The sequence below is a fragment of the Amphiura filiformis genome, chromosome 7 (assembly GCF_039555335.1).
Source record: "Amphiura filiformis chromosome 7, Afil_fr2py, whole genome shotgun sequence".
Lineage (NCBI taxonomy): Eukaryota > Metazoa > Echinodermata > Ophiuroidea > Amphilepidida > Amphiuridae > Amphiura > Amphiura filiformis.
In genome coordinates, this window is record NC_092634.1 from 12,968,434 (window position 1) to 13,040,522 (window position 72,089).

At 37.6% G+C, this 72,089-nt stretch overlaps 3 protein-coding genes across 3 annotated transcripts; all 3 read right to left on the reverse strand.

Moving 5' to 3' along the window:
- Window positions 1-24,332: 24,332 nt before the first annotated feature.
- On the reverse strand, window positions 24,333-31,991 carry LOC140157647 (cytochrome P450 2J4-like). Its single transcript, XM_072180888.1, has 3 exons — window positions 31,634-31,991; window positions 26,057-27,025; window positions 24,333-24,508 (listed from the first exon to the last, which is right to left on the reverse strand). The coding sequence occupies exons 1-3, from the start codon at window positions 31,989-31,991 to the stop codon at window positions 24,333-24,335; spliced, it is 1,503 nt and encodes a 500-aa protein (XP_072036989.1).
- A 14,683-nt stretch (window positions 31,992-46,674) lies between these two features.
- On the reverse strand, window positions 46,675-53,491 carry LOC140157648 (cytochrome P450 2J4-like). The gene is made up of 2 exons (XM_072180889.1): window positions 53,098-53,491; window positions 46,675-47,276 (listed from the first exon to the last, which is right to left on the reverse strand). The coding sequence occupies exons 1-2, from the start codon at window positions 53,489-53,491 to the stop codon at window positions 46,675-46,677; spliced, it is 996 nt and encodes a 331-aa protein (XP_072036990.1).
- Window positions 53,492-60,776: 7,285 nt separating this feature from the next.
- Window positions 60,777-63,943, reverse strand: LOC140157649 (cytochrome P450 2U1-like). The gene is made up of 3 exons (XM_072180890.1): window positions 63,922-63,943; window positions 61,867-62,835; window positions 60,777-60,952 (listed from the first exon to the last, which is right to left on the reverse strand). The coding sequence occupies exons 1-3, from the start codon at window positions 63,941-63,943 to the stop codon at window positions 60,777-60,779; spliced, it is 1,167 nt and encodes a 388-aa protein (XP_072036991.1).
- Between the last annotated feature and the right edge of the window lie 8,146 nt (window positions 63,944-72,089).

Genomic DNA, 72,089 nt, shown 5'->3' on the forward strand with positions numbered 1-72,089 from the left:
TAAAATCATACTTCATCTTAAAGTTGACACTCTAATGATTATTATTGTAATACTTTTTAACGTCATAGCTCATACACAAATGTACTTTGTAAGTGTTTCAATTTGTGTTCAATTTCATGAGCATGAGGTTTTTTGGGAAAGAGGCCAGGAAAATATGGGGAGAGGGTCCGATTTCATTGCGATTTCGCATATGTGTTACAAACAAACCAATGAAATAATGTACCTATTTATTCTTTCGATAGGTCCTCCTGATTTAAAACAGTAAGCTTCCATGTTCACAGAATGTCAATGAAAATGATGGGGTAAATGTCGTCTTTTTTGCAACAACAATATTAATTTAGTGTGCCAATATATTGACACAATTATTCCCTACATTATTTCTTTGAAGTATCAGCTGACACATGCATATCAAAATTTTATGAATCAGCTACGGGAAACATTAAAAATAATTTATTTCATCTCAGCATATCAGGCCAAATGGTCCAAAATGGAGTTCTGAGATATCCACACATTTAGTTTCAAGTACTCACATTTTCTGCTATTTCACAGTATCAATTCACAATCCCATAATATTCCAGGTGCAGTGCTCCTGTATTACTACTGATAATCCTTACTGCATGGGAAGTATCAATTGATTTTCACAAAACTTGCAGAAATTGACAAATTTCTGCCAAAACTTCCACACTATCTATTATCATGTTCAAACCATGTGCTAACTTGTTTACAATGCTAGTTAGTGTTGCCAGGGCCAAGGTGATAGTACTTATTTTATTGATTTTGTCTAGTATAGTGCTGGTTGAATACTCATGCTCCACTGTGCATATGCTTCAGTGAATTTAGCAATCAAATGAAAATGATAGGGTTGCCAGTTCATGCACTGGAATAATAATCACTATAAGGGGGCACATCACTAAATAAATGTCCCATTGAAATACATGTGAAAATACAATAAAGTAACTAGGTGCATAATAATTATGAGTCCTGGGGGAAGGTAGAATGGGGGAGGGGGGAGCAGTTTTTGGCAAACATTTACAGTGCATCTTTATAAGGCTTAGGAAACACTACAGAAACATTCAAATCTGCATCATAATATCTAGGCCATTTAAAGTTTCCACATTGGCAAAGTTAGGCTGGCCGAGAGCAGGGCCAGGGAGGATGACAGGAAATGTTGGCATACCTTTTAAAATCTAACCCACGGGCCCCCATGTATATTTGGGATTCCCCTTCCAAAGAAAATGATAGCCCTCACACCTTCTCTTTCTTCCATGAGTTACACCAAATGTGGAAGGATTTAGTGTAGTGTCCCCTTAAAACAAGAACAGACATTAAAAAAAGAATTAGTGCTGTGGGATATCTAGAGCAAATATTGATACACAAAAATAATTTAAAAAATAATTTGTTGATACAATTTTTTCAAGCTACATCTCTGAGATGTTTAATATATACATATACTTCATAAATAAAAATTAAAAAACAAAAGACAAGTTGAGTGGAATTTTCACCTCCGTAACCTTAAAGGAGTATTTCGTGATCCTAGCATCCTCTATTTATGTCATTTTTCATTAGATATCCACGAAAAAAACCTATTCCCAAAATTTCAGTTGATTCCGATTTTGCGTTCGCGAGTTATGCATGATTCAATTCAATTCAAATTTTATTTGTCTGATTGTGGTAACACTCATGCTATATCTCATAATGAGTCTTTTGCTGTTGATAATGATATGATTTCTGATGTTTCTAACAATGTTGATAATAATATACAAATTGAAAATGATATTGATGCAAATGTTTCAAAGAAGAATGCATTTTCTTATAGAAATGTGTCAAAACATGATTATTCTGATATTTCAGATGTTGAAGTTTGCTCTTCAAATGATAATACAAATACATGTACAGTGTTTCCTTGTAGCACATCTTCTAATGATGCATTTATGTCACCTAGTAATACATATGTTTTAAATGATAACACTTCTGATTGTAAACATAATGTAAAATCTATTCCTAATGTAAAAGGTACTAAAATAATACATCTAAACATTGCCAGTCTCCCCAAATATATTGATGATATTCGTTATGTTGCTCATATTAATAATATTGATATCATTGGTCTTTGTGAAACTCTTCTTGATGACACTTTTTCTGATAGTGGAGTTTCTGTAGATAATTTTGCAATTCATCGTTCTGATCGAAATAGGGATGGCGGCGGAGTAGCTGTATACATTAAGGATAACATAAATTATAATATCCGCCATGATCTTATGCCAAATGATCTTGAAATTATATGTATTGAATTGATGCCTCAACATTGTAAACCTTATATTATGATTTATTGGTATAGAGTACCTAATTCATCTATTGATCTCTTTAATCACATTGACACTGTTCTCTCCAAAGTTGATTCAGAAAATAAGGACTATTTCCTGATAGGTGATCTCAATTGTGACCTACTCTCTGATCATCCTCATTGTTATACTAAGAAGTTAATGGATTTAAGTTCATTTTATAATCTTAATCAGCTTATTAAGGAACCTACTCGTATCACTCAATACTCTAAAACTCTTATTGATCATATTCATACATCAAATTCTAGTAAAGTAACTCATTCAGGTGTTATTCATAATGGTATTAGTGACCACTCACTTATATATTTTATCAAAGGAAAGAACAGCATCTCAATAATGGTCACAAATATGTTAAATCCAGGTCTTATAAACAATTTGATCATTATTCTTTTGTAGACGAACTTAAGAATGTGTCATGGGCTTCTGTGTATCAAGCAGCAAATGTTGATTTGGCTTTGGATAAATTTGAATCAATATTTTTAAATGTTGCAAATAATCATGCACCTCTAAAAAAGAGAAGAGTTAAACCAAATACAAGCCCATGGTTAACTCCTGCTGTAACTAATTTGATGCGTGATCGCGATAATGCAAAACGTAATGCTATTAAATCAAATTCATCTGAGGACTGGGCTCATTATCGTGCTATTAAAAATAAGGTTACCAGTGCAATAAGGAAAAGTAAGCGCACATATCTTACCGATTCACTTGCTTCTTGTAAAGGTAACACTAAGAAAACATGGCAGCAATTGCGCCACATCGTGCCATCTAAGAAATCATATTCAAAAATCAATTGCATTAAAACCAAAGATGGTGAGGTTAGCAATAACAAAGAAATCTCTAATGAACTCAATAAATTTTTCACATCTATTGGTTCTAATCTTGCTGCTGAACTTGGTAGAAATGATACTTGTAAATATAATAATGGTTGTGATGATGATGTAAATAATGTTATGTCTTTTGATATTATCCCAGTTACAGTTGACTATGTACTCAAACAATTATGTAATATTCCTACCAATAAGGCAACCGGTCTTGATGAGATTTCTGCCAAATTATTGAAAGCAGGAGCACATGTTATTGCACCAATATTAACTCACATTATTGATTATTCTATTATGTCATGTACTTTTCCTACAAATTGGAAAAAAGCCAAAGTCACACCTATTTTTAAAAGTGGTCAGCATTGTGATCCAAATAATTATAGGCCCATTTCCATTTTGTCTGTTGTATCAAAATTATTGAAAGAGCCATTTTTGATCAGTTTTACACTTATTTAAATTCTCATAGTCTTATTTCTCCCAATCAGTCTGGTTTCCGACCTCTACATTCTACCTCAACTTCACTTGCTTCCATAACTGAAGACTGGTATGGTGCTATTAATGATGGTAATATAATTGGCATTGCTTTAATTGACTTAAGAAAGGCATTTGACACTGTAAATCACAATATTCTGATTCAAAAACTGAAAAATTTTGGAGTTAGCAAATACAGTATTGGATGGTTCAAAAGTTATCTCTCTAATCGTACTCAAGCTACTTTTGTAAATGGTACACTTTCTAACTTTGATTCTATAAATTATGGTGTTCCTCAGGGTTCAATCCTAGGACCACTCCTTTTCATTCTATTTATTAATGACTTGCCTAATTGTCTTCACTTTTCTCAAATCAGTATGTATGCTGATGACACTATAATTTACTGCTCTGCCAAAAATGACATTGATATTGTAAATAGCTTAAATAATGATCTGTCGAGTATCAAATTATGGCTAGACAATAATAAACTGAGTCTGAATGAGAATAAAACTAAATTTATGATGATGGGTTCACCGCAGCGACTAAGTAAAATTAATCACAATAGTTTAAATGTACATATAAATGGTAATGCTATAAGTCAGGTTTACTCCAGCACTCATCTAGGCGTAATAATTGATTGTAATTTAAATTGGCATGATCATATGGAAAATGTTTGTAAAAAATCTGCAAGAAATATCTCAATGATCAGAAGGGCTAAATATTTTGTCTCTGAAAGTACCCTTAAAATTATCTATAACTCTATTGTTGCACCACACTTCAACTATTGTGATGTAATTTGGGGCAATTGTAGCAAAAATGATTCTATTAAGCTTCAAAGATTACAAGCAAGAGCTGCTAGATATATTTGTAATGTTCCTTGGGATACCCCAGGAGCTGAAGTTCTGGAACAACTTAAATGGTTATCTCTTGATAAGATTAGAAATATCCATCTTGCTGAATTTATGTATAAAGTGACAAACAATATACTTCCTGAAAATATATGTAAGTTATTTACGGAAAAGGAATATAAATACGACCTCAGGCGCAATCCAAGAAATGTTAATATTCCTTTTCCTTTAAATAACTATAAGAAGCGTAGTCTTTCTTACAGAGGTGCTACTATGTGGAATAATTTGTCATCTTCAGCACAGTCCTCTGTAAGTCTTGCTTCCTTCAAAAGACTGTTATTCAGTGATTATGATTTAAATTTTACCTAGTTATTTTGCATTACTTATTTTTCCTACTGCTTGTATGTATATGGTTTTTTTTAATTTCACATTGTATATGTTCTTATTTTTTGATATTATATCGTTGTTTATACTTGTTGTAAAACACGATTATGTGTATTACACTGCTCCATAGACAATGCGTTGTAATTTCGTTCTGGTGCACCAGAACGACATTCAAATTTCACGATATCTTTGCTAAACGAATTAATCTGCAAGAAATATTTTGTACATAAACATTATGTAGCCAGAGGTTTCCAGTGATGTAAAAATCTCAACTTTTTTTTGAGAAAAGTGGGGGGATGAGGCTGTGGATCACGAAATGCCTTTTTAAAATAAATATATTGTAAAAAGTTCCCTCCCAGGGGAGTCGTCTCTCTTACTCTCCATAGGGTGATGTTGTCAGTCTCTCTTACTCACAGTGAGGCTATGCAATATGATGACGCAACGTTGTATTCAAGTTGTATGGAAGGAGAGTAACTTTAAACAGGGACGGGGTCTTGAACGCTTAAGATTCTGTGATTCTCTGCTGAAAACATTACACGAACATTCAGAGTTGGTAGAAGATCAACCAGTCAACATTCAGGTATCATCACCAGCTGATGACTATAATACGAATACGGCTATACCCGCATGTTATCGGTGTACCCAAACTTACAGTCCTTATTTGCTGAGGCCTTAATATAAAGAAATTGTATGTGTAAAAAGTGAAAGTCCAAGTCACAAGCTTTAATTGAATGTAGGTTGCACTGTCGTAGCACTTAAAGGAGTATTTCGTGATCCTAGCATCCTCTATTTATGTCATTTTTCATTAGATATCCACGAAAAACCCTATTCCCAAAATTTCAGTTGATTCCGATTTTGCGTTCGCGAGTTATGCATGATTATGTGTATTACACTGCTCCATAGACAATGCGTTGTAATTTCGTTCTGGTGCACCAGAACGACATTCAAATTTCACGATATCTTTGCTGAACGAATTAATCTGCAAGAAATATTTTGTACATAAACATTATGTAGCCAGAGGTTTCCAGTGATGTAAAAATCTCAACTTTTTTTGAGAAAAGTGGGGGATGAGGCTGTGGATCACGAAATGCCCTTTTAAAATAAATATATTGTAAAAAGTTCCCTCCCAGGGGAGTCGTCTCTCTTACTCTCCATAGGGTGATGTTGTCAGTCTCTCTTACTCACAGTGAGGCTATGCAATATGATTCAGGAGAAACTATTCCAGAGGGAGTATATAAATTAAATGGAACGGCCATTTCAGAGGGAGTATGTAAATTAAACGGAACAGCCTTTTTGGGGCCATTTCAGAGGAGTATGTAAATTAAATGGAACAGCCAATGGGTATGTAATTTAACTGGAACAGCCTTAACGCATCACGCTGTTATTTCCAATTATGATATCATACGATCTGTCTGTTTAGTCCTCCGTGTGTGGGGTGGATGGGTGTGTGGGTGTTAGTAACAATATAATTCTCAGGTGCTATCTGTGTACAAATTCTGAGCCCGGAAGCTGTCTTATTCGATGAGAAACGGCCCGCCCTTTGTACATTTTGGGCCCTGGGGCCCATAATATTTGACTTATGAGGCCCATGTACATAATTATGTTGAAGTATAATTTCCTAGTGCTATCAGTAGACTCAAGCTGGCCACTGTAGCTACTTTATTTACTGATTAACGGCCGGCCCTATGTTTTAGCGTTTGGGGCCCTGGGGCCAATATTATGTGATATATGGGGCTCATATGTACATATAACAATGTAGTTCTCAGGTGCAAACTGTGTACCAACTCTGAGCCATAAAGCTGCTTTATATGATGAGAAACGGCCGGCCCTTTGTTTTAACATTTGGGGCCCTGGGGCCCAATATATATGACTTATGGGGCTCATGTACATATGTTGAAGTATGATTCTCAAGTGCTATCAGTAGACTCAAGCTGGGCATTGTAGCTGCTTTATTTACTGAGTAACGACCGGCCCTATGTTTTAGCGTTTGGGGCCCTGGGGCCCATATTATGTGACATATGGGGATTATATATACATATGACAATATAATACTAAAGACCTATCTGTGTACCAAATCTGAACCCTGTAGCTACTTTATTTGTTGAGAAACGGCCGGCCCTTTGTTTTAAAATTTGGGCCCCTGGGGCCCCCAGCCTTGTACATCTGGGGCCAAAATGGGCAAAAGGCACATCTTCAACTTAGGGCCCATACATATGCCACATATGAGCCCTAGTGATCTTGTACTTTTAGAGCTAGGCTTGTCAATCTGTTGCAACATATTTTAACATTTGGGCCCCTGGGGCCCATAATATATAACATATGGGGCTCTTGTATATTTGTGAATATAGAGTACCCCTAGGGCTATCAGTGTACCAACTCAGGGCCCTGGGGCTGCTGCATTTGATGAGAAATGGCGTGCTTTGTATTTTCACATTTGGGCCCCTGGGGCCCGTGACCTTTTACCTCTGGGGCCAAGATGGGCAAAAGGCACTTCTACGGGGTAAGGCCCATAAGTGTACCACATATGGGCCACAGGGCCTTTGTAGTTTTAGCGCTAGCCTTGACAGAATGATGTGTTTGATGGAGAAGGAGGAGGAGGAAAAGGAGGAGGAGGAGGAGAAGAAACCACAGGATGGGAAGATACCCTGCATGCTCTGCATGCGGGTATAACAATGTTTCGGCGAAATTAAATCCTGTTAGGGGAAATTAATTCCTGTTGGGGGAAATTAAATCGTGTTTGGGGGAAATTAAATTGTGTTTGCGGCAAATTAAATTAAATAGTGTTTGGGGACAATTGAATCATGTTGGGGAAGATTGAACCATGTTGGGGAAATTAATTCCTGTTGGGGGAAATTAATTCCTGTTGGGGGAAATAAAATCGTGTTTGGGGGAAATTAAATCGCGTTTGGGAGAAATTAAATCATGTTAGAGGGGAAATTAAATCGCGTTTGGGAGAAATTAAATCATGTTAGAGGGGAAATTAAATCATGTTGGGGGAAATCAAATTGTGTTTGAGGGAAATTAAATTAAATCGTGTTTGGGGAAAATTGAATCATGTTGGGGAAATTAAATCATGTTGGGGGAAATTAAACCATGTTTGGGGGAAATTAAATCCTGTTGGGGGAAATTCATTCCTGTTGGGGGAAATTAATTCCAGTTGGGGGAAATTAAATCGTGTTTGGGGGAAATTAAATCATGTTGGGGGAAATTAATTCCTGTTACGGGAAATTTACAACCCCCCGAGCTAGGTCCTGTTTTGCTATCCGATTCTTCTTTACCTAGCTGGGGGGGGGGGGGGTTACACCCCCAGCTAGGTATTCTAATGCTATCCGATTCTGCTTCTTTCTTCTGGCAACAATTTCAAAATGCTTCTCCTCCTACATGTTTCACCCTACAATTACATCACTTGCACATATGTATCGGCTATATCCAGTGGCCATAGGGTGTAAACAGAATTTGGGTCAAAGGTCATTAAGGGGGCATTTCCAGTATATACCCATATACCTTCAAAATGCTTCTTCTGTCACATATTACATAGCACAATGACGTCACTTGCACATATGCATCGGCTACACCCAGGGCCCATAGCTTGTACACAGAATTAGGATTCAATGTAAAGGGGCATTTCTGGTATATAACCAAATACCTTCAAAATGCTTCTTCTGCTGTGCCACACATTGAATTGCACAATGATGTCACTTGCTTATATGCATTGACTATACCCAGTGCACATAGCTTGTACACAGAATTGGGGTCAAAGGTCATTAAGAGGGTTAAATCTTACAAATGCATTATCTGAACCTCATAACCAGGGGAACATTATGAAACATCTTGCAGAGGCCGTTAGGATTACGGGGCTAAAACGCGGTGACAACAAAGCTCATAACTAGGGGAACATTTTTGGAACATTTTGCAGGGGTCAGATACCACCAACATACCCCAGCTAGGTTTGTGGTCTATGGTCATTAAAGGGGCATTTCCGGTATTTTACCAAATACCTTCAAAATGCTTTTTCTGCCACATATTATATAGTACAATGATGTCATTTGCACATATGCATCGGCTATACCACACGCCTATAACTTGTACACGGAATTGGGGTCAAAGGTCATTTAGGGGCAAAAACTTACAATTGCATTATCTGGACAACTGTAAGTGGTATGGGGCTCAATCTCGGTGACAACAAATCAAATGGCCAGGGGAACTTTTTGCAGGCGTTAGGTCAAAGGTCATGCAGAGGTGAAATTTTAGAAATGCATTTCCTGGACATCTGTAAGGGTACAGGGGTCAATCTTGGTGACAACAAACCTAATGATCAAAGGAACATTTTGGAACATTTTGCAGGGTCAGGTCAAAGGTTATCTGGGGTCAAATCTTATAATTTCATCTTCTGGATATCTGCAAGGGGTATGGTGCTCAAACTCAGTGACAACAAATCTCATGACCAGGGGGATGTTGCAGGGGTCAGGTCAGAGGTCATGCAGAGGTCAAATTTTAGAAATGCATTTTCTGGACATCTGTAAGGGGTACGGGGCTCAAAACTCATAAGCTCAGCCTCATAACCATGGAAACATTTGTGGAACATTTTGTATAGGGTCAGATACCTCCACAACGCCAACACGCCCCAGCTAGGTTTGTGGTCTATGACCACCATTTGCCACTAGTTGTTATTTTCTTTTTTTATGTATTTTTATTCTCATTGGTTTTTTTATATGTAACCGTCGTCAAGAACCCCCCTTTACTTTTGGTTTAATTTCAAATTATGTTATACTAGGCGGTTACCCGTATTTGGCGGTTCTCGGCTGTCGCGATTACCTGGCTGATGGTGACTGCACTCACCAAGTTTTAAGCCCATAGGACAGTTTTTACTAATTTGACCTCAAATGACCCCTTGTGACCTCGAAATGACCTTCCAAAATTTGGCTCTAAATGTTGGCTGTACCCACCACGTTTCATGCCCATATGACCGTTTTTAGTAATTTGACCTTGGATGACCCCAAAATGACCTTCCAAAAATTTGACTATAAAAGTTGACTGTACCCACCAAGTTTCATGCCCATACGATAGTTTTTACTAATTTGACCTCAGATGACCCCTGGATGACCTCGGGTGATCTTAGCCCACTAACTGAAACAAACTTGTTCTGTCTGAGGTCCAGATGCACCCACCCACCAAGTTTGAGGAACATACGACCCCTAGTTTTTACTAATTTGACCTCAGATGACCCCTGGGTGACCTTGACCCACTAATCAATACAAACTTGTTCTGTATTAGGTCAATATGCACCTACCCACCAAGTTTCATGCCCATATGACAATTTTTACTAATTTGACCCCTGGATGACCTCTGGTGACCTTGACCCACTAACCAATGCAAACTTGTTCTGTCCCGGGTCAAGACGAGGAACGTGCGACCCCCAGTCTCCGAGAGAAACAGTTTGTACTAATTTGACCCCTGGATGACCTTGGGTGACCTTGACCCACTAACCAATATAAACTCGTTCTTCCTCATACCAAGCTGCACCCACCCACCAAGTTTGAGGAACGTGCGACCCCAGTCTCCGAGAAAAGAGGCGGACAGACAAACAGATGGACAGTTGGACAGATTCTGGTGAATTATTGTAAGATTCATCATTTATGGAAATTTATTATTTTCATCTTAACTATGCAAAATTATGGTTTTATATGTGTTTGTCATCATAAATGCATTCTGCATGTAGGGTTTTTTTGGTTTCATATCAAATTATATAATATAATTATAATAATATTTATTTCAATTGTCATAAATTACAAACATGAAAAAACACTAAAAGCAATTTAAATCCGGGAAAGAAGAAATAGACTAAACAGTCCAAACACAATGTGTTCTTCTTTCCTGAAAATTATATTTTCATCTGTAATTGATCATGATCATTATGAAGCAAACTTCTTTTTTCCTTCATATTAATTGAAAGTCTTTTTTATAGATCATGGTTTAGTTTTAATTTGAAAAGGTCACTTACCTCATTGATCATGAAAATGTAGGCATCCTTTGATTGTCAAGTTTAAGAGTACTTCAAATGTTTATTTTTTCATTGTTTATTGTCTTCCTTTGACAGAAGTTTTGAGTTAAGTGCACTTTGGCAATTTCAATTGATTCCTTTCAAACAAGTTAAGTGCCATGGAATTTATTGCCCTTTGTCCAATTAACTTGTTTCTTAGAACACTTGAGAGTGAATAGGTGATGTACTTATGAATGATTCATGAGAAAGTTTTAATCTCTTTAACAGGTTATGTATTTTTAAGATTTGTCATAAAAAAAAGTGGGTAATGGTGAATCCAACGGACGAGGACACAAAACACATCAAGGATCAATAAATGATACAAGAGGATACCTTGAATATATGAACAACTGAAAAGAAAGAGGGCAAGGTATACCAACTTGATGTGGGGAAACAAAATACAGACTAGACGGTATGCAGAGGGGGACAAAAAACAACAAAAGTAGGCATAGAAGTAGGTAAAGTTCGATAGCCAAAAATTACCAATTCCAAGGCCCACAGAAGTGTTAAACCTGCAAAAACAACACGGATCAACAGGAATACAAAAGTGCACTGGAACAAGTGATGAAAATCACTATAATTGTCAACAGCCCGTCACCCCTTTACCCTTAAATTTCCCTCATTCATTAGTCTCTGACCTCTATCGGGGGTTAATTCATAAGCTTGTTGGGTACCGGTATTGTTTTGAGCGCTAATTATTAGCATTAGCGCTAAGTACCATTGAGGCCTATTGACCTTGACCTATTTTGCTGTGTTACCTAGGTAACGAAACATCCAAGATGGTACAATCCTATCCTTATTTGAATTGATTTATCAAAACGAACATTTTGACACCTTTTTTGGCAAAATCGGAGCACTTTGATGTTTTTGACACCCATAGAACCAAAAACGTGACCTTTGACCTTTTTACTATAACTCAAGAACGGTACGTCCTAGATATGACAGATACATTTTCTTTGTGACTATAGAAATACATTGGAATGGTTTTAAACACAATTTGAGCAACTTTGAAATTTGACCCTGTGTAAAGTTCGATGATCCTATAATTCCCCCCCAACCCACCCTAAGATGCGCGTTTACCTGAACTTTTCTGTTCATACACATGATAAGGACTCAAGAAAACATTGTGTCATTAATGCCCTTTCCAGGTGGCACCTAGCTCAATCTGAAGCCGGTCTTACGTAATTAGCATACAGTTGCAAGCATTTTTACGCACACACACACACCTCGGACACACACACAAAACACGCAAAATGCGCTAATTAATCTAATTGGCGCTAATTGTTTTCGAGAACCAAAACACTTTACGAGACAATGATAAGTACGACGTTTGTAAAGAGAGAAAAAAAGTCCGAAAATCTTGCTAATCACGCTAATTTAGGGTAATTGTAAGTCCCAGATCCACGCTCATTCCACTAAACTAATTGACGCCATATTGTTTTCAAAAAACGCACCTACGTTCCGGGCAGCGTTCGTTGTTTACTTAACCCATGAAGACAAATCAGTCAGTATAAGTAGACTAATCTGTCTTTATGTGTAAAGTAAAGATGTGATGGAAGTAAAAGAGTTTGAAAAGAGCAATCAGTTAATGGAATGAAGAGATGATTGAACCCGGGACTTCCGATTGCAGTTGGAAGTGTTTTGCATTGACCGTATGTGCAGCAAAGGCGGGAAAACTAAATTACTCCATTAAATGAAAATCATGTTATTGCATATTTGATTCCGATCTTGTCCAAATTATCTTTACGTGAAGGAATCATACGCTTCTCCTTTCATTCAGCTTTGTGTCAAAATATGTGATTTATTATATTTTTTTTTTATTATTGTACATTTGATTATCTGATTTAATGATTCCGTTCAATTAAATTTCATTTATTCTTATTTCGGCCACATGATATCATCATTGTAGTACACCAGGCACAAAAAAAAACTCGTCAGTTATATTCATACTTGCTGTTCAATAACTTGATAATTTTGGATTATTCTGAAATATACATTTTGTTAATTGGACTTTTTTTTCTCATTTGACACCCTGTTCGTGAACATTGAGCAAGAATTGACCAAGATATGCGCCTCAAACTCTCAAACCCCAAAATGAAAAGTTGCAATTTTAACGATTCAATTGTGCCTGTTACACTGTGTGCTTTATTGATTGGCCCGTGGTGCTTGTGTGCAATACAACGATGCGTTCCCATTGAAAATCGTTGAAAATGCAACTTTTGATTTTGAGGTTTGAGGCTTTGGAGGCGCATATCTTGGTCAATTCTTGTTCGTTTTTCACGAACAGGGTGTCAAATGAGAAAACAAAGTCCAATTAACAAAATGTATATTTCAGAATAATCCAAAATTATCAAGTTATTGAACAGCAAGGATGAATATAACTGACGAGTTTCTTTTTGTGCCTGGTGTATATCACTGTGTATGCTCATACGTGTTGGTAGATAATCAAGTAAAGTAGATTTAAACTGTCATTCAACACAACATATATTGAGATAGTTACCTCAATATTTCGGTGTGTACAACACACATCCTCATCAGGAGGGCTCCAATGATGAACGGATGGAGTTGAATGTCCTGCTCTCGACCTTTGATGTCCTTTCTATATAAATAAAAGGAAGTCGCTAAATCTTGTGCGCGAATAGCCTCAGAGATGATTTCACTTTCAGCTCTGATTTATTGGTACATTGATCGGGTACATATTGCCATTAAACCATCTGAGGTTCATTTTTGCAAAAATTGGTGGTAACTAAGAGAATAACATAAAAACTGTCGTGTTGCTATGCAAAATCGATCGCAGTGGCATTGTGGGTAATAAGGACAGTGTGAACCGCGTAATAATATTTCCATTAAACAACCATACGCAGAGCAACATTGCCCCGTTTTCTGCCAACTGCGAGGTGGCCAAGAAATGATTCAGGCTATCTAGATGCCCAACAGCGCATAATTTAATAATGATCTTACGAGCTTTTCGTCCCTACGCAGATCTACGCGCCCCATTTACCGCCACTGCATCAAGGTTGGCAGCCAAGAAATTAAGGCTACGACGCGTGAATCAGGTCTTTGCGTCATCACTAAGGTAACGTAGGAAACAGTGGTCTGGTAGTCTAGAGTGGTGATAGTGCCTGCGTGGAGACCCGGGGTGCAGACAGTCAGTGTACAATTTCATTATGTATTCTAGGCCTATGAATCGTCCGGAGATTGAGGAATATATACGGGAAATGCATTGCACTTTATTTGGTTGAAAACGGTCAACAAATATGGTTAAAACCGAATTTGTTTCCCGGGCCTTTTATTGTCAAAACTCAGTGGTAGCGCGTACCGTAACTAACTGGCAGCGCGTTGGTGTTAGTGCGTTGGCGTACAAGGGATGTGACTCGCACGCACGGGTCGCATATATGCATAGGCCAACTTTCCGTGCCAGAGAAATAGAAAAGAAAAGAAAGTAGGACAAAACTGAAAAGGTAGGCCTACTATGGATGGGTTATGGGTACAGGGTTGTGGATTAGAGTAAATAAATAAATAAATCTATATAAATAAAAGGAAGACGCATATGCATAGGCCAACTTTCCGTACCAGAAAAGAAAAGAAAGTAGGACAAAAAGGGGTAATGGGTTTGGTTAAGAGATTACCAAAATGATAAAAATCGTAAGGATACGGGAGGCAGGAAGGAACCTAAAAAATGAAAGAATAAATAAATAAATAATAATTCATGAAAAAAGGAAGCTAAAATAATGAAAACAGAATTAAATACAAACGGGAAATCACAAGCTATAACTTATAAGCAGGAAATATGAAAAATGGGAACAAAATAATAGAAAAAAAAACCTAATGCATATGAACGGGGTTCAATAAATAAATAACATGGGAACGGAAAATCACAAGCTAAGCAGCATATATCTATTGGAACAAAATAGATTTATGTAGAAGAAACTGAAAAGAAAGAAAGAATAAAATGAATAAAAATGAAAGGGAAGACAAAAAAGATACGGGTATTATACAGGTTACTAAATGAAACGGGAGCAAAATAAAGAAGGAAAGAAAGAAACTAATCAGGAAACGTAAGAAAAAAAAAGCTAAAATTAAAAACTAATCAGAAAATATAAGAAAAATGAAGCCAAAATAATGAAAACAGAATTAAATATATTAACATAAATAACGGGAAATCACAAGCTAAGCAGCATAAAAAAAAAGCTAAAAGGGAAACGTAAGAAAGGACAGATTTAGAAAATAATGGGAATGCGGTTAGGCCTAAATAAATAAATAACATGGAAACGGAAAATCCCAAGCTAAATAGCAATTTTTAATGGGAACAAACTAGACCCATGTAGAAGAAACTGAAAAGAAAGAAAGAAAGAAGCTAAATGGAAATGCAAGAAGGAACAGGTTTAGAAAAATAAAATTTACCTTTTCAATGATTCTACCTTTTCAGTAATTCCTCCTGTTTTAGTGATCGCTCCCATTTACTCATCTAGCGGGGACCCGCGCGAAGCGCGGGTATCCCGCTAGTTATATAATGAAGGGAGCTCAAGTCCTTGATCACGGTTGAGTGCTGGAGTGTGTTTTCTGATTTGAAGGGCCTCCTGCACCAGGCGGGGTATTCTCTGTCTTCACGATTCAAAACCTTGACACTATCCCAGTCAATTTGGTGATGAGTATCAGTACTGTGTTCAGACACGGCAGATGGTGTCCTGCTGGGGCAGTGGACTTATGTTGTCTAAGTCTCTGTCCCAGTTGTCTTCCAGACTGTCCGATGTAAGATTTTGTGCATTCGGTGCAGTTAATCTGGTATATGCAACCACAGCGTTTTTCAATTGGAACTGGGTCCTTAAGTGACACAAGGATTTTGCGAATAGTCGTGTGGGGTTTAAAGCTGGTGGCTACCCCGTAGGTTTTGAATATACGCTGAAGTTTTTGCGAGTAGGGTGATGAAAGTCTTGTTGCTTGGTTGAGGGAGGTCAGATGTTGGTGCCGGGGGGTTGGAATCATGAGTGGGGGGTTTATTTCGACTGGTAGAAAGGTCAAAAGCCCACTGGCGGTACCCACAATTTCCAAGCGCACCCTTGATATGTTCAATTTCCTTTTCCCTTTCTTCGGGATCGGTGACAGCGGTATTAGCTCTGTGAGTGAGAGTTCTTATGACACTAAGTTTATGAGAGATCGGATGATGAGAGTTGAAGATATTGGTCGGTGTGTGTAGGTTTCCGGTAAATTGTGATGTCCAGTGAACCACTTTCTTTCCTAGTGATTTTTGTATCAATGTCCGTTTGCTTCTGGCTCACACGTGAATTTGATATGTGTGTTTTGGGCGTTGATGAATTGAAAGAAAGATTCTGCCTCTGCTTTACGTAGTATCACAAATGTGTCATCCACATAACGTAACCAGATCTTAGGTTTAATAGTGGAGTTTTCAAGCGTTTCAGTTTCAAAATACTCCATGAACAGGTTTGCGATAACTGGGCTCGCAGAGCCCCCCATAGTGCATCCCTCCCATTGTTGATAAAACTCTCATTGGGCTACAAAATAGGCTCTGTTGAGGTAGAGTTGTAATAGCTCAATTACCTGATCAGCGGTAAGATCTGTTTTACTTTTCCAGGAAGAATCCCTCTTGAGTAAACGGTAAACCTGAAACTACTTGGACAGCGTTGTTAACTGGAATGCACGTAAACAAAGAGGACACATCATAGGATACAAGGATTTCGTCTGATTCAATACGAAGATCCTTGAGGCGAGTAACAAAGTCTTCAGTATTTTTGATGTGATGATCTGATTTCCCTACTACTGCAGACAAAATATTTGCTAGTAACTTGCCAGATTCGTAGTGGACCGAATTAATGCTAGAAACGATTGGCCGCAATGGAGTTCCCTCCTTGTGTATTTTTGGAAGTCCATAGAATTGGGGCACACAACAGGCGGTAGGGTAAAGCTTGTTATATTGCTTTTCACTAAGGTTGCCGGATTTCTTAAAGTCTTTCAGTAACTTAATGAGCTTGGCTTGATGAGATTTGGTAGGGTCTTTATTGAGCTTATGGTAGGTTTTAGTATCACTCAATAATGTGCTAAGTTTTTGATCATACTGTTCTCTATCCAAAACAACACACCCTCGACCTTTGTCGGGTGGAAGGAGGAGGATATTCTTGTCCTTCTTTAAGTTATAGAGAGCATTTCTTTCTTCGCGAGAGAGATTACTTTTGGGAGGTTTAGCTGACTTGAGCGAGCTGGTAACTTTGGCTCTTAACTCAGCTGCTGAGTCTGCATCAATGCTGCTACTATACTGAAGTCTTTTAATGGCGTATTCGGTCTCAGTTATTATATCCGACACAGGGATTTCAGTGGGGGTAGGGGCAAAATTTAAACCGTACTGAAGTACCTTGGTTTCTGCTGCTGTTAATACCTTGGATGACAAATTAACGACCCACTTATCCTTGTTGAAATTGGTGTCTTTTGAAGAATTACGCATCCATTCCGGTGATAACTGTATTTATTATTTATTTTATTTCAACTTTCTTTACCCAGGGTAGCTCCTTCAATGTCAAACACTGATTTCCAAGGAGGCCCTGCATTTACATGTGAACTAGAAGCATATATATATATATACAGTAATAAATCAGAAAATATTAATATTAATTATAAATGGTACATGAAATGTGAACAGATGGGAAAACATATAAAAATTCAGCTGAAAAAACAGATTACACAGGTTTTATCAAAAATATCTGCTTAAATTGAGCAATACTCATTGACTTAAAATTACATCTACTATCAGATGGAAGGCTATTCCACAATTTAGCAGCACGTGAATGAAAGGTTCTTTTACCTGCATTAATATTCCATGGTGGTTCACAAAGAGCAAAGTTAGTTTGACTCCTGGTTCCTTTTAGTGCATATCATGCATAAAAGTGAACTGAGAGGAAAGGTAACCAGGAGCCATTCCTTTCAGGCATTTGAAGGTAAGTGTTGCTAAATAGTTGAACCACCTATCATTTAATTTATTCCAATGAAGAGTACTCATCATGTCATCAATTGGTGTTCTGATATCAGTAGAAAGAATAATACGACAAGTCTATTATGAAGAATTTGGAGGGAGTTGGAGAGCTCAACAGAACAGTTAGTCCAAACAGTATTACAATAATCAAAATTAGGCATAACAATTGCATTAGCAAGCATGATGAGGGTATCTTTTGGAATATAAGGTTTGACACGTTTAATAACACCACATCGCTTTGAAATACGGGAAGACATTGCATTAATATGATCAGACCAAGTCATGCTAGGATCAAAATATGTAACACCAAGGTACTTAAACACATCAACACGCTCACTTTCTTTTAGCAAAGCAAACTTAATACGGATTTGACGTTCTTTTACAGTTCGATGTTCTCCTAACTGCGCAGCAGTGGTGAACTTGCACACACGATCAAATTCCGAATCTGACAGTTCCTCGCGTAATTTATCCTTAACTTCCTTTTGTTTTGATTCCAATGATTTTATCTTTAAATTGTTCTGTCGAATTCTCTCATTGAGTAGAGCTCTTTCACCGTGTTTGAGAATGTTATTGGCTTGACAGCCTTTTACACACGATTTCAACCGTAGGCTTTTTGGCGTAATCCGCGAGTTGAAACAACAAAGGTTGAATCGGAGATGGTTTCTATTCCTCGCGATTTTCCGCGATGTCCTTTCAAAGTCTCTGACAGAATTAAGGCAATCCTTGCCGAAGTTTTGTCGTATATCACTGTGTATGCTCATACGTGTTGGTAGATAATCAAGTAAAGTGGATTTAAACTGTCATTCAACACAACATATATTGAGATAGTTACCTCAATATTTCGATGTATACAACACACATCCTCATCAGGAGGGCTCCAATGATGAACTGATGGAGTTGAATGACTTAAAGAACATAAGTCCACTGCCCCCAGCAGGACACCATCTGCCGTGTCTGAACACATTACTGATACTCATCACCAAATTGACTGGGATAATGTCAAGGTTTTGAATCGTGAAGACAGAGAATACCCCCGGCCCCGCCTGGTGCGGGAGGCCCTTCAAATCAGAAAACACACTCCAGCACTCAACCGTGATCAAGGACTTGAGCTCCCTTCATTATATAATGCCCTAATCCGATCAATAGAAAGGACATCAAAGGTCGAGAGCAGGACATTCAACTCCATCAGTTCATCATTGGAGCCCTCCTGATGAGTGATGAGGATGTGTGTTGTACACATCGAAATATTGAGGTAACTATCTCAATATATGTTGTGTTGAATGACAGTTTAAATCTACTTTACTTGATCATTGTAGTACATATTAATATTGTAGCGTAAGTTAAATTTCCATCTTGTTTAGATTGGGTGCCACAAGCTTCACGCTCTGCGTCTTTGCGGCATCCACATCTCTTCACTTCATGTTCTTATATTGTATTTCTATAAGTAATTATCATTAAGTATTTCTTATCTTGCATTTCCATTTGTATAACTTTTTGTGAATTGAGATGAAAACAAATAAAACTTGAACTTGAACTTGAACATTGGTTGGACTCTGTGCCTATGATTACATAATATAACATTACTACTGGAACATATCCGGATGATAGCTTATTATAGAAATGTTATCACAGCTCCATTATCATGTTACAGCTTATTATAGAAATATTATCATTTATTAAATTTATGTACTATATTCATGTGTGTAAACTAATTTTGTTGACATAACTAAAAACTAGTCAGTCACGTTATGTCATTCTTGGTTGAAGAAAGTAAAGTGTTTTCTGAAATTTGGTTAATTAATAACATGACAAAGAAAATGTAAGTTTTTTGTATGTTTGTATACAACAATTGTAGCACTAGGCAGTGCATCAATGACATGATCATATTTTACTTTACGAAAAATGGTGTAGGAATGAAAATCTATCTTTGACGTACAGTATTCTAGATCTTCTCCGACAACACTGGCAGCCAGTAGTACTTTGACTACATAAAATATTTCTGGTTCGCAATTTCCTTTCTTTGAAGGAATTGACTATATCCTAGCTAGCTCAGATCAACACTATAAACTGTGAAGAATTATGTTTACATTTTCTTATATACCAAGCACCGGGAAATCCCATTATTTTAATACACATGATGTGGTGGCGTGCGCAAAGGGGGGGGGGGGCAGGAGGGACCCAGGCCCCCACTTTTGTGACTGATTTCGCTCGCACCTTACACTCCTAATCAGACTCCATTCGGGGGGAACTGAACAACCTGCCACCACCACCCCCCCCCCCCACTTTCAATGTGCTGCGCACGCCACTGACATTAACCTTTCTCATTACATCACTTCCTGAGGGGAATCCCATGACATGACTTCTTCTTTACAATCTCAGGTTTTTTCCCGAAATATCCCATATTAGATATGATTCAATTTGTTTTGCTTAATTTGAGAGGGGAATTTCCCCAAAAATGTCATCACTCATGTAATTTTGTAAACAAAGATAATCAAATTAAATTACTCAGGGCACAGCCCAATATAAATATGCAGTTTTCATCGATTTGGAATTTTGTTGCAGGTCTTGTTATAGCAGATTAGTCAATGTAGAAACAGCCGATTGTTGCCGTTTTGGCTAAATATGAAAGAAAATCACAAAACTACAAGTTTAAACGCAATATAACTTCTGTAAAAGTAAATAATAAATATCAGCGGGCTTTCAACCCCCTACCCTCAAGTTTGACGGTCGGCCTTATCCCCGTGTATCAGTTAACATTCTATTAAAATTAGTGTAAAGGTTCGAAGCATTTTATCGAACCACAAAGAAAATCTTTAAGGGTATACGATGTATTGTTGGTCGAAGCAGCAAAAAATGTAGTTTACAGCATCTTGCGAATGGTAGTGAGCTTTAGCAAAAATTGCATTGTTCAATTTATTGCGAGCGTGTAGAAGAATTCAAATATCACAGATATACTTTTGTAGGTTCTGTGGTTCTTGAGTTATGTTGTAAAGAGGGCTGAAACAACAACACTTTTGTAAAACGTACACTGAAAGCCTAACTGGAGTCAGGGTGACTCTAAAAGTAGAGTCCAGCCAATCTGCAACTCTATGACTCCATATTGCGAGTCATCTGACTCCCTTGAAGAGTCATAAATTTCTTGACTCCGAGGAAGAGTCACCGTTAATGACTCCTCCACACAGGAGTCATTTGACTCTCAAAATAGAGTCATTTTAGACATAGAGCTTCAAGAGTGACCCAGACTCTATTTATAGAGTCACCCTGACTCCATTACAGGGTCACTCCGATAGTTCCGAAATAGCACAAGATAATGATACACATAGAAGTACATCAAGATACAAATTCAAAGTATTATACCTACCGGAATAGGAGACTTTACTTTGAGTTTCACGCCATATAGGCGATCGTCAGACAGGATGGAGATATTCAGGCTGAACCACCATCCCTTAGGAATGGGAGAATATACATTCCATGGTGTCAACGGCCAAGCTATCGGCAGAGTCTGACTCTCTTGAAGAGTCATAAATTCCCAATGTAGAGTCAATTGACTCCACGGGTAGAGTCAACTGACTCTCCTGTGACAATCGGGTGACTCCTTTTGAGAGTCAGTGCTAGTCAGTTTACTCCACTTAGAGAGTCACTTGAATCTAGTCTGGCTATCAGTGTACATAACTCATTAACATCAATAAATTAAGCAAGTTTTCAAAGTATATGATTTGTAGAATGAACTTTTGCAAAACACCAAAGTGTTATTTTTCAATAATATATTGATTCAGATAACGAAAATCGATTATTTGGCTGCTTCGACCAACAATACCTCGTATACCCTTAAAGGGTTGCAATCATCTTCAGTAGATAAGAGTTAAATGAACAAACAAAAATAGTTCATTGAATTTGAAAATGATAATATTTCTATAATATCAGACAATCCTCAAACATGTCAAATTCAACATTATATCAACTGATCATAGTTTAACTAACTGAAGTTTAATAACATTTTAATAAAATTTAAGTTTAATAAAATATAGTGAACTTGCATTAAGCCTCCAGCATACAACCAATGACAAGCCTTGATTGTGTCCGTTTGTCTGCAATACGCGTGCGCCACGCCGCTCAGCGGCAAGCGGCAGGGTAGTATGAAACCAGCATAAGACACAGATTATTTTTGCTATGAGCTTGTTGCCTTCAGTTTTTGATAAGGTCAAACTACTTGGAGTTATCATTGATAAAGATTGAAAAGTGGGAGGGTCAAGTAAATACAGAGTACAGTAAGGCCAACAGAAAGCTGTTCATGCTCAGAAAACGAAAAGGAGCCGGGCTAGACAAAGTAGAAGATCTCCTTACAGTTTACAAAGATGTCCGCCAATGTCTAGAGTATGCTGCACCACTCTGGAGTGCTGGCCTTACTCAGCAGCAGGTGAGCCGCCTTGAGAAGATTCAGAAATGTGTATGCCGTTGCATCCTTTCCTCAGATTATACAACCTACTCTGATGCAATGGAAGTCCTCAACCTTCAGTCTCTTGTGGACCGCAGAATTTATGTCTGCAAGGAATTTGCCGTCAAAGCTAACAGCTCTGAGAGATTCTCAAGGTGGTTCCCCCTGCTCTGAGTTTAGGTCAAATATGCAACTCCGGAAACGAGCACAATTCAAACCATACCGGTTCAAAACTGACCATGCTGACCGATTCAAGAACAGCCCACTGCCCTATCTTACCAGTCTTTTAAATGAGCTACCCCTCCTATACTTCTTAAATTACACCATTTTTTGTGCTAGCTGCTTGCATGATTTTCATCAGTGTCCTTTTTAACTTTTAATAAAGTGCCCTTTAGCTTGTATATGCTCAATAAAATTCAATAAAACTCAATAAGCTTCCCTACCAGTGCACTCCTATTATCGTTTTGATTTCTTTTAAAATTTGATTTAAATTGTGCTTTTATAATCTTGTTTTCTTTGAACATGTTTTTGATGTAGTAATAGATATATATATATAAATATATATTTGGTATCTTGATATTTGTAAATTGTGTCGCAATTCGGGTTTTTTACTGCAATGCCATTTGAATAAAATATACCTGAAATATATATATACCTGAGATTTTTGACTTGAATTTCTTTTTAAACTACAGCATGTCGTTTTCGCTGTTTTTATTATACATTTTGCTTTCTGTCCCTGAAGAAGAGCATAATTTATCTGCACGAAACGACGGCTTTTTCGATCTGTTTGGTTTAGTTTGTCTGCATATGTGCAAAGTGATTTTCATCGCTTGTTCCAGAATACTTTTGAACTGTTGAAAGTGATTTTGTAGACCATTTTGAGAATTCACAACCCCTGGGGTACACATAAATATGCTACAGCCCCTTAATATGATTTTTGTTTGTATTTTTATATTTTGTAAGAATATTTTGGGAAATCACTATATTTTGCTTATTTAACGTAGTGGCGTGCGCACACATTAAAAAAAAAGAGGGGGGGGCAGGTTGTTCAGTTCCCCCGAATGGAGTCTGATTAGGAGTGTAAGGTGCGGGCGAAATCAGTCATTTCGGGGGAAATGACTGATTTCCCCCCGAATGACCAACAAAAAATAACGTTAAATGAACAAACAAACAAATTCTGTTGGACAGGTGTTGTACATACATCGTTTCCCATATCGTCGCCCTGCTACGATAATTGCCGAAGTCTTTGTAATTTTGAGAACAAAATACAAAATATGGTTCAAGCATGCATCAATTTTAATACGTAATCATCCCAATAATTTCTCATTATTTGTATCATTATCATTTGTTCTTGTGCATAGATTGGTGAGTAAACATGTTTTAATGCATACTTGAATCATATTTTGTACTTTGTTCCATAGACAGTAATCGTAGCAGACTGACGATAAAAATTATGCTCTTAGTACCATCCCGCTTCACGACATATTGTTTAAATTAAATTTACACTATAGGCATAACGGATTTTAGCAGTTTTACACACGCCCTGGCAAATTATGATTCATTTTCCCCTTTCGACGATAGGCCGTTTATTTGTTAACAGGACAGAGAAAACGAGCCAAGGGGAGCAACTCCGCGATTCCGGAATTCTTCGCAGGGGGCTAAGAATATCAAATATATAAAATTTCGAAAATAAAATCACAACGGTAAGGTATAGTAAATTTGCAATTCTGTACGACCCGTTACAGATAACCTGCATGATAATCACATGAATCGTGAAATCTACATCCGTAGGCGCATTGTGCTCTTTTAGCTTTAGTTTTGTGGTCGAGCCGAGTGGCATAGCTTGGGGTTGTGGCGTCCGGGGGCAATGGTACAGAATGGCGCTCATTAACTTACACCAAAACGCACGAAAGTCGCATAAAGACACCAATCAATTTGCATTTCAGTCTTAAAACGGTCTTTGAAATTACTTATTATGTTGAAATACGCGCAAAGCCCCAATTTTTGATCTAATCACGATGTATGGCGTGTATTTCATAATCTTTTGGATTCCTTCCTTGATCGACTATTGATACAGTATCGTCTTTCCAGTTGGAGCCTTCGATTAGGAATTGATGCATGAGATGGGTGAAGAAGATATAGAGCTCCATCCTAGCTAGGCTTTCTCCAAGGCAAATGCGTCGACCTAAAGAAATAATAATGCAAGTAAATTAAAGGTTTATTATCAATCTTGTAGAAGTGTAAAAGCTTAAAAACATAACACAAAAAGAAAGTCCTCACTCCAATTATACGTCATGAATCTAAACCAGAGCATGTAGTAACAATTTCATTGATTCGGTCGTATACAGAATCCTGTTAGCTCCAATTTGAAAACACATTTGATACCAAAAGCTATGAATTGATAACGATTGATACTAGTATTTCACGTTTTCAAAAGTTGCAAAGCAAAACGATCGTGGGAAACTGCTAGGCGTGGTAAGCTTGGTTGTCCGTTATAAGCCCCTGTCGACCCAAGTGCCCGTATACATGATATAGAGCGCGGTTTATTCAATTGTTCATTTAAGACGCATGATTAATTGACCCAACATTTCTTGGAAGCAGAAGGGATAGATCATCTTGGCTGGTGCGATCGATATTATCTAGCGCTCGTCTCGGGTCATGATATGGTCACGCTCTGCAAATTATCTCTGCGTAGCCTACTCCTGTTAATTTGCACCGAATTTCATTCATTGGCATACATCTTTGTCAATTTAGAGCTTTTGGTGGCAAATATGGTGTCAAATTAGAGCTAACAAATTTATGCACAAATTGTCGTAACATGACCAGGTTTTATTTTTTATGACGGGTCATTGGGTGAGGACTTTCTTTTTGTGTTGTGTTTACTTATTATAATTAAAGACAGAGATAAAAACAATTTATCGCGTCTGACGTCATCTGTCAATCAAATTCGAGCACGGTTTGTTTACAGGTGTCGTGATGATGACTTGCTGAACGCGGATTTATAACCGGGCGCCTTATTGTTAATTTTGCACCTTTCGACATGCAAACCATCTCAAAAGTTTTAAGTATTTATAGTACTAGGAAACTTTCTTTGTTGAAGGCACCATGTCCACAATGCCTAGAAAAGCTGCTTTTTGTCTTGTAAAAGTACGTAATTTTCGCCATTTGCTGCTATTCCTTTTCTCCGATCAGCACCAGATAGATCGGTCTTCCTTTACGCGCTGATTAACCTGTGTAAACCAATCAAGGATCGTAATTGACAGTGACATCAGACGCGATAAATTGTTTTTATCTCTGTCTATTATACAAAGTGACATGATCTAATCAACGCGGGCCAATGATGGCGAACAAAAAATACCGGGAACTTTGAAATGGCATAACCTTATAACAAAATATATCAGAGACATGGGATATGAAGCTGGTGATCTGAGCCATGTCACTAAACAGCTCGTTTTATAAAATTGTATCCTCATCGAATGACTCCATTTTCATAACATGTCACTGAATGACCGACCCCGTCTTGCCATTTCTTCTCTCATCGTATGTCCTACGGTATTAACATGACTCTAAATGATCCACTTTTTACGAAATACAAGATTTACACTTTTGAACCTTTCTCATCCAATGACCGCTTTTCCCCCGAATATCTGACCCCAATTGACCCCTACCTTTGCAGTCCTGGCCGATAATCCCCAACACGTTTAATAATGAGTGCCCCCTCCCGGGATCTTACCTGTACTGAACGGAATCAACTCGTCACGGTTGGCAACTTGGCCATTATCATCCAGAAATCGTTCCGGTTTGAACTTCCATGGCTCTGGCCACAGGTTTGGGTCACGATGGACAGCCCATAAATTGGACACCACTATAAATCCTTCTGGAATGGTAACACCACGTACAGTTGTGGTCTTTGTGCAAGCGTGAGGTACGCCGAAACGTGAAATGCTTGACATTCGTTGTAATTCTAACAACACAGCTTGAGTGTATTGTAAGTTGGGTTTATCGGCAAGTTTCGGAAGCCTGTTCCTACCAACTGCTTCATCAATTTCGTCGTGGACATTCTTCTGTATGTTAGGGTTGAGAGCCATATAAAGCATGGCCCAACGTAGTGTCAAAGCAGTAGTGTCTGTTCCAGCAATGAACATCTGTTTGATGGTAACTGTCAGATTGAATTCATTAAGCATCGAGAGCTTTCCACCTGAGCCATTTTCGTTTAAGCGTAACTCGCTCAGATATGCATCAATGAGATCACGGTGGATTTCTGTATCCAAATCGCGTTTGTGATTTTTGATAATTCCGCCAACGAAAGTGTGCAACTCAAGCGCGGCATCTTCCATGTTAGTGTGGATTTGCTTACCGAATGGTAGATGTGGGAAAATCGGAACGAATAGGAACAGTAGATTTGCGATAATATCCTTAGTTTGACGCGTGCCTAAATTGAGAAAGTATTTAAATCCTTCATCCGAATATTCATAACGTTTGCCAAAAATAACAGAAACTATGACATTGGAAACAGCGTTGACTAAAACATGGTTTGGATCAAATTTCTCTCCCTTAAGCTTGGCGATTTCTTCGATCAAATACTTGCTTTCAGTTTCAATTTGATCTTCAAATTTAGATCTTCCAACGCCAAATTTCTTGAAGCTCTCTAGGATGAATCGACGTTCTTGGTTCCACCTTTCACCGCTTGCCAAAATGACGCCTGAAAAGATATAATATTAAACAAACATGTTATCTATAAAAATAATTTATAACAAAAACCAGTGGGCACATGTCGTGATTTCGACGTTGTATCGCCATTGAAATATAAACGCTGTTTCAACATTAAAACAACGACGCAGTTCAACCTAACCTATATTCATACCTGATTTCAAGCCTATATGTTGGTGGAAACATAGACCCTGAAAAAAGAGGGTGGAAATCAGTTTGAAATTTGAACGTATACAACGGTGAAATTTCAATATGATTTCAACCAAGTTTTAATGCACAAGGAGGTTAAAATCAGGTTAAAATTTCGAAGGTTTCATTTTCATTTCATTTCACATTTCATATTTATTCAAAATAACTTCGTGGCAAATAGCCAAATTGCGTTACTTTTTACAATCTTAAAACATCAACATTATTTACTATTTATTGCACATAAAAGTTATTCAAATACATTATAACAAGAAATAATAAGCATAAGTAAAAAATAAAAGATTATATTGCACATAATTATGAAAGCTAACCCCTTGTTTAATCTTATCTCCACACTCACACCATCACACCCCACACACACCCCACACACATCCCACACCCCCTCACTCCTAAGCGCACCTCTTACTCTCAAACACAGTTGACCCCAAACAATTCCACGCCACACATCAAATCAAATAAGCATCAAATAAGCATAAGAAAAACATAAAATATTATATTGCACATAATCATGAAAGCAAACCCCTTAACTATTCTTATCTCCACACCCCCACACATCCCCTCACTCACTCTTGAGCGCACCTCTTACTCCCAAATACAGTCACCCCAGATAATACGCACCACACTCCAAATCACTCATATTCACACACTCATAGAAATTGTTCGTTGGCATTACTCAGTAAGTTGATGTAAGTCGTTGCGTCAACTTTCCGAGTAATGCCAACGCGTACAATTTTGAGTAACGCTGACTCGATATCATTATGTTGGTCGCACTCATTTGTGACCGTCCACGGCGAATGAGCCGTAAATTCCTCCCCGGTCAATTTTGTTTTATTTCGTGTTTAAAAATAAACATCATAAACTTAAAATGGTATATCATTTGACTTCAAACGATATCCAGAAGCGGGGTTATGGTTTGATAAACTTTGCTCCTTCAACAAAATTATAGCTTTTTACGTTTTTACATGTGTCTCTTTTTCCACATTGCTGGCAATAAATACCAAACAGTCATAATTGGCGGTCATTTCAAATCATCCCCAAGTCAACGAGGTTTAAGAAAGTTCTCTCATTGTTAATTGTTGGTTATGCATACCTGTACAAAATACAATGCCTGGTAACCCACCACTTGAACAGGATTTAGCAAAAGCAAACAAAGACCCGAGCTATTAAAAGTTCTATAGCCATCTAAGGTAGAAGCCTATATCCACTTCAACAATAGGATTATTGATTAGTTTTTGACTATGAAAATGAGACGGATGTCAGGGGCCAGCTTTGTTACCGATGAATATGACCTTCGTACACATTTTACACCGTAACTCAGAATACAATTTAGGGAATTTACGGCTCATTTGTGCTGCCGGGTCACATTTGCACTTACTTTATTGAGTTGTTACAACTCAGAAAATGAAACTAGGTTAGCATAATTTTCTAGAGGTGTGCTATAGTATACAAAATTTTGCACTGATTACAAAAATAAATATTTGAATACTGCTAATTGTGCAGAAAATGATCCAATTACGTGAATTAAGTAACAAAGTACCAAATTGGAATAACTCAAAACAATAAGTACCAGTAACTTAATATGAACGAGTTACATCAACCTGAACTTGAATTCAGAAGTTGGCATTACTTAAAAAGTTGATGCAACGACTTACATCAACTTTTAAGTAATGCCAACAAAGTTGATTAGTTGACGGAACTTCTTTAGCTTTTTCGGCATTTTTTAAGTTCGGATAACTAAAATGAATTTTGTTTTGGCAACTTTTACACTATTTTTGAGTTGTCCAAACTTACTCCTTTTGAATTGCGCTAACAAGGCGAACAAGTCATTTCTATGAGTGCACTCATACCCATACCATAAAAATTATCACATCAAAATAATTAAATTGCATCAAATTATTAAACTGCATCATTGGGTGTAGCACAAACATCAATTTAAGCATTTAGTAAGTCGATGAAGTGTGGAATTGGACTCTTTCTGAACCGCTCAGTTCTACAAGGTAAACGAGTGATGGAATTTGAATTGCGAAATTCTCTGTCATGCATAGAACGCCTTGTAGGGGGAATGCTGCATCATTGATAATGATTTGGAAACCCAAAGGGCCCATTTTCGTGCCTTGTGGCAACCCCCATTTAAAGTCTTGTAGTCAGATAAAGTTGGGTTATATCTGACACACTGTTGTCTACCAGAAATGAAACTACAAATCCATGGAATGAGAGATTATCTCACTCCTATATGAACAAACTTAGAGATGAGTAAATTGTGGTCTATGAAGTCAAAAGCTTTGAAAAATCCGTCACGACAACAGTGCCCACATTTTTTGATAAATTAGCCCCAGTGTGTAGAAAATGTAAACCAGATAATGTGAGGTTGAGACTCCTTTAACATTACCATATTGGTTGGGATCTATTTTGTGTTGAATGTCATCAAGAATCCAGTCCACAACAAAACCTTCACTGATTTCAGCAAAACAGTCCGTCAGGGACACCGGTTTCAACTTGTCAATATTCGCAGGATACTGCTTTGGGATAGGAATCACGATCGGTTTTTCTCCACTGGTAATGCTGGTGTGGAACCGTCCCCTCAGTATACGAGCTGTTCAAGATGTCGGTGAGAGGAACACTCAGCTCGTATGCAAATTCTTTTGATGCATTGATCTTTTTAAAACTGAATACACATTCCACGGGTGCAAACATGGTGGTGAGCTCCTTGCAGGTAAGTACGACGGGAGCTTAGAATGATCAAGGGGCTCTAAGTTAGCAGAAACATCCACAAATTTATAATTGATGACATTTGCAATTTCATTGTGTCTACTATTAGCTTGGACCCCTGGTACCTGAATACATGTTTCATTTGAACAGTTCCTTGTCATGACCTTAACTGGCGATGCCAGTTTTTACTGTCAGTTTTTTCCAAGTGTCTTTTGATAACATTGATAAAACGTTGTATCAACGTTGATGTTAATCTACTAATATATACAAAGAGATTTCAACCTAATTTCAACGTTGAAACAACGTCGATGTACCCGCTGGGTGTATAATAGTCCCGATAATAGTACGATCCACTTTCTGCAGCTAAGACGTGTGAGCCCGCGTGTGAGTGGGGTGTAAAATTATGTACATAATGCCAATGCCGAACGTGTAAAATGCATTACAGCTTATAAAAACGCCAAATGCTATTAAGGGCTGGGGTATGAACGTTTGGACAGTATTTATTGTGGGACATGAGAGCACATCAGACATATCGAATTGCATTCTGAATACGAAGAATGTCATTCTGATATCAAATAATTTTGATTTTTGAAATTCGCAATTTAATACACATTTTATGGCAAATCATTACAAATTGATATTTTTGATATTTAACAGTACTTGAAGTAAACTTTATAAATCTGATGATTTATACTTAAAGTGTATGTAGGTGGGATGAAAAGCCGACGATCAATTGAAAATTTTGACCTTTCGTATTGAAGATATGGATTTTTTTCCCAAAACACCAAAAAAATTTGGTCTTTTGGGAAAAAATCCAATTTCAATATGAAAGGTCAAAATTTTCAATTGACCGTCGGCTTTCCTCCCTGCTACATACACTTTAAGAATATGTCATTATATTTATATAATTTACTTCGAGGACTGTTATATCAAAATTTGAAAAATATCAAATTTTTATAATTTGTCATAAAATTTGTATTATATTGTGATTTTCAAAAATGAAAATTATTTGATATCAGAAAGACATGCTTCGTATTCAGAATGCAATTCGATAGGTGCTCTCATGTCCCACAAAAAATACTGTCGAAAAGCAATAAACGCTCATTTTAGATCCCTTAAAGGACTTTGCAAAATCTTCCCCGTCGTTTGTCACGTGACCAATCAGATGCCTGATGAAGTTCGGAGATACCAGACGCGACTGTCGTATGTAAGTTGTAAATGTTATTACCAGAATTCGATTTAACTTTAGGGGGGTAACCTTATATGTTATTTACTGGATGACTAATCTACACCAAGATATTAAAGGACTATGTTTAAAATAAAATACAAAACAACAATACGATACATATTTGCAAAATGACTTCCAGTGACCCTAGATGACGTTTGACCTCACAACTGTTGACATCACACATGTCAATGTACCCAAGTGTTATAGTATCCAAACCAGGTTTTAATACAATAGGTTAACATTTTCTGCATTCCCCCTTGACCCTACACCGGAGCTCCTTTTATGGTCCCCTTTCCAAACATTGTTTGGTTAAGTGGTGAAATACAAGGAAATTAATTAATTAATTAATTAATTAATGACATTAATTTTATAGAGCGCCCAAAGCCAACAAGAAATTGCACTAGGCGCTATGAAAGAGGCACAAAAAGCAAAGAATAAACTCCTGTGGTAACTCACCCTGCTGTGTACCGTGGTTGTCCAGCTCTAAGTTTGGCCTTGCCTGCAAACTGGAATTAGTAAACGCCTCCTTAATCAACGGAAAGTCTGTTAAGAACACAACTTTTCGGCCAAACACATTGATCATGTATATTCCTCCGTATTTGTAACCGAGTTGACGACCCAATTCATACATAGGTAGACCGGAGCGATATAAGAGCCACAAAGTTTTGAACAAACCAAGGGAGGGTGGGTATGAGGATGCCGGGGAGGATGTTTTACGGCTCTTGATGGAGACAGTAATATAGACGAGGGTCAGAATAAATGCAGTGAGCGCAAACAACGAAGTACCACTTATTTCATCAACCAATGAAGCCATCATGATCATGATGATACTGACAGGAAAATTGAGCAGAAAAGTCTAAAGAGTCAAAATAAAGAATGAATACTATGTGTATTTTCATGTGTTTCAGGTCTTGTTATCGCAGATGAGCCGTGGATACGCTCATTCGTGAAAGCAGCATCTGTGTTGAAAGTTGTGGGTTAAATACCCTAACGGGACGGACGCGGACTCACGTTCTTATTGGCTGGTCACCCAGGCTGGTCATCATGCATAAATTGGGTCTTACGTTGAAACACGTCGGACCAGTGTGCGCATGTGCAGTGTGGCTGTGTCGATGTCCTCCTTAATCGCAGTTTCAGATAAGATTTAATGAAAAACACAAAAAACGAACCGTTCATTGAATTAATGATAATATTTCTATATTAAGGTATCATGTATACAAATAATCCTCAAACAAATATAATCATAGGCAAAGTCAATATCTAACCAATGTGCAATGAAGTTATTTTGAGCTTTATTGAAACTTATATAATAAACTTCAGTAGAACTGCAGTTGAACTGAAGTTTTTCATTCTGTGTTAATAAAGATAACAGAGTTAGTTATCAAAACGTACACAGTAAGTACAGTTTATTGGATCAGAAATAAGAACCTTTTGATTGACTATATTTTGCTCATTTTACGTTAAATGATAAATGTCGCAAACAATCCCTGTTGAGCAGGCGTTGTACATACATCGTTTCCCATATCAACTATAATTGCCGAAGTATTTTGTGTAATTTTGAGAACAAAGTACAAAATATGGTTCAAGCATGAGTCAGTTACGTAATCAGCCAAATTATTTCTCATTATTGCCTTCAATTGGTCTCATTATCATTTGTTTTTGTGCATATGCTTGAACCATATTGTGTACTTTGTTCTCAAACTTACAAAAAATTACTTAGGCCGCAATAATCGTAGCAGGCTGACGAGTGACGATATGCTCTTAGTACCATCCTGCTTCACGACATATTGTTTGGAATAAAGGCATAACGGATTTTAGCGGTTTTACACATGCCCTGACAATATGATTCATTATCAGCTCGTAATTGGCGGGAATTGTTAGCTTTTACCATTACGACGAAAAGTAGACCAACGTTAAGACTGATATAGTTGACCTTTTTATCTATATCGTGCGTGTTAAAGAAAGTAGACAAAGTATAGGACTTGAATTCATAATTCGCGATGCTTCTTGCGAGATGTACAAGACAATAATATTCTTGAAGTAAAATATATTGATATTAATCCGCGATGTTATAAGGCCCGCCGATTACGAGCTGATCAAACTATCGACAGTCGCGCCGACGGAGTTGCGACTCTGTTTCTTACTTAGCAGTCGTCAACAACGTCAAACAAAGCACTCTCAAAATACTCAAATGAGAACATATACAGATACATTCCACTGCTAACAGCATCCATCCGTAACTCACCATCCTTGCCTGGAACATATTGCACTTTAAAACATGCCAAGCATTTAGAAATACGCATTAAATGTAAGAAAATATTAATAGTTAGCAAACAAACATAAAAAAATCAATTTATATAAAACCAACACTGATAGCCAGAAGTGGAGTAAGCTAGCATTGACTCTCCAAAGGAGTCACCTGATTATCACAGGAGAGTCAATTGACTCTACCTGTGGGGTCAATTGACTCTACATTCAGAGTCGTCGACAGAGTCAAGACATTTATGACTCTTCAAGGGAGTCAGACTCTATAATTGCTTGGGTCGTGACATCATGGAATGTATATTCTCCCATTCCAAGGGGATGGTGGTCAAGCCACATTTTCTTCACCGTGTCGTTTGACAATCGCTAATGGCGTGAAACTCAGAGTAAAGTCACAGAGCATACCTTGAGAGGACACTTGGCTCATTTGCATGGCAGTCGGACTCTCCATTGTATTTGTTCATTTGTGTATGGAGAGCAATGGCGACCCTTCATTGTATTTGTTCATTTGTGTATGGAGAGCCATTCTTGGAGCCCATGGGTAGAGTCAGACGCTGTATATACTAGAAACGCATATTCTTAATTCCACGTTTATTCAATGTTAGCATTAAATTTGTATTGCCCGGCAGCGCGCGCAATGGAAAAACCTGAATTTGTTACATAAAAAGAAATGAAAATTAAAAAAAGTCGGGTTCCACCTGAGTACATATTAAATGGGTGTAGAAATAATTATTGTTCTGAAAATATTAATTAATTTAGACAAACATACGGGATATAATGAACCTTTGACATGACGCCATGATGACATGATTTTATTAGTCGTTTTATATCACCTATACCCTGTGTCATAATACCAATATTTTGTAATTTTATATAAGAACTAATATTTTGCATCATAAAATGCGCAGTCCATATGTACAAACGAATACTAATCTTCAAGATATTAAGCTTTAGAAGACTTCAAAATAACATATCACTAAGCAGGTCATAGGTGCTGGCCTTGTCCTATTGTACTTGTTCATTTGTGTATGGAGAGCTCACTGACCTGTATAGAGGTCAATGGGAGCTAGAGCTTCTTTACGGGGCACTATCGGTTTCAGGGCGTAGTTCATTGAACTCAACGGGCTGTTATTTGAAGTGCTTTTATGTTATTGCAAAACGGATCGTGGCGAAAGCTAATAAATAATTCATACCAGGGTTTAATTGATCTGGGATGCGGACATTTCATTATTCGCAAACCACCTGGATTCGATATAGGTTTGCGTTGTAAAATGAAAATGTGAATAAGAGTGTCATCCCCCTGGTAAAGTCTCCTATTCCGGTAGGTCTATACTTTGAATTTTTATCTTGATGTACATCTATGTGTATCATTATTTTGTCTTTTTTGTCAGGGTGACTCTATTAATGGAGTCTGGGTTACTCAAGGAGCAGAGTCCAGCCACTACGCGACTCTATGTCTAAAATGACTCTATATTGGGAGTCAAATGATTCTTGTGTAGAGTCATCAACAGTGACTCTTCAGCGGAGTCAAGAAATTTATGACTCTTCAAGGGAGTCAAATGACTCCCAATATGGAGTCATTTTAGACATAGAGTCGCAGAGTGGCTGGACTCTACTTTTAGAGTCACCTAGACTCCAGTTTGGCTTTCAGATTATTTCACAAAAATCAAAGTATCAGGAGCAATTTAGTGAAAACAGCTAGATAAACAGTGCCTGTTAGTTATAGCATTCAAAAGATTCACAAAATATCAGATAAAACCAAAATTATTTCACAAAAGTCAAGGTTAGACAGTGTTAGGAGCAAGGTTAGGCAGTATTAGGAGCAATTTAGTGAAAACAGCCAAATAAACAGTGTCTATTAGTCAGCATTTCAAAGATTCACAAAATAAGGCATTGGGCTTTGCTGAAAACGGTTTGTTTTTGAAGCTAACTGAGAAATATTTTTGCTATTTCTCCAAGTTTCTACCATGCATGGCAAATCGCTACTACGGTATGCGGTTCTTTGTGTAACTCAGGAAGTCAAGATCTTGTGATTTGGGGTCAAAGGTCATTAAGGGGTGACTTTTCAAAATGCTTTTACTGCCACAAACAACTAAAACATGACTGACCATGTCTGCACGTGTCATATATTTTTGACCGCCATTATTGAAAATTTCTTTGACTTCAGTAGATAAACACTACCACTAACATGGTTCTAAAATTATAAGCTACCTCGTTGAGACAAAATGGCAACATGCATATAATTTGAGTTATATATCTTCAGTAGATAGGAAAAACACGTGGATTCAACATAATTATAAGCCTACCAAAAGAAAATATCGCAAAACTTTTAATTTGATCTTGAATAGATAGCGCCGCTATCACAATTCTAAAAGCATCAATTTATTTTGTTCAGGAGATAAAAGAATAACAAATTGATATAATTGGAAATTTAAACTTATGATCTCAACACAAAATTAAGACGTACCTCGAATTTTCGGTCACAACTTTGACCTTCATCTGGAGACTGGCAACCCAAGTTTGGGATCAGTGACCTTTTGGACACTTGACCCCAAAACCCGTCGTACACACTTGTATCAGGGGCCGATACAAGTTACCCAGAGTGTACGACCGGGTTTTGGGGTCAAGTGTCCAAAAGGTCACTGAACCCAAACTTGGGTTGCCAGTCTCCAGATGAAGGTCAAAGTTGTGACCGAAAATTTGAGGTACGTCTTAATTTTGTGTTGAGATCATAAGTTTAAATTTCCAATTGTGAAGTCTACCAACACAGATGAACTTTCATGCTAATAACAAATTGTATTAGATTTAAGCTATCTTTCGCATGGATTCATTATAGCGTGAAAAACTCATTGCAAAACACGTTGCATGAGCAGAAATATTTTGATTGAACAAAATACCGTCTTACACAACTGTTAATTAATAATAATGTAAATTATGGTCAATTTAACTAAGTTTTTTTTCAGGCTTTCTTTCAAACACGAAATTTGCTCATGTAAAATTCAGAAGTGAATACGTAACCTCACGCCTTCCAGAGCGAGGAATTAATTATAATATTTCTATATAAGCTATCATACAGATATATCCTCAAACATATGCCAAATACAACGTCATATCCTCCGATTATAGGCAAAGTCCAAGCTAACGTGCTTGTAAATGAAGTTATTTAAAGCTTTATTAAAGTCACATTCATTGATCCCAGCGAAAGAGTAAAAAATGAAAATTGTGTATAAATCCCTTAAAAGTGAAGGATAAGTAGTTAAAATTGTCATTAGGTATTTTTGAAATGAAAAATTTGGGCAAAAACAAGGAAACAGCATTATTGACAAACTTGGAGCCACATTGAAATACATGTCAGTTCTAACTTCCAATCAATTTTCACGTGCCCGAACTCTATTTCCAAAAATTTAAATGTTAGGCTTTATCTTTATCTGTTTAGACTTGTGAATCAACAACAAGTAAAGCATAGATTGACAGTTGCGTATAGGCCGATACGCTGAAGATGAGTTTGGGCCAGATGCCGCGTTGCCCCGACTGAGCTAAAGCGCACCCGTTCAAAAAGGGCTAAATACGCTACAGCAAGGTACCAAAATCTGATTTTTTATTTTTACGATCGTCCGGATGGACCTTCAACTTTTATTCAAAGTTGAATAATAGTTCATTTAATTAATGATAATATTTCTATATTAAGCAATCGTGATCATACAGCTTATCCTCAGACATGTTAAATGACTTCAACATGCAATAATAATAGTTTCATACACTCTTCGATAGCGAGAACCAATCAGAGCAAGCGTTAGAAAAATCCAAACCATGCATTGATTGTGTATAATTGCCCTCCGCGTACTACGCGCAGTGTTTCGCACGCGTTCGCGTCGCATAGGATTGATTCATTTTTCGGGCGGGTTGATGCATTTATATTTGGTTCTATTTTCTAATATTTTTAGTGATAATTTTGTTATAAAAAAGTAAAAATCACATGTTTTTTTTCTTCTCGTGTATGAAATAGGTTAATGAACTTGTATTACTTGTTGCTCGAGAAAATAGACAAAATAATGCACTTGCGCTGATGTTGATACGTCTAATGCACTCCCCCTTCGGGGCTCGTGCATTAGACGCATCAACATCAGCGCGTGTGCATTATTTTGTCTAATTTCTCTCCCAACAAGTAATACGCGTTCATTAACCTATAATGAATAAACTTTTTATATTAAAAGTTCATTAACTTTAATGAGCTCCATAATGCTCGTCATATAAATTCTCTTTATAGTACCATTCCGTTTCACGACTTTGTTTATAGCATTAATATTTATACACTATAATAAGCCAACCATGATAACGGATTTGAGTGGTTTTATACCTTCTCTGACAGTATGATTCTTTTCCCCGAGTGTTTTCTTCGAAACTATGTTGGTGATCGGCAAGCGTCTCCCCAGATACGTTCCCTTTATATTGGCATTTCTACATTTCTCCGTCGGTATAGACGAATCCAATTTCACGCATTCCTACACCTCAATGGCAGCCACAGTTGCCCCCCCCCTTAGTTCTATCCCACCTAAAATGTGAAATGATGAAAGTTTACATCACAATACAATCGATTTTTAAGCGGATTTAATCCACGCAATTGGGCAGTAACAACACCAGTTTGATGCAGACTGGACCCAGTAATGGCCGACTGAATTCTAACCATCACTTGTTGGATTCGTCTATACAGGTTGTACAAAAAAAAATACAAATAGAAAATAGTATCAGGCAAACATGTCACTTATTTGTATTAAGTTTTACTTGGTCGTCAAGGTAATTTCGTAAGCTACCACATAAGTTGTTCCAATAAAAATCGATGGTCTACAAGCAAAGATGATTATGGTCAATTGTGTGAAGTACAACCTGTCTCAAAAATAAATTGTGCAAGTGAAAATCGCCCTTAGAAAATACCGTTGTGACATGATGCAGGAAAGCTGCATGATGCTTACATCAACGTCAAGGGCACAGTCTTAGCTCTCAAATGCCGTTTGGCACAATTGTGATTTTACCTTTTTGTTGTTAACTAAACATATCTCGAGATTAAAACAAGCAAATTGAACAGAACAAACGGCATTTGAGAGCTAAGACTACGCCCTTGACGTTGATGTAGGCATCATGTCATAACGGTATTTTCTAATTGCCATAGAGGGCGCCTTTCACTTGCACAATTTTTTTGAGACAGGCTGTAGTCCTAAAATAGCTTGGGCCACTTTCGTGTCTTTGTGTAGCAAACGTGAACTGAATTTGCCACTAGTTGTATTAAGGGGGTACTACACCCATTGAATTTTTTTGCATTTTTTTTGCATTTTGTGAAGAAATGAGAAAAAGAAATTGGACAAAGTGGTATGCAAAATGAAGGGGCAAATCTTCTCGTTCAATTGGTGGCATCAGTATCAATGACGCGTACATGCTTCTAATGGTATAAGCCAAAAAGTGGTACATCACTGATGTTTTAAATTCACTTCATTTTGGAAAGCTTACTATCAACGGATTTCGTTAAAATTTTGGATATGTGTTGCTAACACATTAGGGAAATAATGTTGATATGTAAAATGGGAATAAGTGGCTCCTGATTTCTTTTATGACTTCATGAACTTGGTGCTCCACAACTATCAAAAAACGAACCGGTTAAAATGCTTCTATTTTCAATGTTGAGCTATATTTTGTATTTTGAACTTGCGACACTATGTCACTGAAACTTAATTAAGCCATAGGTAACAGGTTACCACAACCACACTACAGCAATGTTGAAAAAGATTGTACTTTTTGTCACCTATACCACCATATTAGGTAGTTTTCCGTAAGCTTCATTTTTGTGATTTTGGTAACTATTTTATATTTATTTGCCCAATCCATCTCAACTAGGCAATCTAAATTGTACTCACCATTTACATCCCAAGGTATTGTAGTATATCCACCTCACACATTTCCATTATATATCCAGTAACAGACAAAATATCAAAATTGATGCCTCATTATGACATGTATGATATCACAGACTATCACATGTATTCAAAATTGATGCCTGAATTTGACCTGAACCAATTGACCTATAACCTGACCTTTGATGACCTTATAGCCTTTTTTAATCTCTTTTCCTAACAACACATTATAGAAGATACATGCATGTTGTAGTATTAAATTGTCTTTCAACAACTCCTCCTATACCTTTGTACAAGAGCCAACCGTTGTTAATCCGTGATGAATCCACACTTTTACTGTAGCGTATACGCGAACGCGAGCGAGACTACGCGTTACGCGAGATCGCGTAAAATTCGTCATGCCTGGAACCTTTGTGCGTATGCAAGCTTACAAGTTGTATTTAGTATTTTCAGATAGCGGCTCAATTTTGCCGTTTTATTCTGTAGCTTTATTGATGATATTAACAGAGAAATCATCGAAGTTTTTGTAAAGGCTTAGTGACAATGATTAACTGACATAATGGTGAAATAGTGAAATAATCGTGAATTATACGATCTTTAGCTTCTTTTCGTTGTTGAAAGGATTCAATCATGTTTCACCGTTGTTCATCACCGTTTAACAACTCGCGTCCGGCGCGTCTGCGTGGTTTACTTCGCTCGGGCAGCTAAAGCTGCCCTCGCGAAATAAACCACGCAGACGACTGCAACTGCATCGTTGTTAAACGGTGATGAACAACGGTGAAACATGATTGAATCCCTAAATGTGGAAGAGATAAGGCATATTTAATTTATTCAGTGTTATAATCAGTGAGTACATTTCTATAGATAGTATAACAAAGGATTTAATGTATTCTATTCATGTATTGTACTTGGACATGTTCAATAGAATAAATTACGGTTTGTTATGAAACACACATCTCAGTTACCAGGATACAGTAAACAAAAATACATATAGGGCTAAAATGATTTTCTAAAATGTTTTAAAACCACTTTGTATGTAGAGATATTTTATAAGTTCAGGACATGAGATGATGAACATATTTATATACTTCATAAATTTGCACAAAAAAAAAAGAAGAAGATGGGTACTGATGAAAATCGCCTTAATGTCATAATTATTATACATGTAGTGTGTCTAGCTATGGGGGCGCAGTTACAGATAGCTGAAGACACAGCTTTGATATTTTTGATCAATCTGCATTCTCGGTTTAATTCTGTTTTAAAATTCAATAATTCCGGAAATCTTCGCAGGGAAGGCAAGAATACCAAATATTGAAAATAAATTCGCAGCGGTAAAGCATGGTAAATCTGCAATCCTATACGACACATTACAGCTAAACTGGTAATTACCTATGTATTACTGAATCATGAAATCTACACCCGTAGGCGCATTGTGCTCTTTTAGATAAGGCCTGCCGTGATAGCTAGGGGATGTGGCGCCCGGGGCAAGAGTACAGAATGGCGTTCATTACTACACCAAAACACGCGAAAGTTGCATAAAGACACCAATCAATTTGCATTCGGTCTAAAAACGGTCTATGAAATTACTTTTTATGTTGAAATGCACACGTAGGCCCCAATTTTTGATCTAATCCCGATGTATGGCGCGTATTTCATAATCTTTTGGATTCCTTCCTTGATCGACTATTGATACAGTATCGTCTTTCCAGTTGGAGCCTTCGATTCGGAATTGATGCATGAGATGGGTGAAGAAGATGTAGAGCTCCATCTTTGCTAAGTTTATTATCAATCTTGCAGAAGTGTAAACATGTGTAAACAATCTATAGCAAGTGTAAACATGTAAACCTGTTAAAAATAAATATATAGCAAGTATTTTTTTCTCACTATTGAAGAGGTTAACATCAGTACTGAAATAAATGATAAATAAATACATGTAAATAAATAAATAAATAAATAAATAAATAAATAAATAAATAAATAAATAAATGGACATTTTCTACAGCAGGTGTCCACGTTTTCTACTTACGAACATGTAAACCTGCTAAAAATAAATATATAGCAAGTATTCTTTTCTCGCACAGATTAACATCAGCAATGACAAAAATAATAAAAAAAACATGTAAACCTGTTAAAATGAATATAATATATATATATATACCGATGTCCATTTATTTATTTATATTATAAATAAGTAAATGGACATCAGTGTCCTTCTGTGATGGCACCTAAAATGGCCATCGAAATTGGCACCAATATTAAAAATGACTAAAATTCTCCTAATAGTGAGAAATGAATACTAGCTATATATTGATTTTAACAGGTTTACATGTTTGTGAGTAGAAAGCGGTGGACACCCGTTACAGAAAATGTCCACATATTTATTTATGTCATTATTTATAGTGAGAAATGGATACTTGCTATATATTTATTTTTAACAGTTTTACATGTTTGTGAGTAGAAAGTGGTGGACACCCACTATAGAAAATGGTCATTTATTTATGTTATTATTTATGTTACGCTCTTCAATAGTGAAAAATGAATACTTGCTATAATTATATTCATTTTTAACATAACAGTTTTACATGTGAAGCGGTGACAATCGCTATAGAAATGTCCATTTATTTATAATTTATGTCATTACTGATGTTAACCTGTGCAATAGTGAGAAAGGAATACTTGCTATATATTTAGTTTTAACAGCTTTACATGTTTGCGAGTAGAAAGTGGTGGACACCCGCTATAGGAAATGGTCATTTATTTATTTATGTTATTATTTATGTTAACCTCTTCAATGAATAGAAAGCGGAGTAGAAAGAGGTGGACACTCGATACAGAAAATGTTCATTTATTTATTTATGCCATTGCTGATGTTAACCGGTTCAATAGTGAGGAAAGAATACTTGCTATATATTTATTTTTAGCAGGTTTACACGTTCGTGAGTAGAAAGTGTGGACACCTACTATAGAAAATGTCCATTTATTATTTATGTTAACCTCTTCAATAGTGAGAAATGAATTATACTTGCTATATATTCATTTTTAACATAACAGTTTTACATGTATGTGAGTAGAAAGCGATGGACACTCGCTATAGAAAATGTTCATTTATTAATAATTTATGTCATTATTTATCTTGCTAAAAACCAATCCAATGTATTTTTCTCGTCATAAGGATTCAGAAAAAATCTCCGATGTATATTTCTTGAGTTATAGGGGGTAAGGTCAAATGTCAAAATTTGGACTCTACAGGGGGCAAAAAATGAAAAATTCTCTGATTTTGATTTTTAAAAGATGGTCTCATATTGTTCCCCTTGCAAAAGAATTTAATAAAAAGAATAGTTTGCCATATTTCAGGTGGTTTGTTGCCCTGGGACCATAACCTTTGACCTTTTTGCCTACAACTCAAGAACTGTATGTCAGAGACTGGTCAAACTATACTTTTTTTCTTTATCCCTATGATGAAAGCAAGACATTGGTATGGTTTTTAACAAGATTTGAGCAACTTTGAAATTTCACCCCCCTCCGGCCCCTGTATAAGCCGCCATTTTGGATTTATGCAAATTAGGCACTGTTCCACTACTTAGACTTTTGGGGACTTTTGATATTTTCTTTAATATACTTTTCTAAAATGAATGGTGATTAAATAGTTTCTGTTGCAATTAGTGGTGAGTTAAGCCCTGATTTTCCTTAATTTGATTAGCCTAATAGTCCAACAGCTAATGTGCATGTACATGAAGTAATTTAAAACTAGACATACGTTTAACAAACTTTTTTTCAAAGTTGAATAATAGTTCATTTTTATTAAAGATAATATTTCTATATTAACTCTCTTCACGCGGGTGTCGACTGCAGACGACATGTTTCAAAAAATTTTTAAAAATTCAAAAATTTCAGAAATGTAAATTGTCATGACCATATTTGGAATCAGCATGAAAAATGCATTAAAATGAGTACAAACACGCCTAGTATTGATCCAGTAGTTCTTAAGATAGCTCTTGATATTTTGAGAAAATATTTCAAAACTTGAAGTTTTTCCGTTGATGAAGCGCATGGCTAGCACGCAGAGCATTAAGCTATCATCCTCGAGCAAGTCAAATAACGCCAACATGCAATAATGATAGTTAAATAAACTTGTTTCAAAGTTTAAAGTTTAATGACCTGAAGTTTAGTAATAGTTCATTTAAAGGAGTAATTCGTGATCCTAGCATCCTCTTTTTATGACATTTTTCAGTACATATCCACGAAAAAAGCATATTCCCAAAATTCCGATTTTGCGTTTGCATGCATGATTATGTGTATTACATAATTTCGCGATATCTTTGCTAAACGAATTAATCTGCAAGAAATATTTTGTACATAAACATTATGTAGCCAGAGTATTCCAGTGATATAAAAATCTCACCCTTTTTTGAGAAAAGTGGGGGGATGAGGCTGTGGATCACGAAATGCCCTTTTAATTGATATAATGATAATGTTTCTTTATTAAGCTGTCAAACGGGGATTTGCCATTTGGTCTAATACCATTTCGTCTAAAACCCATTTCGTCTATATTCATTTAATCTAAACCCATTAGGTCTATATCCAGTACGTCCAATAATCATTTGGTCCTATAACTATTTGGTCCGATTACCGTTTGGTCCGATAACCATTTGGTCTAATAACCAATAAGTCTAAAACCATTTAGTCTAACAACCATTTAGTCTAATACCCATTTGGTCTATAGCCAATACGTCTAATAGCCATTTGGTCTAATAGCCATTTGGTCTAATAGCCATTTGGTCTACGAACCATTTGGTCTAACAAGCCATTTTAGTCTACTAGCCAATTGGTCTATTAACTGATTGGTCTAATAGCACCTGTGAGGCTGCGTAGGCGCAATAACGATATACTGTGAGTGTGAGGTCATAATCCAGGGTCATCGTGGTCTTAAAGGAGCGCATTTCATAAACAGTGTAAACAGGTCTACAGGCCTACATGTATTATCTACACATAACTCCATATGCAAATGACAAAAACATGAAACCTAATTTGTTTTAATGTTGGAATGGCAATACCGGCAAATGCCCTGCACCTGCGGCACCCCCAGTGATGTGTGATGGAAAGAAGGACAAACAGTCCGGCAAAATATCACTTTCATTCGAGTAGGCAATACATGCAGGCTACATGTAATGTATCAACATGATCAATAAACAATAACAATTATTCTACTAAGAATGCATAAGATTTGATACATACAGTACCTTTGTTTACATGTGCTCATCTAATAACACATGCTCGCCTCATTATATGTATTTTCAGCCCGTAACCAGTAGTAGACGAAATGGCAATTTTTTTAGACGAATTGGCAAATAGACGAAATGGTATTAGACTAACTGGTTATTAGACCATAAGAGTATTGGACCTAACGGTTATTAGACCAAACGGTTATTAGACCAAATGGTTATTGAAAAAATATTAGACCAAATGGTTATTAGAATATGGTTAGTAGACATACTAGATATTAGACCAAACAATATTAGACTAAATGGACATTAGACTATATGCTTATTAGACTAAATGGCAATTAGCCTTTCTGGTAATAGACCAATTGAATATAGACGAAACGGGAATTAGACAAAATTGTATTAGACCAAATGGCAATAGACCTGTCAAACAAATCATGAAGTTATTTTAAGCTACAGGGTGTCCCAAAAAAGAGGCCCCTCATTGCGCCCTCTTTTCGCCTAATTCTGAAAAGTTGATAAACTATTTTTTAGCTAGGGGATGTGGCGCCCGGGGCAAGAGTACAGAATGGCGTTCATTACTACACCAAAACGCGCGAAAGTTGCATAAAGACACCAATCAATTTGCATTCGGTCTAAAAACGGTCTATGAAATTACTTTTTATGTTGAAATGCACACGTAGGCCCCAATTTTTTGATATAATCCCGATGTATGGCGCGTATTTCATAATCTTTTGGATTCCTGCCTTGATCGACTATTGATACAGTATTGTCTTTCCAGTTGGAGCCTTCGATTCGGAATTGATGCATGAGATGGGTGAAGAAGATGTAGAGCTCCATCTTTGCTAGGTTTTCTCCAAGGCACATGCGTCGACCTAAACAAACAATTTACAAGCAAATTGAAAGTTTATTATCAATCTTGCAGAAGTGTAAAACCATATAAACACAACACAAAAAGGAAGTCCTCACTCCAATTATCCGTCACAAATGTAAACCTGAACATGTGGTAACAATTTCATTAAATACATGAGTTCTGGTACAGATCCAATAAAAATGAAAGTACTCACTAGATACATTTCAGTTCCTATCAGGAATCTTGTTCACTCTGCAATGACAGTGTTTCTAGATGTCGGCAGTCCTTGGTGGCTGTTATGGTGTTGCCAGATTTGTAGGGGGCATACAAATTGGACAGAATCTATGACCAGATCATCTCAAAACGGCAACCTACAAATGTGGCAACACCATCACAGCCACCAAGGACATCTAGAAACACTACAGTCATAATAGGAACTGAAATGTATCTAGTGAGTACTTTCATTTTTATTGGATCTGTACCAGAACTCATTTAATTAATTTGACTTCGAACGATCCTGATGAATCTCATCAATAACAATTTCATTGATACGGTCGTATACAGAATCCTGTTAGCTCCAATTTGATACCGCATACTTCTGTTTTTATGTTTTGATTTAACTTGTCGCGCGTGTGTGGTGGGTGTGGGGGTGGGGTCGTTTCGTTTGAGTGGGAAAGAGACTTTCTAGCACAAACACAGCGCTATCACTGAACAACCCGTTATTGTATCCTCGTCGAATGACCCCATTTTCATAACCTGTCACTGAATGACCTCTTCTTGCAATTTAGTCTCTCACCGAATCCTATTTAGACACTATGAGATTCTCATTGATCATGTTGATTGACTCACACTTTTGTACCTTTCTCACCAATGACCGCCTTCCCCCTCCCCGAAATCTAACCCCGATTGACCCCTACTTTTGAAGTCCTAGCTGATCATCCCCGTCACGTCATCATGATACAATTAGTACCCACGCTCGAGAACTTACCTGTACTGAACGGAATCAACTCGTCACGATTGACAACTTGGCCCTTATCATCTAGAAATCTTTCCGGTTTGAACTTCCATGGCTCTGGCCACAGGTCTGGATCACGATGGACAGCCCATAAATTAGCCACCACAATAAAACACAGCTTGAGTGTATTGTAAGTTGGGTTTATCGGCAAGTTTAGGAAGCCTGTTCCTACCAACTGCTTCATCAATTTCGTCGTGGACATTCTTCTGTATGGTAGGGTTGAGAGCCATATAAAGCATGGTCTAACGCAGAGTCAAAGCAGTTGTGTCTGTTCCAGCAATGAACATCTGCTTGATAGTAACTGTCAGACTGAATTCAGTAAGCATTGAGAGCTTTCCACCTGAGCCATTTTCGTTAAAGCGCAGCTCGCTCAGATATGCATCAATAAGATCACGGTGGATTTCTGTATCCAAATCGCGTTTGTGATTTTTGATAATTCCGCCAACAAAAGCGTGCAACTCAAGCCCAGCATTTTCCATGTCAGTGTAGACTTTCTTAATGAATGGTAGATGTGCCAAAAATGGAAGGAATACGAACAGTATATTTGTGATAATATCCTTCGTTTGACGCGTGCCTAATTTGAGAAAGTATTTGAATCGTTCATCCGAATACTCATAACGCTTTCCGAAAATAACAGAAACTATGACATTGGAAACAGCGTTAACTAAAACATGGTTTGGATCAAATTGCTCTCCCTTAAGCTGGGTGATTTCTTCGATCAAACACTTGCTTTCATTTTCTATTTGATCTTCGAATTTAGATCTTCCAATACCAAATTTCTTGAAGATTTCAAGGATGAATCGACGTTCTTGGTTCCACCGTTCTCCGCTTGTCAAAATAACGCCTGAAAAAATATAATATTAAACAAGCATGTTATCTATATTAAAAAAAGAACCTACTAATTGCTCAGTGGGCACAGTTTGTGATTTAAACGTTAACGTTGAACCTAACCTTATTCAACCTGATTTCATGCCTCGCGCCTATTCGCCGATCGCACGGTCATACCAAAAGGAGGCTCTACCCAAACAGCGTGTGCGCATACGCATGCCAAACGCAACCTTTAATTACCGCGTACACGTTGCAAAAGCCTTCTGGCGCGTTGATAGAAAAGCACGAGAAACAAAAATGCACATTTTGCGCATGCGTTTAGATGTATAACCTCGTTTTGGTAGCAAGATGGCAGATCCGTGCAAAGCATACCGCGGAATCATGGCGGAATCAAAACTAGCGCAAATAGCGCTAGCGTACACAAAGGAACTTCGCGCGTAAGATGAGCGATGTCGCCAGGTCTGAGCGCTGTACCGGCGCGCCGTCAGCGGAATTCGAGTACGTTTAGAGGGTACAGGCATGGAAAATTCCAATCTGTGTGTTTATTAATCTATGGTGCACAGCAGAGAAGATTTTTAAGCAGTCCCATGATACAACTGAAACATCCGGGTACTTGAGAACCAGTCTAGCAATCACAGAGTTTCACACAATTGCTCACTGTTGATTCCCGTTCCAAAGACGCGATTTTCAAACATCCAAAATATGTCCAAAACTTGGGTCGATAAGCGTTTTGAGATGATCCCTGAAAAGAACATCGGTACCCTGTTCAAATGAACTCTCTTTTGTTACTATCGACACACATTTGAATGAGGAATAAAAGTATGAAAGTACAAGAAATCGGTATACTAAAAGTAAACATTTCAATTTAATGGACACAGCTGTACGCGATGCGACCGATTTCGTATGTCGCGTATTTCAAAGTACAACGCGAACGCACGACCATGGATACAATAATGAAAATACTAACCAATCATGAGTGAGTTGGTAAGGTTGGATTCACTTCCGTGTTACGCACACGCGGGCGTTCATTACACAATGTACGCAGAGAATAATAATGCTTTTGACAGCTGTATTCATTCAATTGAAATTTCTAGTAGACTGGTTCTCAAGTACCCGGATGTTTCAGTTGTATCATGGGACTGCTTATAAATCTTCTCTGGGTGCACAGTGTCGACAACCTCTAAATAAATATTTTTTCCCTGCAATGAATCACGTCCTAATACTCTGTTGGTGAGCGACGGGCGATTGGTATTTCACCTAACGCAAGAAAAGGAGTCCTACCTGATACACAAACTGCTAGAAACCGATCGCTAGATCGCTCAGTGAAAAAGTACAAACTCAGATGTAGAGATGTATTCAATTCCATTTAAAGGAGGATTTCGTGATCCTAGCATCCTCTTTTTATGACATTTTTCAGTAGATATCTACGAAAAAAGCTTATTTCCAAAATTTCAGTTGATTCCGATTTTGCGTTTGTGAGTTATGCATGATTATGTGTATTACACTGCTCCATAGACAATGTGTTGTAATTTCGTTCTGGTGCACCAGAACGAAATTCAAATTTGGCGATATTTTTGCTAAACGAATTAATCTGCAAGAAATATTTGGTACATAAACATTATGTAGCCAGAGGTATCCAGTGGTGTAAAATCTCAACTTTTTTTGTGGAAAAGTGGGGGGGATGAGGCTGTGGATCACGAAATGCCCCTTTAAATCAAATGTTCTATTATTGACGCAGATAAAGAAAGTTGGATTGTGTTCCACTGTGCTGCATTGTATTCTAGACATGTGATTTAATATTCTATAACAACGGTGTCAAAATATCATCATAACAAATCAACAAGGTATCCAGATCTTTCTAGGCTGTATATTCGGCCTATTGTCATTTTCATCTAACATGCATGCACAGTATCACTTTTGCCTTTATCTCTCACCACAGTAGGGTATCCAAGGGTATATGGAACTAGATTTCGCGGTTCTCGGATCGGGCAGTTCTTGTAATAGGCCTATCTCTAATACCAATATACCCATAGACATAACCACCTAGACCTATGACTGCCCATCCCTGACCACAGCGGGAGGTGAAGCCCCGTATCCAAGGTGATTTTGTTCGGGTGGTCGGACGCGGAGAAATAAGCGTTCATGTCTGGAGAGAAAGACGCGCTCGTTTGCGTGATTGTTGCGCCATTATCGCTCGCGTCAAATGCAACATGTTCCATAGACGCAAACATATCTGCTTGCTTGCGTCCGGGTATGCGTCCTTGTCAAAGTCGTTGCTAAGCAGTGTCGGCTTAAAGTCATAGGTCTAGGTTCTCGTTTGTCTGGGAATATACCTGCCCTGACCTTTTTGACTACTATGATATAGGCCTAGGCCTACGTCTTCCAAGGAGGATCCCGAAAATACCCCGAAATTAGTAAACGCAATAACGCCTAATATAACGGGTTATTGTTATTCTAATGTTAACCATTTTGGAGGACCACGGAAATAGTCATGTTCTACTGAAATAGGCCTATGCACTCGTTCCGTATTGAAATAGGCCTATTGGTCCGATGAGATGCACCTGGTAGTCACACAGTAACACTGTTAGGCCTAATGCTTTCAGTTGCACACACTGCTACCCGTTGCTACTCAGCGAAAGCGATCCGCGTGCACGCGATAGCGCGCGGACTCAGCGCAAGCGCTCCGCTCGACGCAATAGCGTGCGGACTCAGCGAAATAGTATTATGATGCTGCTGTCCTGCTGTAACAATTTATACTGTGCGCGGAGCGCGACATTTTTTGCATGAATGCTACCAATTGGTTAAAATCAAAGGCTGATTTTGGTATTAAAACGGATTTTCATAATTCTCAATTATTGCGCGCAAAATAATTGTTTATCAATATTGATTAAAACTTTTTAACTCCCCCCTCTTCTAAAAGGAGTCAAGAGGTGTTTGAAGACCTTAAATTTTTTTGACCCCTCTACTTTTGCCCCCCCCACCAAAGTATTTCTGAACACTCCCTAAGAGGGCACATCCTCCTGCATATGGATAAACAAGTCCGTTTTGGCTTCTGTTTTGGACACATGGTTTTATTAAGCAACAACTTAATATTCAGGCCTATAATATACATTAATGGTGTAAAATGGTACACGAATACGACGAATGGTTTCAATTAGACCTTCATTTTCACACATTTTCCAACTAAAATTTTACACAATAATAGTGTTAAAAAATCATCCATGAAATGGCTTCAATTGGGCCTTCATTTTGCCAAATATCAATAACTTCTCAGGGGGAACATCCCCGGTCCCTCAGCCACCCCCTGCGTATGCATAAAGAAGTTATACTTTTCGCTTCTGCTTTGGACACCAGGCTCTTTATGTTTAAAAGCAATAATTTATACAATAATAGTCAAAACCTGTTCACGAATGGCTTCAAATTTCACAAATGTTCGGCTTTTTCCAACTAAAATATATTGTCATAGTGCCAAAATGGTTAACCAAATGGCTTCATTTAGGTCTTCATTTTGCAAAACTTTCTCATTTCGGACGGAGGGGGTAACATCTTCCCTGACACCCGTCTGTGTCGTTTGGCCGCTTCTTATGGGGCCACATCCCCCTCAAACACCTCCTGCATCGCGCAAAGCGCTATACGATGGTCGCGATCGCTTTGCGGTAATTCAAAAAACTTCGAGTGCCCCCCTACATTTCCGAAATTCCTGGAGTCGCCACTGGCTGGATGTTTAAACGTAAGAACTAAGTTTCTGCCACTGTCTAATCAGCTAAGTCGTGTGGGTGGGGGTGAGTGGGTAAAAATGTGTGCATTGACGGAATGCCGAAAGTCTTTACATAAGCTTACATATAGCTTACAAAAATACTAAAGGTTATTAAAGCACGATATTTAGAGAATAAAAGATAGGATTTTGTCTTTTGCCTATCCAATATCGTGTCATAATGGATGGGCTGGCAATATTTTCAGTTTTAATTGTAATTTTGCGAGAAAACTGCCTTTTTTCAGAAAAAATGAAGTTACTTTTGTGAGGACATCCTCGTTGTTTTAACGCGACTGTGTACTATAGACATTGTTTCTTTCGCGAAATTGATTTTTTTGGATATTTTTGTACTTTGTTATGTTTTTTATAAATACAAAGAATGAAAATCCAGATTTGTAAACTCCAACTGCAATATTTTAAGGATTTTATTTCACTATTCCACTCGTGTTTGAAATTGTAAAGGAAAGAAAATCTTTGTTGTACCAGCCAGGGTACACGCGCAGCAACAACGCATCGCGTTGCGTATAGCGCAATTTGTTAACGCACAAATACGCTACGCATACGCGATGCTTATCTGCACGCGCGGCGCATCTTATGGAAACAACACGGAAGCACTAATTTCAGAAAAACCTAGTAGTCAAATGGCTCCGTTTTAGCCGATAAAATGTGGGGTTTTTCAAGTTCTTTCCCCCGATTTAAATATCAAGTTATGAATGGATTTCGCTTAAACTTACCCGACGTTCATGTAATGTAAGGTAGAAAAACGAAAACTGTCGCATTCTCATGTGAGATTCGATGAAAGTGCAAAATGTGACCACTTTAAACTTCAACGGCCATTATTTCAATGTTCATTTTCTCGGTAAAATGGCGATTTAGGTACACGATAACTCAATAAATACAGCATCTATAGGTAAGCAAATATGATCATCGTATGAAGCATGATCGACTCAAGAAACGGTTTTCCCATTTTTTATATTTTGGTCTATTTCCGATTTTAGGCATCATTTTGTGCAAATATGCGTTTGTGAATTTTAAAAAGTTCATTTTGATGCCTTATATGGTCAATATCTCCAAAAATAAGGCCAAAAACTAAAAAAACCATTTTTGGAATGGAGCCTCAAGACTGAGATAAAAACAAAATAAAATATTTTGGAAAGAAAGTTTTTTTGTTATGATGTACCGAACATATATTGCCAAAAACTCACTTTTTTGGGATATTCTTCATAACTGTTGTTTTTACACCAAATTTATATTTATCTTAAGATTCATTGATGTCTTGCCTTTATAAAAATGTATACTTTTATATGTCTTGCGCGAATAATTACAAAGTTATTGTACTTTTACTACATGCATGTCTGAGAGTACACAGCTGCCTTAAATGAACGAAACCATCACGAACATCTAAGTCGCCGAATCTCGTTTTAGTTCTCGCACGTGTATTACGCGAACGCATTATCGCGCGATCATTGAGGAGCAACAAGCGTGCCGCCGCGCGCGCCCTGACTATTATCACTATCAACTATTTAGAGAATAAACGATAGGAATTTCTATTTTGACTATCCTCTACCGTGTGATAGACGACAGGCAGGTCCAATATTTTGAGTAGTGGATGCCGGCGCAGCCGGTATCCACTACGATTCATTCTTAGTCAGTTAAATATTATTTTAATAACTGCAAACTATTTTTTAAAGCAAAAATTAAGTTACCGTCATAAAAACTCCCCTTTTTCTAAAATGAACGAAACTTGTTTACAACTTCACATCTTTTGTTGCGCGTACTGCTAGCGCGTGCGAGTGTTCCGCACTGCGTCTACGCATACAACGCGATACATACGCGCACCTCTATGAGCGTGTTACGCGTGATCAACACTCATGATGACGTGGGGTCGTCTACAGCCTGATAGACGACACCCAAAATCATACGATTGTCCAATCAGATTATGTGTCTACGTAATAGACCACTCCCACTGACTAAGAATGTGAGATATTATACACCAGAAAACCAAATCAAATTCTTCACAAGACGCACCCATAAGAATAATGCATAAATGATGAAATTCAAGGAAATTCCTGAGGTAACTCACCATGCTGTGTATCGTCGTTGTCTGCGACTTGTTTTCTCAGTTGGTTGTTCACCTCTAAGTATGGCCTTGCCAGCAAACTTGAATTGCTAAACGCCTCCTTAATCAACGGAAAGTCTGTTAAGAACACAACTTTTCGGCCAAACAGATTTATCATGTATATTTCTCCGTATTTGTAACCGAGTTGACGACCCAATTCATACAAAGGTAGCCCAGACCGATATAAGAGCCACAAAGTTTTGAACAAACCAAGGGAGGGTGGATATGTGGATGCGGGGAAGGATGTTTTACGACTCTTGATTGAGACAGTAATATAGACGAGGGTCAGAATAAATGCAGTGAGCGCAAACAACGAAGTACCACTTATTTCGTCAACCAATGAAGCCTTCATGATCATGATGATACCGACAGGAAAATCGAGCAGAAAAGTCTAAAGAGTCAAAATAAAGAATTAATACTATGTGTATTTTCATGTGTTTCAGGTCTTGTTATCGCAGATGAGCCGTGGATATGCTCATTCGTGAAAGCAGTTGTGGGTTAAATACCCTAACGGGACGGACGCGGACTCACGTTCTTATTGGCTGTTCACCCGGGCTGGTCATCATGGTCTTACGTTGAAACACGTCGGACCAGTGTGCGCATGTGCAGTGTGGCTGTGTCCTCCTTAATCGCAGTTTCAGATAAGATTGAATGAAAAACACACAAAAAACCGTTCATTGAATTAATGATAATATTTCTATATTAAGGTATCATGTATACAGATAATCCTCAATCATGTCATAGTAATATAATCATAGGCAAAGTCAATATCTAACCAATGCGCAATGAAGTTATTTGGGGCTTTATTGAAACTTATATAAACTTCAGTAGAACTGCAGTTGAACTGAAGTTTTTCATTCTGTGTTAATAAAGATAACAGAGTTGGTTATCAAAACGTATATACAGTAAGTACAGTTTATTGGATCAGAAATAAGAACCTCTTGATTGACTATATTTTGCTCATTTTACGTTAAATGTTAAATGTCACAAACAATCCCTGTTGAGCAGGCGTTGTACATACATCGTTTCCCATATCGTCACCCTGCAACTATAATTGCAAAAAAGTATTTTTTGTAATTTTGAGAATAAAGTACAAAATATGGTTCAAGCATGAGTCAGTTACGTAATCAGCCAAATTATTTCTCATTATTGCCTTCAATTGGTCTCATTATCATTTGTTTTTGTGCATATGTTTGAACCATATTGTGTACTTTGTTCTCAAACTTACAAAAAATTACTTAGGCCGCAATAATCGTAGCAGGCTGACGAGTGACGATATGCTCTTAGTACCATCCTGCTTCACGACATATTATTTGGAATAAAGGCATAACGGATTTTAGCGGTTTTACACATGCCCTGACAATATGATTCATTATCAGCTCGTAATTGGCGGGAATTGTTAGCTTTTACCATTACGACGATAGACCAACGTTAAGACTGATATAGTTGACCTTTTTATCTATATCGTGCGTGTTAAAGAAAGTAGACAAAGTATAGGACTTGAATTCATAATTCGCGATGCTTCTTGCGAGATGTCACAAGACAATAATATTCTTAAAGTAAAATATATTGATATTAATCCGCGATGTTATAAGGCCCGCCGATTACGAGCTGATCAAACTATTGACAGTCGCGCCGACGGAGTTGCGACTCTGTTTCTTACTTAGCAGTCGTCAACAACGTCAAACAAAGCACTCTCAAAATACTCACATGAGAACATATACAGATACATTCCACTGCTAACAGCATCCATCCGTAACCCACCATCCTTGCCTGGAACATATTGCACTTTAAAACATGCCAAGCATTTAGAAATACGCATTAAATGTAAGAAAATATTAATAGTTAGCAAACAAACATAAAAAAGGATCAATTTATATAAAACCAACACTGATAGCCAGAAGTGGAGTAAGCTAGCATTGACTCTCCAAAGGAGAGTCAATTGACTCTACCTGTGGGGTCAATTGACTCTACATTCAGAGTCGTCGACAGAGTCAAGACATTTATGACTGTTCAAGGAGTCAGACTCTATAATTGCTTGGTCTTGACACCATGGAATGTATATTCTCCCATTCCAAGGGGAAGGTGGTCAAGCCACATTTTCTTCATCGTGTCGTCTGACAATCGCCAATGGCGTGAAACTCAGAGTAAAGTTTCCTATTCCGGTAGGTCTATACTTTGAATTCTTATCTTGATGTACATCTATACTATGTGTATCATTATTTTGTCTTTTTTGTCAGGGTGACTCTATTAATGGAGTCTGGGTTACTCAAGGAGCAGAGTCCAGCCACTACGCGACTCTATGTCTAAAATGACTCTATATTGGGAGTCAAATGACTCTTGTGTAGAGTCATCAACAGTGACTCTTCAGCGGAGTCAAGAAATTTATGACTCTTCAAGGGAGTCAAATGACTCCCAATATGGAGTCATTTTAGACATAGAGTCGTAGAGTGGCTGGACTCTACTTTTAGAGTTACCTAGACTCCAGTTTGGCTTTCAGTGAAGATTATTTCACAAAAATCAAAGTATCAGGAGCAATTTAGTGAAAACAGCTAGATAAACAGTGCCTGTTAGTTATAGCATTCAAAAGATTCACAAAATATCAGATAAAACCAAAATTATTTCACAAAAGTCAAGGTTAGACAGTGTTAGGAGCAAGGTTAGGCAGTGTTAGGAGCAATTTAGTGAAAACAGCCAAATAAACAGTGTCTATTAGTCAGCATTCCAAAGATTCACAAAATAAGGCATTGGGCTTTACTGAAAACGGTTTGTTTTTGAAGCTAACTGAGAAATATTTTAGCTATTTCTCCAAGTTTCTACCATGCATGGCAAATCGCTACTACGGTATGCGGTTCTTTTTGTAACTCAGGAAGTCAAGATCTTGGGTAACTTGTATCGGCCCCCGATACAAGTGTACACTCTAATGACGGCCTATTCATTTTTTGAATAGAAAGTCTCTTCATTTAAAAAAAATAGAAACTCGTCAATTTGAATAGATCCCTTATCATTTTTAAATCGAATCATACCGTTTGATGCGATTTAGTATCAACATCGCAGAAAACTTTGAATCGACACACTCATCAAAATGACGTTGAACGATAATACACTATTTAACACCATAGATTTTATATTTTCAAGCAAATACATTAGAATTTTCTGCCATCCACTTTTGAGACCGTAATTTTCTGTAGTTCGTGTCACCATGCTCTCAAATATCAAGGCTATTCAACACCACGGTGCAGTCACAGTGTCCTCAATAGCACGAAGCGGAAATATTTCCAGGCATATATTCGTTCCCTTTTGACTAGAGTCAAATAGATTCAAATAAATTGGCTCGATTTTAATCAACTGTAACTAGTAAACTATTCATTTTCTGACAAGTGACCTCTTCATTTTTGAATAGAATTTGTGATCATTTATTTGAATAGAATTTTCTATTCATTTTGAATAGATTCTCTTAAGTGCCCGGCGTACATGTTTACCTATTCAAATTTGAATAGATTCTATTCATTTTGAATAGGTATTTTTAGAGTGTACGACCGGGTTTTGGGGTCAAGTGTCCAAAAGGTCACTGATCCCCAAACTTGAGTTGCCAGTCTCCAGATGAAGGTCAAAGTTGTGACCGAAAATTTGAGGTACGTCTTAATTTTGTGTTGAGATCATAAGTTTAAATTTCCAATATTATGAAGTCTACCAACACAGATGAACTTTCATGCTAATAACAAATTGTATTAGATTTAAGCTATCTTCGGTAGATGGCAATTTCGCATGGATTCATTATAGCGTGAAAAACTCATTGCAAAACACGTTTTATGAGCAGAAATATTTTGATTGAACAAAATACCGTCTTACACAACTGTTAATTAATAATAATGTAAATTATGGCAAATTTAATTAAGTTTTTTTTAGGCTTTCTTTCAAACACGAAATTTGTTCATGTAAAATTCAGAAGTGAATACTTAACCTCACGCCTTCCAGAGCGAGGAATTAATTATAATATTTCTATATTAAGCTATCATACAGATATATCCTCAAACATATGCCAAATACAACGTCATATCCTCTGATTATAGGCAAAGTCCAACCGCTAACGTGCTTGTACATGAAGTTATTTAAAGCTCCCATTCAGTGATCCCAGCGAAAGAATAAAAAAATGAAAATTGTGTATAAATCCCTTAAAAGTGAAGGATAAGTAGTTAAAATTGTCATTAGGTATTTTTGAAATGAAAAATTAGGGCAAAAACAAGGAAATAGCATTATTGACAAACTTGGAGCCACATTGAAATACATGTCAGTTCTAACTTCCAATCAATTTTTACGGGCCCGAACTCTATTTCCAAAATTTTAAATGTTAGGCTTTATCTTTATCTGTTTAGACTTGTGAATCAACAACAAGTAAAGCATAAATTGACAGTTGCGTATAGGCCGATACGCTGAAGATGAGTTTGGGCCAGATGCCGCGTTGCCCCGACTGAGCTAAAGCGCACCCGTTCAAAAAGGGCTAAATACGCTACAGCAAGGTACCAAAATCTGATTTTTGATGATCGTCCGGATGGGCCTTCAACTTTTATTCAAAGTTGAATAATAGTTCATTTAATTAATGATAATATTTCTATATTAAGCAATCATACAGATTATCCTCAGACATGTCAAATGACTTCAACATGCAATAATAATAGTTTAATAAACTTTTTATATTAAAAGTTCATTAACTTTAATGAGCTCCATAATGCTCGTCATATAAATTCTCTTTATAGTACCATTCCGTTTCACGACTTTGTTTATAGCATTAATATTTATACACTATAATAAGCCAACCATGATAACGGATTTGAGTGGTTTTATACCTTCTCTAACAATATGATTCTTTTTCCCGAGTGTTTTCTTCGAAACTATGTTGGTGATCGGCAAGCGTCTCCCCAGATACGTTCCCTTTATATTGGCATTTCTACATGTCTCCGTCGGTATAGACGAATCCAATTTCACGCATTCCTACACCTCAATGGCAGCCACAGTTGGGTCCCCCCTTAGTTCTATCCCACCTAAAATGTGAAATGATTTGGCCTTGGCGGGTTAAACTGCATTATATCACCCGTGTTACGCGTAGACAAAGAATGATGAAAGTTTACATCACAATACAATCGATTTTTAAGCGGATTTAATCCACGCAATTGGGCAGTAACAACACCAGTTTGATGCAGACGGGACCCAGTAATGGCCGACTGAATTCTAACCATCACTTGTTGGATTCGTCTATACAGGTTGTACAAAAAATATACAAATAGAAAATAGTATCAGGCAAACATGTCACTTATTTGTATTGAGTTTTACTTGGTCGTCAAGGTAATTGTCTCAAAAAAAAAATTGTGCAAGTGAAAAGCGCCCTCTATGGCAATTAGAAAATACCGTTGTGACATGATGCAGGAAAGCTGCATGATGCTTACATCAACGTCAAGGGCACAGTCTTAGCTCTCAAATGCCGTTTGTTCTGTTCAATTTGCTTGTTTTAATCTCGAGATATGTTTAGTTAACAACGAAAGGGTAAAATCACAATTGTGCCACTTTTACTAGTGAAGAGGGCTGTAGGTGCGCCTAATGCACTCCCCATTCGGGGCTCGTGCATAAGACGCATCAACATTATTTTGTCTAATTTCTCTCCCAACAAATAAATACGCGTTCATTAACCTATAAGTTTGCAATATTTGTTTGTCTTTTAACATGTCTTGAGCCGGGGTCTTGAGTGACAAAGAAAACAGTATTTACCATGATAAAATCATTGACATTCACATGTATTTAATTTTACAGCAGAATGTGAAATATCTATTTCTCTTTTAATCTATTTAAGTGGAAAAAGAGAATCTTATATTACCTGTATCATGATAAAACAGTAAAAACTATTTTTATTATTGTTTAATTGATGCGTTCTTTTGGTTTCACGTAGGAACTCTTAATAAACTTGATGCTATCATTGATTTACATGTACAGTCCTCTTGATCTTCACTAGTAAAAGTGGCACAATTGTGATTTTACCCTTTCGTTGTTATCAAAACATATCTCGAGATTAAAACAAGTAAATTGAACAGAACAAACGGCATTTGAGAGCTAAGACTACTCCCTTGACGTTGATGTAAGCAAACGTGAACTGAATTTGCCACTAGTTGTATTAATGTCATAATTATTATACATGTAGTGTGTCTAGCTATGGGGCGCAGTTAAAGATAGTTGAACATACTGCAGTTACTGTCCGTTTTCCTAAACACAATACACAGTGCTCTCACCATTGACGCGCGACCTTTACAAATAGTGTATGTTAGAAGTATATTGCATTTGCCTAGTTAACATCACTGTGTGAAAAATAACCGGCCAATATTTAAACTATTCTCCAAACTTCTAGCAAATATATTTCTCTAACATGACCTAAAATTACAGCTAGGTTAGATGTTCAGAAATAGTCGCACTTTCGTAGAATATGAGTGAGGGCAAAGCATAGCTAGCTCATAGCTAGCCAACTCCCCGTGTTAATTGAATGGAGATTTGACCGAAAATATTGAGCTATATTGGTAACGGACCGCTCCGTTCTGAAGGATGCCACAAAAAACGGTACAAGCTACATTTAAACTATTCTATGAAATTCTAGAAAATATAGTTTTGTAACATGTCCTAAATTTTTAGCTAATTTAGGTGTTTGGAAATAGTCGCACTTTTGTGTTTTAGGAAGGATATGTAAACGACAGATAACACCAAAAATATGAAGAAATTATTTCCAAACCGTGTTAAGTCAACAATCATTATGTTGCTCATTTTCAAGAATGCTGGTTAACAAAAAAGCAGGCCATTGTCTCATTTCGTGAACAAAGGTCCATACCATTGTTTCCTTGCGTTTCCTTTATAATCAGTTACCCAACTGAAGCTGTATTATAGCACATCATAGCGATACCGCACATATAAAACAGACACATGTGCACAACCAGAGAAGATCCGATTTAATCAGTTGAGCTGTTTCAATGAGTGTTATCTTGGTTTAATAGCTTTTAATGGGGTTTAAGTCCTGCAAAGGTCGAGATGAATTCTACTGTAGACATGACTGCATCATAAGACACAGCTTTGATATTTTTGATCAATCTGCATTCTCGGTTTAATTCTGTTTTAAAATTCAATAATTCCGGAAATGTTCGCAGGGAAGGCAAGAATACCAAATATTGAAAATAAAATCGCAACGGTAAAGCATGGTAAATCTGCAATCCTATACGACACATTACAGCTAAACTGGTAATCACCTATGTATTACTGAATCATGAAAGCTTGTAGCTTGTAGTTGTACTTTGTATGTATTTTTATTATGTAAAGCGCATTGGACATTGTAGAAATGCGCTCAATAAATCCTTGTAATAAATCCTTGTAATAATAATAATAATAATAATAATAATAAATCTACACCCGTAGGCGCATTGTGCTCTTTTAGATAAGGCCTGCCGTGATAGCTAGGGGATGTGGCGCCCGGGGCAAGAGTACAGAATGGCGTTCATTACTACACCAAAACACGCGAAAGTTGCATAAAGACACCAATCAATTTGCATTCGGTCTAAAAACGGTCTATGAAATTACTTATTATGTTGAAATGCACGTGTAGGCCCCAATTTAATCTAATCCCGATGTATGGCGCGTATTTCATAATCTTTTGGATTCCTCCCTTGATCGACTATTGATACAGTATTGTCTTTCCAGTTGGAGCCTTCGATTCGGAATTGATGCATGAGATGGGTGAAGAAGATGTAGAGCTCCATCTTTGCTAGGTTTTCTCCAAGGCACATGCGTCGACCTAAACAAACAATTACAAGCAAATTGAAAGTTTATTATCTATCTTGCAGAAGTGTAAAACCTTATAATTATACATAACACAAAGTCCTCACTCCAATAATTATCTGTCATAAATGTAAATCTGAACATGTAGTAACAATTTCATTGATACGGTCGTATACAGAATCCAGCATGTTAGCTCCAATTTGATACCGCATACTTCTGATTTTTATGTTTTATTTAACTTGTCGTGTGTGGGGGTGTGTGTGCGTTCGTAAATCCCTATGATTGAGGACTTTTGTGTGCATTTTCCCCACTAATTGGGGACTTCGCTACAAGTGGGGACGTCCTCAGTTGTAAAACTTGGGCTACAGCTCCCCTATGGGTGAAAATGTCAAAAAGCATTACTACAACTGGGGTCTTCTTAGGGGTAGGGTGAGGTCCCCGGTTGTACTAAACTTGAAAACACACAGGTCCCGGATTGGTAGGAGTTTGGCAAGTCCCCAGTTGACACACAACTCATAAAGAAGTCCCCGGTTGTCAAAAAGTCCCCAGTCGGACACACATACAAGTAGGGTGGGGGTGTGTGTGTGGGGGGATCGTTTCTTTTGAATGGGAAGGAGACTTTCCCCCGGAGACTTTCTAGCACAAACACAGCGCTGTCACTGAACAACCCGTTTATTGTAGGCCTCATCGAATGACCCCATTTTCCTAACCTGTCACTGAATGTGGTCTTTGTGCAATTTAGTTTCCCACCGAATGCCCTATTTAGAAACTATGGGATTCTCATTGATTGACTCACACTTTTGTACCTTTCTCCCCCAATGACCACCTTTCCCCGAAAATCTGACCCCGATTGACCTCTACTTTTGAAGTCCTATGATTATCCCCGTCATGTCATCGTGATACAATTAGTACCCACGCTCGAGAACTTACCTGTACTGAACGGAATCAACTCGTCACGATTGACAACTTGGCCCTTATTATCTAGAAATCTTTCCGGTTTGAACTTCCAAGGCTCTGGCCACAGGTCTGGGTCACGATGGACGGCCCATAAATTAGACACTACAATAAATCCTTCTGGAATGGTAAAGCCACGTACAGTTGTGGTCTTTGTGCAAGCGTGAGGTACGCCGAAACGTGAAATACTCGCCATTCGTTGTATTTCCAACAACACAGCTTGAGCGTACTGTAAGTTGGGTTTATCGGCAAGTTTCGGAAGCCTGTTCCTACCAACTGCTTCATCAATTTCGTCGTGGACATTCTTCTGTATGGTAGGGTTGAGAGCCATATAAAGCATGGCCCAACGTAGAGTCAAAGCAGTTGTGTCTGTTCCAGCAATGAACATCTGCTTGATGGTAACTGTCAGACTGAATTCAGTCAGCATCGAGAGCTTTCCACTTGAGCCATTTTCGTTAACGCGTAGCTCGCTCAAATATGCATCAATAAGATCGCGGTGGATTTCTGTATCCAAATCGCGTTTGTGATTTTTGATAATTCCGCCAACAAAAGCGTGCAACTCAAGCCCAGCATTTTCCATGTCAGTGTAAACTTTCTTAATGAATGGTAGATGTGCCAAAAATGGAAGGAATACGAAGAGTATATTTGTGATAATATCCTTAGTTTGACGCGTGCCTAATTTGAGAAAGTATTTGAATCGTTCATCCGAATACTCATAACACTTTCCGAAAATAACAGAAACAATGACATTGGAAACAGCGTTAACTAAAACATGGTTTGGGTCAAATTGTTCTCCCTTAAGCTGGGTGATTTCTTCGATCAAACACTTGCTTTCATTTTCTATTTGATCTTCGAATTTAGATCTTCCAATACCAAATTTCTTGAAGATTTCAAGGATGAATCGACGTTCTTGGTTCCACCGTTCTCCGCTTGTCAAAATAACGCCTGAAAAAATATAATATTAAACAAACATGTTATCTATATTAAAAAAAAGAACCTACTAATTGCTCAGGGGGCACAATTTGTGATTTGAACGTTAACGTTGAACCTAACCTTATTCCAACCTGATTTCATGCCTTGCGCCTATTCGCCGATCGCACGGTCATACCAAAACGAGGCTCTACCCAAAAAGTGCGTGCTGTGTGTGCATACGCCTGCCAAACGCAACCTTTAATTACCGCGTACACGTTGAGAAACAAAAATGCACATTTTGCGCATGCGTTTGGATGTATAACCTCGTTTTTGTAGCAAGATGGCAGATCCGTGCAAAGCATACCGCGGAATCATGGCATGTTGCCTATGGGGATCGACGAAAGTCGGGTACCGCGTGAGCAAACTCAAAACTAGCGCAAATAGCGCTAGCGTAAACAAAGGAACTTCGCGCGTAAGATGAGCGATGTCGTACCGGCGCGCCGTCAGCGGAATTCGAGTACGCTTAGAGGGTACAGGCATGGAAAATTCCAATCTGTGTGTTTATTAATCTATGGTGCACAGCAGAGAAGATTTTTAAGCAGTCCCATGATACAACTGAAACATACGGGTACTTGAGAACCAGTCTAGCAATCACAGAGTTTCACACAATTGCTCACTGTTGATTCCCGTTCCAAAGACGCGATTTTCAAACACCCAAAATATGTCCAAAACTTGGGTCGATAAGCGTCTTGAGATGATCCCTGAAAAGAACATCGGTACCCTGTTCAAATGAACTCTCTTTTGTTACTATCGACCCACATTTGAATGAGGAATAAAAGTATGAAAGTACAAGAAATCGGTATACTAAAAGTAAAAATGTCAATTTAATGGACACAGCTGTACGCGATGCGACCGATTTCGTATGTCGCGTATTTCAAAGTACAACGCGAACGCACGGCCATGGATACAATAATGAAAATACTAACCAATCATGAGTGAGTTGGTAAGGTTGGATTCACTTCCGTGTTACGCACACGCGGGCGTTCATCACACAGTGTACGCAGAGAATAATAATGCTTTTGACAGCTGTATTCATTCAATACTTGGTCTGGTTCGTACACTGAACAATGAAGAGCGCCATCTTCTTTTAGAGCAGGAAGAGGCACCAGGGATCAAATTGTCAATATGCGTAATATCATTGAAAAATGTAGAGGACATTCCATTCCACTCTACCTTTGTTTCATCGATTACAGCAAGGATTTTGACTGCGTCAACCATCAAGACCTATGGAACATCATGGGGGATATGGGATTCTCCGGTCACGTGGTGAAGCTCATCAGTACGCTATACCGGGATCAGGAATCTTCAGTCAGCACGAGTAGAGGTGACTCAGAGTGGTTCCAAATTGGCAAAGGTGTGAGACAACGGTGCATTTTGTCTCCTCAGCTCTTCAAGCTGAGAGCATCATGAGAGATGTTTGGAAGACTTCGGAGGAGGTGTTACCATAGGTGGTCAGCGGATAGACGCAGGACGAAATGATACAGATGCAAACTTTTCCTTAGAGGGTGATTTCATTGAAGAGGTGGAAGGCTTTGAATTTCTGGGGTCCATCATTAACACCAAAAGCGATTGCACCCAGGAGATAAAACGAAGATTGGCAATAGCTCGAGGTGTAGTCTCAAACCTGACCAACATTGCCAAACTGTGGAAAAGTAAACTTCCTTCATCCCTCAAGGTTCGTTTGCTAAAATCAACAGCATTTGCTGTGGCATCATATGGATCTGAATCCTGGACGATGAAATTATCTGACAGGAAGAGACTGGATTCTTTTGAGTTGTGGTGCTATCGACGAATCCTGAGGATTCCATGGACTGCCAGGAAAACAAATGAGTGGGTTCTTCAAGAGCTTGGAGTTCAGAAGACCTTGCGAGCCGATATCATTTCCAGAAAGTTATCATACTTTGGCCACATCACCAGACATCGCTGCCTTCAGAAAACAATTGTCCAAGGAATGGTTGAGGGAAAACGCAAGAGAGGCAGACCTGCAGCGAGCTGGCTTGACGACATCAAAATTATCACTGGCCTGAGCATCACTGAGGCTACCAGGGCTGCCGCTGACCGCATTCGATGGCATATTCTCATACGAACCACACCTGCATACGTGTATGCAATGTGACCTTAGAGAGAGAGAGAGATTCATTCAATTGAAATTTCTAGTACCCGGATGTTTCAGTTGTATCATGGGACTGTTTATAAATCTTCTCTGGGAAGAATCACGTCCTAATACTCTGTTGGTGAGCGACGGGCGATTGGTATTTCACCTAACGCAAGAAAAGCAGTCCTATCTGATACACAAACTGCTAGAAACCAATCGCTAGATCGCTCAGTGAAGAAGTACAAACTCAGATGTAGAGATGTATTCAATTCCATTTAAATCAATGTTATATTATTGACGCAGATAAAGAAAGTTGGATTGTGTTCCACTGTGCTGCATTGTACGTATTATAGACTTGTGATTTAATATTCTATAACAACGGTGCACAGTATTATAAATATTTTTTTCCATAAAGCTCCATACTCCGTTGAAATCAATATTCTATTATTGACACAGATAAAGAAAGTTTACATATGCATTGTGTTATAGGACTTGCACCTGGAACTTAACTGAATGGGCTAACGTGTTCATTTAGGAAATTATAGGTAATAAAGTATAATTGTAATTCTCAAAATTAAATATATCACCATTTTTTACGGGCGATGCAGTAAAACATATACACAACAAACAGCAGTCGCCGCTAATTAGTGTATTGCATTTCAAGTTAGTGTACTGGAAACAAAACCCTGGTTTTACCTGAAAACATCGATTTTTCTTGTAATAGCAACATCATATGGGTTACTAGCGCATGCACAAATCGTAATAATGTGTAGAATATAGAAACTCTGTCGTATCTCATATGATAGTCATGGTATGCTTAGCCTGAGTCGCTCGGCCTATCTCGAACAAAATCGCCATACGTAGCTGTTGAAAAACGAGAGGATTCGCTGTACTATCGCGGCAATTTTTGACACCAAGATATATACTCTAGGCTCTATGGGGGAGTTCGTGGCCATCTCTGTTGTACTCAATCAACCATGATTTTATTGTTGTACAAGTCAAGAGCTTTCAGAAAAACTTGGGTGATTGATCTGAATTTGCCTAACTTTTTCTATAGAGTGCGTTTTTCAAAATGGCCGCCAAAATTATTACTTTTGACAATATCTCAGTTTCTGGAGTGCGTAGAGACACAATTTTGGTGTCTATACCTATGTTTTTACTACCAAGGAATCCAATAAGACCACTTGTTTAGTCACTAGCACCTCCTTTGAGGCAGCCATCTTGAATTTCAAAATGGCCGCCAAAAATTAACATTGTTATTTATAACTTCGTTATTTATAAGCAAAGAGTCATGGTGTTTATGGCTATACTTTTGTTTGTAAGGTCTTATATAATGGAGTATCCAATGGGAGCATTAAGAATATCTTACATTTGTATTCATTAAGTTTAACATCTACACTACATGGTTTTGTCCATGCTTACAATGCATTTTATATGGTATAATACTATTCAAATCAGACCTAAGCTCACATGACTATTAACCTGACTGTTTCGTCTGGTCGACAGAGTTTCTCTGGAGCCTCCACAACTGTCATTATTAGGCATCAGGCAGTTAAACTTAGGTTGTGATTGAAAAAAAAACCGTACCAATTTACCATTTGATTTGTAAGGAACTTGATTATCTTCAATAATAGCCCGGAATAATAGTTCATATATAATGTCTATCAGGTCAGTTTTAGAGATTTCTACAGCTATCAGTCTTATGACACTTGCAGAATACACTGCATTTTACCATTGCAGCACGGCAAGGACAAGTAACACGAGCACATTTGCCGCAATGACACCACACTCCAACATGGCTCCAATGATCTCCATGATGTCAAAGGAAGAAGCTTTCCATTCTCATGTAGAAAACCATAGTCTAGTGGATCTATATCCGCTGTTTGGACGTTGAGTTGCCTATCCAGAACATGCATGGTGGCATATGCATTGAAGAATGCACGGTAGATGTGAGGTTCCAAACCTTTAGATGTTGGTGGCAGACTCTTGTGTGAAGCTGAATTTGAGAAATGAAACTGATGTGCTCTGAGTTGCAGAAAATTACTGGACTTGTTTCCAGCATCTATGACTTGCACCAAGTACTGTTTTGCCTGCTGGATAGAAGAAGTTCCTAGTGGAGTTGTTGCGCCAAATCCTTGCAAGTAATTAAACCACAGGTTTGGCCTTGAGGGCTGCTTTCTTTGTGCCTATTTTACTGGTGATGTCACATTCTGTGAGGCTATGTAGCGCAGGAAGCACTGTGCACATCTGAGGGCCCATTCTTGCATACATAATGTGGAGAGGGACAAAACGGGTAGTGTTGCCTCTCCCTGCTCTTACCCACAGTTCCTAAGACCCTCGTGAAGAAAGGTAGCCATATAATACAACAGGGCAACTGTTACATCGGTATCGTTGGATATAATAACGCATGTTTTATGACCAGCTCGGACACAATCTAGGACATGCATGGGTATACGGAGATATGCCTCTTCAACTTGAGACTGCAGGTGCTGCATGTTATATTCTGTTCCATTATGGATCTTTATGCACTTCCATTTGTCACTGTCAACGCATAGCTGGCTAAGAACAGTTGGCTTTTTATGCATTTCCATGGACCTATCACGCAAGGATGCATAGTGTTTCAAGCAGCAGTTTATTTTGGCTTGACGGCAGAACGTTGACATGTCCTTTGGAATTGGTGTAGATAGCTCAATTGAGCTCAGTACCACTGGAGTTGTGCTGCATCTCCTCAACCTCTCTGTATCTTTCACCGATGGGTCGTCATGGTAAATGTCAAAGATATACCGGTAATCGCATCGGCTATGGTGATGATACAGAGAGGTTGTTTCTGCAAAATTTGAGAGCAGACCAGAGAAACTTGAAAGTCCTGATAAAAGCACTCTGCGCATTGCTGCCATGACGTGACATCAATCAGGAAGGCTGAATCATCTTTATGCCGGTAGCAATAGTCATCAGACTTGAGGGTTTCCTCTAATTCCCGAACAACAAGTTGGCTCTTTTGATGGCCACTTCGATGGATTTGTAAGTCATATTCATGGCTGCGATGACTTTCTGGACTGTTCTCTTGGGTTTGCCTTTTGAGATTCCCTCTGTGAATAGTGTCTCTTAGTTTTACAGATTTCTTGATTATCCTTTCACTGTGGAAAGCCTGATAATTGTTCTTCCCTTTTTCAGACGCATTTAGTACATCGTTTCTGATTACTGATGTCATCACCTGATTCAGGATGGCTGTCCACCCCTACTGCGTCCAAGTCTAACATAGTAGTATGTTGGGGTTCCTTGACCCTAAAAATATATGTTTAGACACCAACGTCAGGTCTATGAACCTCTAACGCTAAGATAAAGTCAAAAGTAGTCAATTTAGCAGCCATTTTGAAAGGCGCCCTCAATAGAAAAGTTAATCATATTCTATTAGTCTATACTAGTAGTATTTTTTGGGTTCCTTGACCCTGAAAACGTATGTTTAGACACCAACGTCCGGTCTCTATGACCTCTAGAGCTGAGATAAAGTCAAAAGTAGTCAATTTGGCGGCCATTTTGAAAAGCGCCCTCAATAGAAAAGTTATTCATATTCTAAGTCTATTCTATTAGTTTTACGGGTTCCTTGACCCTGAAAACATATGTATAGACACCAAAATCATATCTCTATTAGCCTCTGGAGCTAAGATATAGTCGAAAATAGTTAATTTGGCGGCCATTTTGAAAAGCGCCCTCTACAGAAAAAGTTAGGCAAATTCAGATCGATCACCCAAGTTTTTCTGAAAGCCCTTGACTTGTACAACAATAAAATCACGGTTGACTGAGTACAAGAGAGATGGCCACGAACTCCCCCATAGAGCCAGGAGTAATAGGGATGATGACGATGTGTGGTGTCAAAATAGCAATATCATCACAACAAATCAACAAGGTATCCAGATCTTTCTAGGCTGTATATTCGGCCTATTGTCATTTTCATCTGACATGCATGCACAGTATCTCTTTTGCCTTGATCTCTCACCACAATAGGGTATCCAAGGGTATACGGAATGCTGCTATCCTACTCTAACAATTTATAATGTGCGCGGAGCGAGAATTTTTTTGCATGAATGCTACCAATTTGGTTAAAATAAAAGGCTGATTTTGGTATTAAAACGGACTTTCATAATTCTCAATTATCGCGCGCGATTTTTTAAAATCAATATTGATTAAAACTTTTTTTAACTCCTCCCTCTTCTATAAGGAGTCAAGAGGTGTTTGAAGACCTTAAACTTTTTGACTCCTCCATTTTGCCCCCCCCACCAAAGTATTTCTGAACACTCCGTAAGAGGGCACATCCTCCTACATATGGATAAACAAGTCCGCTGTGATATTTGAATTCTTCTACACACTCGGACTAGCGCAGTGTTTTTCAAATTCGGACTAGCGCAATGGTTTTCAGTTTCGGACTAGTTCAGTGTTTTTTTAGATTCGGTCTAGCACAGTGTCGGACTGAAGGAGTGTTTTCCAGATTCGGACTAGCGCAGTGTTTTTCAGTTTCGCACTAGTGCAGTGGTTTCAATTTTCGGACTAGCAGCGTGTCGGACTGGCAGAGTGTATTCTAGATTCGGACTAGCGGCGTGTCAAAATAGCATCACAACAAATCAACAAGGATCCATATCTTTCTAGGCTGTATATTCGGCCTATTGTCATTTTCATCTGACATGCATCACAGTATCACTTTTGCCTTGATCTCTCACCACAGTAGGGTATCCAAGGGTATATGGAATGCTGCTGTCCTGCTGTAACAATTTATAATGTGCGCGGAGCGCGAATTTTTTTGCATGAATGCTACCAATTTGGTTAAAATCAAAGGCTGATTTTAGTATTAAAACGGATTTTCATAATTCTCAATTATTGCGCGCAAAATAATTGTTTATCAATATTGATTAAAACTTTTAACTCCCCGCTTCTAAAAGGAGTCAAGAGGTGTTTGAAGACCTTAAACCTTTTGACCCCCCTCCACTTCCCCCCCCCCCCACCAAAGTATTTCTGAACACTCCCTAAGAGGGCACATCCTCCTACATATGGATAAACAAGTCCGTTTTGGCTTCTGTTTTGGACACATGGTTTTAAGCAACAACTTAATATTTAGGCCTATATTGGTGTATTATGGTACACGAACACGACGAATGGTTTCAATTGGACCTTCATTTTCACACATTTCCTAACATTTCGTTTAATTTATTGTCTCAGATTGATAACTGTAGTATTTCTACTGGTTTTAAAAATGACCACTCATCAGTTGATATTAACATTGTAACATCTAATGCAGCTCGTGGACGTGGGTTCTGGAAGTTTAATACTTCACTTTTGCATGACATAAATTATGTCAATTCTGTGAAACGCTGGATTGATGACATTGTCAAAAATGATGATAATAAAGATCTGAATCCGAATTTGCTTTGGGATTATTTAAAATGTCATATTAGATCAATGACAATGAAATATTCTGAAAAACTTTCCAGAGAGCGCAAAACTCTCGAAGCTAGATTGGTCAATAAGATCAATAATCTTGAAGAAAAAATATAGTTCTGACCCATGTGATAATCTTTTAAATACTATTAATGAGTGTAAATCTGAGCTTGAAGACATGTATAAGATTAAAGCTGAGGTTCAATTATTAGATCAAGAGCAAACTGGATTGAGCATGGCGAGAGAAATTCAAAATATTTCATTAATTTAGAAAGGAGGAATCAAAGACAGAAAACAATCTCTAAATTGTATAGCAGTGACTCCAATCAACCAATTACAGATCCCAAGGGAATTTTAGATGAAGAAAAGAAATATTATCAGAATCTCTATAGTTCATGTAACCCTCCTGATTTTAATTATGATGATCTTTTGATAATAATGATAATATTCCCAAGTTGAATGATGACATGCAAAAACAATGTGAGGGTCAGGTGACCAGAAAGGAATGTCTTGATGTTTTAAAAACAATGCCTAATAACAAAACACCTGGTACAGATGGTTTTCCCCCTGAGTTTTATAAATTGTTTTTAATGATCTAGGTGACATTTTAATTAAAAGTTATAATTATTCTTTTCAGAATGGAAACCTTTCTGTTGATCAGTGCAGAGGCATTATTAATTTAATACCTAAGAAAGACAAAGACCCATCTTTTTTTTTTAAATTGGCGCCCAATTTCTCTTTTAAACACAGACTACAAAATCATCACAAAAATTATTGCTCTTCGTTTGAAACAGGTTCTTCCCAATATCATTCATAATGATCAAACAGGTTTTCTAAAAGGACGCTATATTGGTGAAAATATTAGGCTTGCTCTTGATACAATTGAGTATCTGAATGATAATAACTTGCCAGGGCTAATGTTTTTAATTGATTTCGAAAAAGCGTTCGATAAATTAGAATGGTCTTTCCTGTTTAAAACTCTTAATTTTTTTAATTTCGGTCAAGATCTTATAAGATGGGTCCAAGTTTTCTATTCAAATATTTCGTCTTGTGTAACAAATAATGGTCATGGATCCACCTTTTTCCATTATTATGCGGTCTTCGTCAGGGATGCCCTTAGCCCTCTCTTATATATTATTTGTAGTGAAATCCTGAACTGTATGATCAGGAATGATAATATTGTGAAAGGTATTAAAATTGTTGATAAGGATATTCTTGTAAGTGCATATGCTGATGACACTACGATTTTTATTAGGGATGTTGATTCATTAAAACAGATTATTTGTATCCTCAAGAAATTTCAATCATTTTCAGGTCTTAAAATTAATTTTGATAAATCTGAGCTTTTGGCTCTTGGCTCTTTTCGTAGAAACCCTCCCAATGTTAGTGATATTGATCTGTCATACACCATTCAGCCTGTTAGACTGTTAGGAGTACTTTTTGATTCTAATCTAAATAATACTTTTGAGTTAAACTTTGCGCCCAAATTAAAAAAAAACTCAAAGAGATTCTTAGAATTTGGTCTATGAGAGATCTCACTCCAATTGGCAAAATTACCATTCTTAAATCTCTTGCTCTCTCACAGCTTATTTTCCTTTTTCGGTTCTCCCAAATCCGCCTGATGCATTAGTTAAGGAATTGAATTCTATTATTTTCAAATTTGTTTGGTCAAACAAACCTGATAAAATTAGAAGAAGTACTA

What these genes read in the sequence shown, in the direction of transcription:
- LOC140157647 (XM_072180888.1), bottom strand. Translation starts at nt 31,991, where the DNA reads ATGGCTTCATTGGTTGATGAAATAAGTGGTACTTCGTTGTTTGCGCTC. An exon ending in CAACCACGGTACACAGCAGG is followed by an intron (nt 27,026 to 31,633) that starts GTGAGTTACCAC and finishes ATATCTTTTCAG; the next exon opens with GCGTCATTTTGGCAAGCGGT. An exon ending in GTTGATTCCGTTCAGTACAG is followed by an intron (nt 24,509 to 26,056) that starts GTAAGATCCCGG and finishes TTATTTCTTTAG; the next exon opens with GTCGACGCATTTGCCTTGGA.
- LOC140157649 (XM_072180890.1), bottom strand. Translation starts at nt 63,943, where the DNA reads ATGGCGCTCTTCATTGTTCAGT. An exon ending in GGCGCTCTTCATTGTTCAGT is followed by an intron (nt 62,836 to 63,921) that starts GTACGAACCAGA and finishes ATATTTTTTCAG; the next exon opens with GCGTTATTTTGACAAGCGGA. An exon ending in GTTGATTCCGTTCAGTACAG is followed by an intron (nt 60,953 to 61,866) that starts GTAAGTTCTCGA and finishes TTGTTTGTTTAG; the next exon opens with GTCGACGCATGTGCCTTGGA.
- LOC140157648 (XM_072180889.1), bottom strand. Translation starts at nt 53,491, where the DNA reads ATGATCATGAAGGCTTCATTGGTTGACGAAATAAGTGGTACTTCGTTG. An exon ending in CAACGACGATACACAGCATG is followed by an intron (nt 47,277 to 53,097) that starts GTGAGTTACCTC and finishes ATATTTTTTCAG; the next exon opens with GCGTTATTTTGACAAGCGGA.